This window comes from Bidens hawaiensis, unplaced genomic scaffold (assembly GCF_021521415.1).
Source record: "Bidens hawaiensis isolate Kalapana, Puna unplaced genomic scaffold, B.hawaiensis_p1.1 tig00037278_1, whole genome shotgun sequence".
Classification (NCBI taxonomy): Eukaryota; Viridiplantae; Streptophyta; class Magnoliopsida; order Asterales; family Asteraceae; genus Bidens; species Bidens hawaiensis.
The window spans coordinates 94,049-165,912 of NW_027496514.1; the positions used below are offsets into that span (position 1 = coordinate 94,049).

The 71,864-nt window shown below is 34.8% G+C and overlaps 7 protein-coding genes across 12 annotated transcripts; 4 read left to right on the forward strand and 3 right to left on the reverse strand.

Annotated features, from left to right (window-relative positions):
* Positions 1–14,794: 14,794 nt before the first annotated feature.
* On the reverse strand, positions 14,795–15,566 carry LOC143589217 (uncharacterized). The gene has a single exon (XM_077070041.1). It carries the CDS (start codon positions 15,564–15,566, stop codon positions 14,940–14,942), a length of 627 nt encoding a protein of 208 aa, XP_076926156.1. The 3' UTR covers positions 14,795–14,939.
* Positions 15,567–23,263: 7,697 nt separating this feature from the next.
* Positions 23,264–26,287, forward strand: LOC143589225 (cyclin-A2-1-like). Its single transcript, XM_077070057.1, has 11 exons — positions 23,264–23,617; positions 23,721–24,006; positions 24,149–24,282; positions 24,575–24,667; positions 24,788–24,921; positions 25,001–25,076; positions 25,154–25,230; positions 25,365–25,398; positions 25,479–25,628; positions 25,716–25,847; positions 25,924–26,287. Exons 1-11 carry the CDS (start codon positions 23,294–23,296, stop codon positions 25,975–25,977), a joined length of 1,494 nt encoding a protein of 497 aa, XP_076926172.1. The 5' UTR covers positions 23,264–23,293; the 3' UTR covers positions 25,978–26,287.
* Positions 26,288–27,365: 1,078 nt separating this feature from the next.
* On the forward strand, positions 27,366–31,430 carry LOC143589220 (E3 ubiquitin-protein ligase At1g12760-like). 6 transcript variants are annotated; one of them, XM_077070052.1, is made up of 5 exons: positions 27,374–27,513; positions 28,475–29,223; positions 29,297–29,422; positions 29,498–29,789; positions 30,556–31,430. In XM_077070052.1, the coding sequence occupies exons 2-5, from the start codon at positions 28,664–28,666 to the stop codon at positions 30,739–30,741; spliced, it is 1,164 nt and encodes a 387-aa protein (XP_076926167.1). In that variant the 5' UTR covers positions 27,374–27,513; positions 28,475–28,663; the 3' UTR covers positions 30,742–31,430. The 6 variants fall into 6 exon arrangements, with proteins under 6 accessions (XP_076926165.1, XP_076926163.1, XP_076926162.1 ...); XM_077070050.1 differs by lacking the exon at positions 30,556–31,430 and having other exon boundaries at positions 27,366–27,531; positions 28,525–29,223; positions 29,498–30,083; XM_077070048.1 differs by lacking the exon at positions 30,556–31,430 and having other exon boundaries at positions 27,367–27,531; positions 29,498–30,083.
* Positions 31,431–35,660: 4,230 nt separating this feature from the next.
* LOC143589223 (putative folate-biopterin transporter 6) lies at positions 35,661–38,527 on the forward strand. Its single transcript, XM_077070054.1, has 4 exons — positions 35,661–36,422; positions 36,508–36,612; positions 37,640–37,810; positions 37,925–38,527. Exons 1-4 carry the CDS (start codon positions 35,796–35,798, stop codon positions 38,525–38,527), a joined length of 1,506 nt encoding a protein of 501 aa, XP_076926169.1. The 5' UTR covers positions 35,661–35,795.
* A 40-nt stretch (positions 38,528–38,567) lies between these two features.
* On the reverse strand, positions 38,568–40,063 carry LOC143589224 (enhancer of rudimentary homolog). The gene is made up of 4 exons (XM_077070055.1): positions 39,972–40,063; positions 39,145–39,238; positions 38,900–39,020; positions 38,568–38,780 (listed from the first exon to the last, which is right to left on the reverse strand). The coding sequence occupies exons 1-4, from the start codon at positions 39,972–39,974 to the stop codon at positions 38,690–38,692; spliced, it is 309 nt and encodes a 102-aa protein (XP_076926170.1). The 5' UTR covers positions 39,975–40,063; the 3' UTR covers positions 38,568–38,689.
* Positions 40,064–63,167: 23,104 nt separating this feature from the next.
* LOC143589226 (putative WRKY transcription factor 40) lies at positions 63,168–65,021 on the reverse strand. The gene is made up of 3 exons (XM_077070058.1): positions 64,494–65,021; positions 64,266–64,382; positions 63,168–63,537 (listed from the first exon to the last, which is right to left on the reverse strand). The coding sequence occupies exons 1-3, from the start codon at positions 64,797–64,799 to the stop codon at positions 63,250–63,252; spliced, it is 711 nt and encodes a 236-aa protein (XP_076926173.1). The 5' UTR covers positions 64,800–65,021; the 3' UTR covers positions 63,168–63,249.
* LOC143589218 (uncharacterized) lies at positions 64,873–69,009 on the forward strand. Its single transcript, XM_077070042.1, has 4 exons — positions 64,873–65,034; positions 67,021–67,732; positions 67,886–68,053; positions 68,210–69,009. Exons 1-4 carry the CDS (start codon positions 64,873–64,875, stop codon positions 69,007–69,009), a joined length of 1,842 nt encoding a protein of 613 aa, XP_076926157.1.
* The last annotated feature ends 2,855 nt before the right edge of the window (positions 69,010–71,864 follow it).

A 71,864-nucleotide genomic window follows, 5' to 3' on the forward strand; every position in this document is an offset into this window, starting at 1 on the left:
TTATAACCTACATAAATCAACCAAGGGGAGGTTGTATGATGAACTACAACCACCCAAAGTTGTTAGAATTGGTATTTGAGAAATCGAAGTCAATCCTAATCTTTCTACTTTACGAAACTACTTGCCAACTTAAATTGACATCATTGAGATGGTATGACATTAGGAAATGGTGGACTTTAAAATGCGCATGCTATATCCTTAGTGCCAAAGATGCTCACTTAAGGTTTAAGGAGCTATCTATCATGTATTGCTATGGCAAGTTTATCACATGTTCAAATATTAGTTATCAATGATAAAATGGAGTGGATTCTTGATCTTAGATGGCAACCTTCGCATAATTGAACAACCCGTTTAGAATTTCTTGTCTTGGTCACCTATATATATTATATATAAGTATTTAAATTTTATAAAAAGTTCAAAATTAACCCCAAAAATGATTAAAACCTCCGATTAAAGCAAAACAACGATTTATTATTTGAACCCTTTGTGTCCACGGATCGATACTTGGTTCTTACCAATACTATTCTACATATACGATAGGTACACATGCCTATTTTGTGTGTGTTTAGTTTTTGTAGAAATCACTTTTATAAATTTAAAACACGATTTTGTGCAAAAGCAAATCATCCCATCCTTTTATATTTTATACCACACGCAAGCACGCATCAAGTTTTTGGCGCCGTTTCCGGGGACACAGTACGTTTCTAAAAACAATCCAAGTTTTAATTTAATCATTGTCTATAATTGTAAAAAATTTTAACTTCTATTTTATTTTATCTTTTTTTTTAAATATATAATTTAACGGCTAGCCTATTTTTTTACCTTTACTTTAGCTTAATTAATTTAGACCTTAGTTTAGTTTAAAATAGCTTAGCATAACTTATAGTTTAACTTAGATTAACTTTAGCTAACTTTTACTTTAGTGTTTAATTTTGATTTAGTCCCATGTATATCCTCTACTTTTGAGCCTGAGCTTGTTTCTCCAATTTCTGAACCGGAACGACTCTTTCGTCGACGAGCACGTAAACGGACTACAGAAACCGCTGAAGCAATCAAAGACGAATCAGTAGACGCCACCCCATCAGGAGAAAGTCAAACAGAAGAAATGATGGCGGCCCAGAACAATGAGCCGAACATGAGCCAGTATGCCTAGCCAACTCTCGAAGGCTACGGCAATGGAGTGGCTCCACCCGAAATTACCAAAAATTTAGAAATCAAATCAAGCACCATTCATATGGTGGAAAATTCAGTTCAATTTCATGGTCTCCTCGACGAAGATCCTCTTTCTCACATATATCGATTCTTACGAATCTGCGGAACCTTTAAAATCCAAAACTGTTCAGACGATCAAATCAAGCTTAAACTCTTTCATTTCTCTCTAAGGGGTCAAGCCCTAGAATGGATAGAATCTATATCCTCTGGTTCCATGACCACTTGGGACCAGATGGTTGAACAGTTTCTCCTCAAATATTTTCCGCCCAATAAAACAGCCAAATACCGAGCCAGCATTACCGGATTCCGGACCGATGATGATGAATCGTTACACGCAGCATGGGAAAGATACAAAAGTCTTCTAAGAAGATGCCCACATCATGGACTGAGCGTATGGTTACAAGTTCAAACTTTCTTTGACGCACAATCCAGTCAAAGCAAACAGGCCATCGACCAGATCGCTGGTGGAGACCTGGGATCCAAATCACCTAACGAAGCGTTTGAAGTCCTGGAGAAGGCCGCAAAGAAAAGTTTTGCTTACAACCCACCAAGATCTACACCTACCCATAAAGGAATACACCACGTCGATTCCAACTCTCTTGTCACAGCTCACAGGTTAAAGCCCTTTCTAAAAAATTCGAACAACTTCAAACCGAACTATCAAAAACCAGACTTGCCTGTGACACTTGTGGAGGAAATAATAAGACAAGTGACTGTAAACAAGTCATCATGGCTATGGAAGAAGTCGATTTTATCGCTCGACAGAACAACGCTTTCAGCAATAACTACAATCCAGGATGGAGAAACCACCCGAATTTCAGTAGGAAAGACGGAGGTAACACTCAAACTTTACCCGGATTCTAAAAAAGACCGATGAATCAACCCTTCCAACCTAAACCTCCATTCCAAGATCAGATTTCTAGTAGCCATCAAAACCCAAGCTACTCAAAGATCGAAGAAATGTTAATCCAACTCATGACCAAAACAAACGAAGCTGAGAAGAAGGCCGACTCAAGAGCTGTTGATATCAGCGAAGTAGTATTAAAACATGAAGCCGATCTCAAAAGTCAACAAGCATCACTTCAGAACCTAGAAACTCAAATCGGACAAATTGCCCGAAATTTATCCGAAAGACCACCTGGCACCCTTCCAAGCAACACGATCACCAACCCGAATGCAACAGCTAACGTTGTTACATTAAGAAGTGGCACAACCACTATTGTCTCACCAACTTCAGAACCAGTTATGGAGAAGGAATCCCCTGAGAAAACGCAGGAAAGACTGATCCCGAGAGGCACCGTACAACCTAAGGAACCAGTCCGAACATATGTTCCACCTATTCCATACCCTGGAAGACTGAAGCAGGAGCGATTGGAAGCTCAGTATGAGAAGTTTCTAGAACTCTTTAAGCAACTCCATATCAACATCCCTTTTGTCGAGGCTATTGCTCAGATGCCAAAATATGCCAAGTTTCTAAAAGAAGTGCTAAAAAACAAAAGAAAGCTGGAGGAGCTCTCGCATGTCTCCCTAAGTGAAGAATATTCATCTGTCCTCCAAAGCAAGCTACCGATAAAGATGACCGATCCAGGGAGTTTTACTATCCTTTGTCTCATAGGAAATTTATCTGTTAGCAATGCACTGGCCAACCTAGGAGCTAGTATTAATTTAATGCCTTATGCGGTTTTTGCAAAACTAGGGATAGGAGAACCAAAACCCACCCGCATGAGCATACGGTTAGCTGACCGATCTGTTAAATATCCTCGGGGCATTGTTGAAAACATGCTTGTCAAAATTGACAAGTTTGATTTCCCAGTAGATTTTGTGATTCTAGACATGGAGGAAGACAAGAGTGTACCTCTGATTTTAGGAAGACCCTTTTTGGCCACCGCAAAGGCTATCATTGATGTTTGCACCGGCAAACTCACACTCAGGGTCAATGACGAGGCAATCACTTTTGACATAGGAAAATCTATGCAATATCCGCAACAGCATGATGACACATTATATTGTGTTGACATCATAGGTTCCATCGTAAGTTTCTATATGCGAGATTCCTCCATCAATACTCCCTTAGAAACACAAGTCTTAGACAAAACACTCAAAAAACCATTTTGGAAAACGAAAATCTCAAAATAACTACCACGAAGAATCTGAAATGATATACGAAATCATTGAAAACAATGAAAAATCAAAACCATCAATCGAAGAACCACCAACTTTAGAGTTAAAAGAACTACCAAAACATCTTGAATACACCTTTCTAGAAAAATATTCTCAACTCCCAGTAATTATTTCATCTCACCTTTCTAAAGAAGAGAAAGACGAACTTCTTAAGGTTCTTAAAAACCAAAAGAAGGCTATCGCATAGAAGATCATGGATATCAAGGGCATCAGTCCTTCTTTTTGTACTCACAAAATCCTCATGGAGGAAGAATAGAAACCCGTGGTCCAACATCAAAGACGTCTCAATCCCAACATGCAAGATGTGGTGAAGAAGGACGTAATCAAACTGCTTGATGCCGGATTAATATACCCGATCTCGGATTCACCTTGGGTTAGTCCCGTTCAAGTAGTACCCAAGAAGGGAGGAATGACGGTCGTAATGAACGAGAAGGACTGACTAATACCAATGAGAACCATCACAGGCTGGCGAGTTTGCATTGATTACCAGAAGCTTAATGACGCCACAAGAAAAGATCATTTTCCACTTCCTTTTATCGACCAAATGCTCGAACGATTATCTAGAAAAATGTTCTACTGTTTTCTTGACGGATTTTCCGGATATTTCCAAATTCCCATTGCTCCTGAGGATCACAAGAAAACCACTTTTACATGTCCATACGGAACCTTCGCCTACCGAAGAATGCCATTTGGACTATGTAATGCTCCAGCCACCTTCCAACGTTGCATGGTGGCCATCTTTCATGAAATGATTGAAAACTCTATGGAAGTTTTCATGGACGACTTCTTCGATCATTGTCTGAAAAACCTAGACAAAATATTAGCTAGGTGTGAAGAAGTAAATCTAGTACTCAACTGGGAAAAATGCCACTTTATGGTAAAGAAGGCATTATTCTCGGTCACAAGATTTCTCAAGACGGACTAGAAGTTGATAGGGCCAAAATAGAAACCATATCCAAACTTCCGCCGCCAACTTCAGTCAAAGCTATTAGAAGTTTTCTAGGTCACACAGGTTTCTACCGCCGCTTCATAAAATACTTCTCAAAAATCTCAAGACCTATGACCAAACTTCTGGAGAAAGACGCACCATTCGTCTTCTCTGAGGAATGTGTTGAATCATTCAATACATTAAAAGACAAACTTGTCAACGCACCAATCATTACCACACCTCCCCCTTTCCATTCGAAATCATTTGCGATGCAAGTGACTTTGCAGTTGGAGCCGTACTCGGACAACGCAAAGAAAAACACTTTCACCCAATTTACTATGCAAGTAAAACTCTGAACGATGCACAAGAAAATTACACCGCAACAGAAAAAGAGTTACTAGAAGTAGTATTTGCCTTTGAAAAATTTAGATCATACCTAGTTCTTTCCAAAATCATAGTTTACACCGATCATGCCACAATACGTTACCTATTCAACAAACAAGATGCCAATCCCAGACTCATCCGATGGATCCTACTACTCCAAGAATTTGACATCGAGATCAAGGACAAAAAGGGGGCAGAGAATGTAGCTGCCGACCACCTTTCACGCTTAGAATGTCCAACTCCTGAAGAACTTCACAAAGAAATTATCAATGATAATTTTCCACATGAAATTCTCATGCGCATTCAAGAATTCATAGAGGAGGAAGATGAAAGTCCTTGGTTTGCCGACTTCGCAAATTATTTAGCATGTAGAATCTTATGGAAAGGGCTCACTCATCAACAGCGGAAGAAATTCTTCTCCGATCTTAAGTTTTACTTCTGGGAAGATCCATACGTATTTAGAATAGGTGCGGATCAAGTTATTCATAGGTGTGTGGCAGGCAAGGTGGCCTTAGACGTTCTCAAACACTGCCATGAAGGACCAAAAGGTGGACACCATGGTACCGCCACTACAGTCAGGAAAGTGTTTGATGCAGGATTTTTCTGGCCCACTATATACAAAGATACATATACTTTGATCCAAGCATGCGATGCTTGTCAAAGAGTCGGGAACATCTCATCGAAAAATGAGATGGCTCAAAAGGGCATTCAAATTTGTGAGATCCTTGATGTATGGGGAATAGAATTCATGGGCCCATTTCCTAACTCAATCGGAAATAAATACATCCTCGTAGCAGTTGATTACGTATCTAAATGGGTAGAAGCACAAGCTCTTCCCACTAACAATGCTCGAGTAGTTGTATGATTTCTGAGTTGTTTTCACCATTCGGTACTCTAAAAGCCCTAATCAGCGATAGAGGTACCCACTTCTGTAACACACTGATGGACAAGGTCTTAACACGGTATGGGGTTCATCACCGATTGGCAACACCATATCACCCTCAGACCAGTGGGCAAGTAGAAGTCTCGAATCGAGGAATTAAGAGAATTTTAGAAAGAACTGTGGGTATGAATCGCAAAAATTGGGCAGAAAAGTTAGATAACGCTTTGTGGGCCCTCAGGACAGCCTACAAAACTCCCATAGGAACGACACCCTTCAAGCTCGTTTACGGGAAGGCATGTCATCTGCCAGTAGAGTTAAAACACAATGCCTACTGGGCCCTCAGAGCAGTGAATTTTGATCTAACGTCCGCCAGAGTAAACCGGGAAGATCAAATTCGTGAGCTCGAGGAACAGAGAACATTGGCCTACGAAAATTCCTGGTCTTACAAGGAAAAGACTAAACGCATACACGACGCTCATTTAAAAGGAAACAAAAAATTTCAAATTGGCGATCGTGTACTGTTATACAACGCTCGTTTATGTCTTTTCCCAGGAAAATTGAAATCCCGATGGACAGGTCCATACATAGTTGAATCAGTCTTTGACTATGGGACAATTGAAATTTCAAAATCAAATGGCCAAAAGTTCAAGGTAAATGGACATCGATTAAAGCCATATATCGACAGTCCACTTAAAGAAGTTTTGGAGGTATTAACCCTCCAAACTTCTTGAATAAGAACAAATTGGAAGTAGGGTCTGGCCAAGACCCTGATTAAACTAGGCCTTGTAAATAAATGAGCAAAAAAAAATTATTGAAAACCACGAGAGCGTGCTCTCAAAAGCACGGTCCCGTTCCTAAAAATGCGGGACGACATCTACGCTGCAAAAATATCTGTCAGACTGGCTTGTAACAGAATTGTCAGAACAAAAACACGGGGGCGTGCTTTCAAAAGCACGGTACCGTGCTCGGCTTACTGGTTGGTTATAAAAGGCAACTTGTGTCATTGCATTCTTTGCACAAACCAAAACCAAAACCAATAACCTCTGAAAATTCAGCATGCCAACTGAGATGAATGAAGCAATCCCCGTTTCCCGACATCCGAGAAACGATGCCCGCCATGTTTCCAAAACCGAGCTTCTCTTGAAACTTCAAGAACTTGTGAAATAACTCACCGAAATAAATCTCCTTGCTAAGATGCGTCTCGTGCAACTCACCGAATCAGTGGAAAACATGAAAATGGAACTCCGAGACATCAACGAACAACTCCAGTTTCAAGTTCTCGGTTTCACGTATTTTCCACCACCAGGACCATTCGGAGGAGAAGAACCTTTCGGAGAACTCTAGGAAACTTATCTTTCTGTTTTTTTATGTGTAAACAAGTGCATTAAGCACAATGTGTTAGGACTTCGGGCTTAACCCCAATATTTTCTTTTCTTAGGAAAACCCGGGCTTATCCCGTAATTGTTCTAGGACCTTTATTTAATGAAAAATAATTTTTAGATGACCAAACTTTCAAATTATCATAATAAACGTCATTCTAAGAATTCTAGATCTTGCATCGTGTTGAAAAATTCAAAGAAATTCACCGTGACAAAAAGCACGGGACGTGCTTTCCTATGCACGAGGCCGTGGTCACCTCAGAAACTTCAGCATGATACGCGCTGACTCCGTACAATTCTCTGACTCAGAAACATTTATTCCTCTAGCAGCACGGGGTCGTGCTTTTGAAAGCACGGGGTCGTGTTCAACTTTCCAGTCTCTATATAATGCATGCATAAACTCACTATTCCATTCACACCAAACATAACTTACCTAAATGAAAGGGAAACGGGTTGAATGGAGGCCAGTGAAAAAGGGGAAACAACATGAATCCTCCTACCTTGAGGAGGAAGTCATGAGATTCCAATGCATCGTAAGAGATCAAGTTGAGACCAACATGCAAACCGAGGCTCGAGTAATTGAGTTAATTAACAAAGTCGACCTGCTTAGGTTCGAGAACTTCCATGTTGTGGATGGCCACCACAAAGATGTGACTTCCAAACTTAACTTTCTCAACCGAGAAATCGTTACGCTTAACAAAAAGCTTGACAAGCTTTTGGAAGCCAAACGAGCACCACCACACATCTAGGACTTGTTCGGAAGTGGTGACCGTTGAAGTTCTGACTTTGTTTTGGGTTGAAGTTGTTCCCACTAGTACTATGTGTTAGGATCCAAGAGTTGTTGTTGTACTTTTCATTTCATCTATCTTTAATTATGTCTTTAGTTTTATGTTTTAATGAAATTTAGGATTTTTAATTAGCATGTTAAAGTAACCAGAAAATAAAAACCAGCTAAAACAAACCAGTTCGACAAATAAACAAAATTTAAAACTGTCTGCACTAAGCAGCACGGTACTGTGCTTCTAAAAGCACGGGGCCGTGTTTTTGGTCACAGAGCAGTTACGAGTTTTAACTTAATAAAATAACTTTTTTTCAACCACCAACCCTAATATTCACTGCGTTCTGAACCGAAAACCGCCGACTATCCAATATTTTGCTAATTTCTTCATCAAATCTTCAATTCAAAACCTAAGGTATGTTAATTTAACAATTGCATTGTTCAAATTCGTCATTTTAGGTTTAGTTTAACCCTAAAATCGCTCAAATCGACCAAATCGGGTCAAAACCCGAAGAGGGTATGGGTTATTTTGCTTGCATATGATGAATAGATTGTTGAATGTTTGATGGTTAGGGTTTAATTGAAAGGAACACTTCGGGTTTTGGGTATTAGCATAAATACCCGACACACCATTAAACCTAATTGATATACCCGGTTGGAAACTAGGGTTCGAATCTAAGTAAGTTAGAGATCAATATTAAAAACACGAGCCGTGCCCAAAACAACACGAGTCGTGGTCAACCAAAAGTCAAACATCAAAGGAAACTGAACCAGAGGCACCAGCACGGGCCGTGCTTCTGAAAGCACGCCACCGTGCTTTGCTCTCTGTTTCAGCAAATTGAAAATTTTTCACGAAATTTGACTAATTTGGATGTAAATTGCAGATGGCAGAGTATGGAGAAGAAGTTCATGCATTCCTAGTCTTCGGAAACCGCAAGGCAAAGGACCGACAAGCAAACACAAGATTAACCTATCTCAAAAACAGGTATCCAGAAGCCAATTTCTATGCTTGTGAAAACACTTTGAGGAACGTGAACCAATGGGAACGTTATCAAAACATTGTGAGGGGACCTTGGAGACGGGTTTTGGGCCAAACAGGGGAATCAGTGACGGAACTTACAAAAGAATTCCTGGCCTCGTTCACTATGAAAAAAAAAGTTTGACATGTGGGATAATGAGGCAATCGAGTTCCGATGTGGGGGTATATGGCATAAAACTTCTGTCACCCAACTAGGAGTTGATTTAGGAATTTACACGACCGATGAAACCGACTCAGACATCTATTCGAGGCTAAAACAACATTTATAGATGAAGGTGATGATGATGAAGCTGAAGCAGGTGACATAAGGGAAAAAGCTTAGGAACAGTTGAGTTATAGGACAACAGAGTATAGACCGAGCGTTTCAAAAAGCACAGCACTGCGTGACCCGCTCATGAGGTACATCCACCGTTTTCTCAGTCACACCGTCACAGCTTGAGGACAGAGCGAAGGGGTTGTAAACCTGAGGGATCTTTGGGCATTATACTACATGAAAAACGACCTAGCATGCAATATCACAATGCTATTTTGCAAACTCTTCATGACAAATGCAAGTGCCCGAGGAAATACCCCGATCTTCGGTGGTCCGTGGATCCGCAACCTTTATGAGGCCTATGGTGCAGATACAGAAGGAACTCGAAGCCCAAACCCGATAGCTCTCAACCTTGACTACTGTGAAAGCATGCAAATGATCCAGCAAATCAGCCCGAATGTGTGGAGGTTTTGTGATAAAAACAACCAAGTTTGGGACCCGGAAGACCTGGCAGAGATGATGATACAGGATGTGCATGAGAGACGACAATCACCACCCAGACAAAGCCGTCGCCGAACTTACCATCAGAGAGGAGGCCCATCTTCATCAGGGGCCGGCCCCAGTTCGTCACACGACAGCAGATACTCTTTCGATGGTATATATGGACTTATTGATCAATTCTCAGCTAACACTACCGCCTCATTTAACAGGATTACAGAGCAGATGGCTGCCTCAGATGCACAGCGAGCAGCCGAATATGCAGAGACGAGGCGAGAGATTGATCGTTTGGGCTATCACATGGACAGACAGTGGGGACCATTTGACCCGGACACGGGTAACTGATGATTGGCGGCACTGGTAGGTCTGGCACGGGCATGGGTTGGTAGTATTTTATGAACTTATTATGCGTGTTTTAAACAATTTACTTTCCGTCGTATTTATTTTTTTGTTTTTATGTTGGTTTGGATATTTTTATGGCCGTGGGTGCCAAAGACATTATGCTAGGTACTAATTTAGCCCGATAGGGCAAGGGATGGATGATTCCATACCCAATTTTCAGCAGTTTATGTTTGGTTGTTTGTGGTTGTTTGCAGTTTTATATTATACAGGTATAAAAACAGGGAAACGGACGAAAAACAGAGGACGCTTTGTCGAAATTTTGTTAACCCGTAGGGAAGTAACTCTCCATTTTAACCATGACATTCAATTAGAATTTTTACATTTTCATGAATCTTGTCACATTGAGGACAATGTGAGATTCAAGTGTGGGGAGAGGAATTACTTGACCAATTGATTGTCCAATTAATTATAAAAATTCTATAAAACAACAAATATTTTTGCAGCAAACAAAAGATTATTCTAAACCTAAAAAGAAAACCAAGAAAACTTTTTGCAAATAACCAATCATTACAACAAAGTGAAAAAGTAAAAAGAAGTTTTGTAATATTGAGAATAAATTTATGCAAAATATGGCGTTAATACCCAATTCCTCCGTTACTGTGAGATAAACCTCATGCCATATAATAATTTTTGCGGAAGCTTTGAGTTAGCCTTGTGTTCCATGTGATTTAGAACTTGTCGCAATTATTCATTTCAAGACCGCACGAAGCATTGTATAAGGAAGAAGGTAATATTTAAAACCATTTGCCAAATTACAAAACCCAAAAACCTTAAACCCGATCACTTTATCCATTTTCACCGGTAAAATACAACACTGGTCTTTTACCGGCAGACCCTTAAAGAACTGGAAATGCATTCTTTCGATTTCAAATTCCTTTGCTGCATACACTTCACAAAACCTAGGTTGCCTCCAGAACTTAGGGATAGAATCTTTCTCTTTAGCAATGAGGTGAGGAAAAAGTGGCGCCAAGATGAACAAAGGCCACCATTCTGTGGAATTTTCAAAAACGCAATGAAGAGAAGAGCAAGAAGATATGAACGATGCTTAGGTTGCGGAAATTGGTCCCACGAAGGAAGATGTAGAAAAAGTCAAACTCAGTCTCAGCATGAATATACTGAACTAATGAGGGTGGGGGCTATTAGGCTCAAAGCCGAACGATCCATTAGAGTTGGAAGCTATATTCAGAACAGGATTGAGGAAGAATTGATCCACATCCTCGATAAAGTTGGTCTTGACAAATGGACCTTAAAAGAGTCATTAGGTATATAAAAAAAACTCAGAGAAAAGGAGCTAACTATTGAAGACATCTCAAGACTCGCGACAATCAGTGGAAGTTGTATTTACCATCCTCATTAACCCTTAAACCACCACAAAATACCAAATCCCTACTCATACAAAACCAAACCCTTGTACCTTATGATCTATGCAACCCTTTAAAAGGTGGAGATTTGAACTTGTTACAAGCTTATTTATCACAGGTTGCATTTTGACTAAGAGTGTTCACATACATACATCACAGGTATGATCAGATATAAAACCGAGTGTGAGTGAATAGTGTGAGAACGTGACGTTTTGCATAAGCGGAAGCTCATAAAAACAAAAGTTCCCTCTTATTTATCACTAACATAAAGATTGGTTATTTTGTTTCATCTTCTTGGAGCTCACTTAAGGGATAGTTATAATCTAAGACTGTTGTTTTTAGAGGATGTTTATAAGAAGATTGCTTGAGGACAAGCAATGTTCAAGTGTGGGGATGTTTGATGTACTTAGAAATATACTTCTTTTCAGCATCAAATAACCTCTATAAACTGCAATTTCTATCAAATAACATAGCATAAAAGGCTACTTATCATAGTAAAACATAATTTCAGGTAAAACCAAGCCCCAAACGAAGAAACAAGCAAAAAGACGAAGAAAAACAGAAGAAAACACAAGAAAACAAAGAAACACGCCCCCATGCCTCAAGAAACACGCCCCTATGCTTCTAACACAAGAAAAGACAAAATCTGGAAACAATAGCACGGGGTCGTGCTCATCAAGCACGGAGCCGTGGACGAGAACACAGAAAAGACAAAGAATAATTGGGCACATGTCACTAAAAGCCACGGGGCCATGCCTACCAACCACGGGGCCGTTGCCACCTCACAGAAAAGACAAAACAAATCTGGCACATGTCATAAAAATGCACGGGGCCGTGCCTCACTATCCAGATTTCCTATAAATAGTGACTCATGTTGCACTCATTTGGTGTGCCTTGAAAAAAGTTCTCTTCGGTTTTCACTTATAAAAACACACACTAACACTTACTTTGAAGATCTAGTGAAGAGTTTGAAGAATTGGAGATCATCACCATCAACCATCGTTACCATCATTAAGAAGAAAGATTCATCAACATTTGGTTAGATTATTCCAACTTTAATCATGTATTTGTTATTATCAATCATCTTAATGTTTATCATCATGCTCATTATGAGCTAAACTCCTTTTACCATCTAAAATCTATTAAGAACCTTTGTTTTACTTGATAATTAATCAAGACATGTGATGTAGTCTAGTAAAGTACATGGTTATATTACAATTATCTTTTGATGAGAAATGTTTCACCATCTTAAATCACTAATTCAAAGTTGGTGGTTGTCAATTCCATTGGCAATCGTTCATGATCGATTCATGTTCTTGAAAGATAGAAATACTTTGATACATTATCGAAACATGGATCCTTATATTGTACTTAGAAATGATGAGATATAAGTTATGATGTATTTTCTAAACCTTGGTAATCCGAAAATGGGTTTGCTTAGGATATCAAATTAGTTAAAGAAATCATATGTTAACGGAATGTGTAATTATAACCTACATAAATCAACCAAGGGGAGGTTGTATGATGAACTACAACCACCCAAAGTTGTTAGAATTGGTATTTGAGAAATCGAAGTCAATCCTAATCTTTCTACTTTACGAAACTACTTGCCAACTTAAATTGACATCATTGAGATGGTATGACATTAGGAAATGGTGGACTTTAAAATGCGCATGCTATATCCTTAGTGCCAAAGATGCTCACTTAAGGTTTAAGGAGCTATCTATCATGTATTGCTATGGCAAGTTTATCACATGTTCAAATATTAGTTATCAATGATAAAATGGAGTGGATTCTTGATCTTAGATGGTAACCTTCGCATAATTGAACAACTCGTTTAGAATTTCTTGTCTTGGTCACCTATATATATTATATATAAGTATTTAAATTTTATAAAAAGTTCAAAATTAACCCCAAAAATGATTAAAACCTCCGATTAAAGCAAAACAACGATTTATTATTAGAACCCTTTGTGTCCACGGATCGATACTTGGTTCTTACCAATACTATTCTACATATACGATAGGTACACTTGCCTATTTTGTGTGTGTTTAGTCTTTGTAGAAATCACTTTTATAAATTTAAAACACGATCTTGTGCAAAAGCAAATCATCCCATCCTTTTAATTTTTACCACACGCACGCACGCATCACTTGACTTATAATGTCGTCGTCGTTATGCCCGCTACGCCAGCCGGGCCCATGCAACCGGTTAATTATCCCAGCAAATTTTTGATAATTGGCGTTAAGCCCCTTCCAGTGGGCTTGAACCGCTTTTTTTCCCCGGTAGTCTTCGGGTTTATCAGTTATCGCGAGCCAAGCTTCACATACTTTCTTCCAAAACACCCCGGTGGCTTGAAAGTTAGCTACAAATTAAAATTATTTGTCACAATTAGTATACATTTTAATAAACACTAAATACATTTTTAATAAATACTTAATATTAAAAAACTTATCGACGTCGGGATCCTCCGAAATGACGATCCAAGCCCTTGCGAGGCCACCTCCTCATCCTCGCTCCAATGCTTGTATGGATCATGTTGCGTCATCGGCTCCCCCGGTTGTTTCTTTTTGTGTTTACGGGTCGCCCTTTGGCTTGAACCGGAGGCCCACGCCCTTTGCGTCTCTAGCACCGTCACCGGATCCGACTCCAGTGGTGTAGACCCGAAAGTCGGCATTAAGTTTTGGGGCATGAGATAGTTGGTGTACATGTTTACGTTCGGGTCGGAAAATTGAAACAGATAGCTCTATTGGTTTAGGTTCATCGGATTCCATTGTAAGTTCACGTTCGGTTGGCTTTGCGAACCATGGAGTTGACCGAAAGCAGGAAATGGGTGGTTCGTTGGTTCGGGTTGTTTCTAGGATTCATTTTGCTAATTTTTTTGTAAGAATTTGGGTATGAATTACGTATAAAATGGATATAAAATGGAGAAGAAGGGTGCATATATATATATATATATATATATTGTTTTAATTAATTAATTAATAATTTTTTACTTTTGACCGTTGCAACGGTCTAATTATTATAATATTATTATTTAAACCTCGTCGGCGGCAAAAGAACCTCGCCCCCGCCCCTTTTTGCCCACATATCGCCGGGGGGGGGGGGGTGTTCCCCTCCTTCTCGCCCTTTGTCGCCCAACTCCGCGCCCCAGTACACATGGTCTTAGTGTAATCTCTAAGGCTATGCGTAGTGGAGGGGCTACAAATGGGGGCGAAGTGTGACACGTGACGCCTAGTCATTAAAGGGTGGGAATTTGTTTTTGGGGTGTAATGGTGTAGGGGATACAAACTGGGCCCACGATATCTTTTTTTATTATTTTCTTTTATATTTTATAATTAAACTAAACAAATAAAAACCAATTTATTTAAATAATTAAATAAAAATGTATTAAAATTTAAAAAATAAATACAAAAAATACATAAAACTAAAAAAAACACACCAATAATAAAAATAAATTATAATAAAAAAACACACCACAACAAAATACATATAAAAATACAAATAAAAAAACTAATCTATTCATCTTCGTCTTCGTCCTCGTCCTCGTCCTCGTCCTCGTCCTCCTCTTCGTCCTCAACGAGACGATTATCCCACACGTGTTGAACCAAATCCGCCTTCAGTTGGTTATGTATATCACTTTATGTGAGATGGTGAATGTTATACGTTCGTTGGTCTTGGGTTGGTTCAGGGAATTGCTTTGGAACGCTTCCTGGTATATAGTGTTGACATATTGCGTTTCCCTCGTCTTCTAAAATCATATTATGCAATATGATACACGTATACATGGCATCGCTCATTTTTGCCAATGACCATACACGACATGGGTTTTTCACATAATGCCAACGTTTTTTTAGAACCCCGAAACACCTCTCGATATCCTTTCTCGCGGACTCTTGCTTTTTCTTAAAATATTCTCTTTTTTCTTCAATCGGGTCTTGAAACGTCTTGACGATGATCGAGTACTCTGGATATATCCCATCTCCTAAATAGTATCCGTGACGATAGAAGGTATCGTTGGCATAAAACGGTAAGACCGGTATGCTACGGCTGATGTAATACTCTAGCACGGGTGACGCGCTGAGAACGTTTATATCGTTGTTGGACCCGACTGAGCCAAAGTAGGCTGACCAAATCCAGAGGTCGTGTGAACAAATGGCTTGAAGACTAACCCTTGGCACTCCATGGTCACCACGAGTGTATTGACCCCGCCATGCAGTTGGACAGTTGACCCACTCCAAATGCATGCAATCTATACTCCCGATCATGCCTAGAAAAGAATGTTTGCTTTCGTGTACATCATATTTGCGAGTCAGGTCGTTTGAAGTAGGAATCCTCATATAACGACGAGAGTATAATTGTATTATTCCTATACAAATAAATTATTAAATAATATTATATTAAAAACAATAATTAATACAAACAATTTAAATTTTACCGATGCAAAAATTCTCCAATGCATCTCTCGTTGTTTTCTTAGCCATATTTAAATACTCGTCATTGATGTCGGTCGTGTTGCCGTATGCGAGGATGCGTAGAGCCGAAGTACACTTTTGGATGGTGAAGAATCCTAAATATCCTCTTGCGTCGGGTTTCTGTTGAAAATACTCATACTCCCGCTCCATATCTCCAACGATGCGCGAAAATAAACGCTTGGACATCCGAAAACGACGTCAAAACATAGCGTCGTTATATGTAGGTGTGTCATTGAAGTAGTCCTTCATCAAACGATTGTTCGCTTGCTTACGATCCCGAAGGATATATGACCGTCTACGTGGTGGCGAATAGCTAGTAGAGTCGGACACTATGTTATTGGCGATGGCCCGAACCGCGTTCGTGACCTCTAAATGCTCTTCCGCCACTCGCCGATGAATCTGATGAATTCTTTGACTCTCGTTGATTAATTGATCCCAAATCTCGGCAGAATTCGTGGAATCCGGGGAACCCATTGAGTTTGAAGAAGTATGAAATGATGAAAATTATTGGTATTTTTATGTTTGAGTTTGTGTATGATATGGTGAAAATGGTTTAATTGGTTTGATATTTATATCAAGTTTTTAATTTATTATTATTTTTTTAATTTAGCCGTTATCCAACGGTAAAGTTATTATTATATTATTATTTTCTTCTTCAAGCCGGCGACAATATAACCCCGCCCCCGCCCCCGCCCCTTTTCGCCCACATATCGTCGGGGGGGGGGGGGTGTTCCTCCAAATCTTCGCCCCATTATACATTGCCTAACCGTTGTTAAACAAGACATTTTACAAAGAACATGTAAATCAATTTTAATATATTTCAAGCGTATACGAAAAACTGAATTAATTGGTAGACAAACATGTAACACTTGGAAGGTGGACACCCGAGTGTCAAGCTCACCCAGGAGAGCTCTACTTATGGTTAACGATTAAACGAGTGAAAACATAGAATGTCATTCAATTGATTGGACACACATGGCATCCCTTGAGTCGTGAAAACAACCTCTTTCATATATGCAATGTAAAAATGTGTAGACCAGGTTCAAGAGCCAAGTCGACCTGAAAACCCTCGTACGTTGTGCGTACATGACCCGAATCCGCCCGGGTATTGTCAATGCCCGTGTCTGGTTTCATACCCAGATGGCCGAATCCAGGTATTTGAAAAAACCCGATTTGTGCGCCTCTAAGCTCTAATGGTGGCTCAGCATACATTTGTAAGCATCCAGAATTCCAGATGTAATGGCAACTACTATTTTCATTTCCTCTCTTCCCTTTAGATAATTGTTTTAAGTCATGTAAAAATCATATGGCATCCAAGGAACATGTGGTTAGTAAAACACAAATTGTTTGATCATAGAAGTAAAATGCAAAATCACATAAAGACACATAAAGTATTATATAGTCGATTATTAATATATATGAGGAATCATATGTGAGGGATTTTTAAAAAGTGAATGAAAGTTATATTTTACACTTATGTATATAAAACCTTTCATAATAATATAAATTATATAAACACGTTTTACAATAGATAATATCCATTTAGCTTGTGTTCTTTCATTTATATTAATTAGATAGAATTTATGTCTGTTTATTTAGTTTGCGTAGTTTTTCATGAGGGTAATAGAGTCAAGCGGGTTAAATAGTTACTTTAATGTACTACTCGAGCCAAAGCGTAACGATAATATCCATTTAGCTTGTGTTCTTTCATTTATATTAATTAGATAGAATTTGTGATTGTGTAATGCATTGTATAAACAAACTTTCGCTTTTATTTTGTTAACATTTTATTTCTTTATCCTTTTTATTTTTATTTTATTGAGTGATTTAAGAAAGCATTTTATTTATTTATTTATTTCATTTTATGAACAACAAATATACATTTGTTTTTTAAAAATGCTTTTGGCAAAATTTTCTATTTTAGAACTCGAATCTCTGAGTAATTATTTTGAGAAAACCCCCTAACCATCCAACTAAAGTAGTGATGATAAGAAAACATTTTATATAGAGGTTAGATTAGGCTTTTTTACCCTTTTTCTTTTTTTCTCCTTTTGATTTAATATATTATATTTTGTTACAAATCTTCATTATTCAGTTGTACCAAATGGTATCCCATTCATACTTAAATAGTTAAATTATAATTATATAAAGCACAATCACTTCTTGGTAAACCTTTTACACAGTGTGTTTTATACTTAAAAAATGTCACGTGCTATATTTTATTACATGTTGCCAATTAGATAATTATACAATTTTTAATGAAAAAGTTTTATACTTTGTTTTTCAAAAATAAAAATAAAAATAAAATAAAATAAAATTCAGTATTCTTTAGGAGTTATACTTTAGAACTTATTTTTAGAGCACTATTCTTTTATATTTGCATTTCATATTTGTTTTAGTTTCTAGCAAAAATAATTCAGAGTCAACATACTCTCTCTCTCTCTCTCTCTCTCTCTCTCTAGCACTACATTTATAAAACTTAAAACACGATAAGTAATTTTACTCTTACTTAAATATCAATGTAAATTCTATATATATATATAAAGAATTGTGTAAAACTTTAAACTTATACAAGTTGGTTTCTTTAGAAAAATTAAGTTAGGATTTAATAAAATTTACATCTAAATATTGATAAATTCAATCACATGTAACAGATTATTTGAATTAACTCAAAAATATTATGTTTCGTGTTTTAACGACAAACTAACTTACTCCTATATATGAGTGCAAACAAGCAGAGATACTCGTGATTGGCTCGTGAAAAAGCTCGATCGAGCCGAGCTTAAACGAGATAGGGCCTAAAAGTAAGCTCGTTTAATAAAGGAGCCCGAGCTTCATTTATCGAGCTCGAGCCGGTTTGCGAGCCAAAACAAACCTGTCATATGTATAATTTTTATAATATATATACATATATATTTACATGTATGTATATATATATATGTATATAATAATTAATAAATTAAGAAAAATAACTAAATAATCATATTATATATTATTTTTAATTGAAAAAAAATATAAAAATAAAAAATAATTTTAAAATATATAAAAAAATTTAATAAATAGTAACGAGCCAACCTCGAGATTGAAAAACTACTCAAGAGCCGAGCTCGAGCATTAGAAATAAAGTTCGAAACGAGCCGAACTCGAGCTCTAGTAAGCTAAACGGGCCAAGCTTGATCGAGCTCGGGCTCGACTCGTTTTCACCCCTACTCCTAAATACTTTCATAAACCACCTATACATGCACTCATGTATCTTGAATAATTTAAAAGGGACATACTTTAAAAGCACATCATGTACTTAAAAAAAAAATAAGTATTATAAGTAAAAAAAAGGATTATAAATCAATCAATCAATCAATTAAGCCATGTATATCCCATCGCATAGCACGCTATCGGTAGGTTCAGGGGAGGGTGGGATGTAGGCAAGTCTTTCCTCTATCTGTGAGAATAGAGAGGTTGCTTCCAGAGAGACCGCCGGCTCATAAAGCTACATACAGGTAAACAGAGTAAACATACACCCTACAAGCAAAGACACTTAGCAATATATAGATAGCAAACTACCAAATAGCAAGGAATCTATAACATACTAAGACTAGGGCATAAGAAGCAAAAAGCAGCATCAAACAAAATATATACATAAACAACAAGGAGTTGGGCTAGCCAACTAGACCCTAAATACAAAGCTAAGCTAACTAGGTACCTTCCTCTAGAAGTCGCTAACGTTAATCCTACGTCTCCATGAATCTCTATCCTGGACCATGTCCTCAAAGGGTTCAACTCTGTCAAGTCATGTCTAATTCTCTCATCCCAAGTCAATTTAGGTCTGCCTCTACTCCTCTTTCCTTCCACAATGAAGGTTTCCACTACTCTAACTGGCGTTGTTGTCAGTCTCCTCTTCACATGCCCAAACCATCTCATCTCCCTTCCTTTATTTTCTCTGATATGCTAACTATTCCTAACCTTTCCCTAAAGATCTCATTTCTAATCCTATCTAATCTAGTGTGTCCGCACATCCACCTCAGCATCCTCATCTCTGCTACCTCCATCTTGCGCGCCTGTGTCTTCTTGATGGCCCAACAGTCTGTTCCATACAACATTGCCGGCCTAACTGCGACTCTATAAAATTTCCCCTTTAATTTAGATGGGAACCGCTTGTCGCACAAAACCCCAGTGGCTGCTTTCCACCTACACCAACCAGCTTGTATGCGGTGGGTTATGTCACTGTCTATCTCTTCATTGCTTTGGACAAAGGATTATAAATAAATATGCTAATAGGCTAATAGTATCTTTCTCAAATTCGAAACCAGACTCAATGTGATTCTTTTTGTAATAGTGGGTTTCCTCTTTAACGAGTCAGACTTGAAACGTGAAAATCAATATAAACAATTGCTTCTCGTTTCAGAAGACCTTACCCGGATATCAAGAGTGGTTTCAAACGCCGTTAGAAAAAATTGATGATATCTACCTATTCTAATAAAGTAAAATAATTGTGACATGTGTCAGTTTGTGGTTAATCCTCACAATTTTTTCCCTCCAAAACCAATATATATGTCATATATCAATAATTATTCACTTTCCTTTTACACTTAATTTATATTATATCTATAACATGATTAAATTATTTAGTTTTCTTTAAATTATATTTATATTATATCTATACACTTTTATTAAAAAAAACATTTACATGTTATACTTCTATACATCGATAGAATATATTTTACAACATACTTGGTGAAAACCAAAATCAACAACAAACTGTGTTTGTTAAATATTGAAAAGAATGTAATTTTAAATGTTATTATTAACATATTATACTATGTTTATTGTTGAAGATTATAAATAAAAAAATTAAAAAATTCTAATATGCTTTCAATTTACGAAGTAATTTTTTTAATCATTAAATTATAAATATATGCTTAAAAGTTGATCCATTTTTCAAAAATAAATTCATTCATCTATTGGTTTTTTGTACATTGTCATATAAATTTATAAATTATAAATATATGATTTAAATTTATCTATTTATTTTTCGGTTAATTTAGTAAACTATACAAATATGTGTTAAATTGTAAAGATAGTATATACCAATCACTTTCAAATATAATAAAATATGTGTTAAATTGTAATGATAGTATATACGAATCACTTTAAAATATAATAAAGTTTATCATATTTAGTTTCTTAGGTTTTTTTTATCAAGGATTGCTTAGGGTTTTTTTGTGAAACTTAAATTTGATGTTACGGGTTAAAAGTTGGTAAATTGATCGTTTTGGTACAAGTTAACTACATTTAGCTCACATTTGTTATGGGTAAAATGGGGATAATCTGAAAATTTTTAAAAATTTGAGAGTGCAAATAGATTTATCGTTAAACTTGTTACGGGTTCAAAGTTTTGACTTGAAATTGTAAAACAAATGAAAATTAGAATTTTAATTGTGATGGGTTTCGAATTTAGTTTTAATGACATTTTTGGAAATAGTCAAAAGATCTAGGATTTTGCACATTGAGTATTTTTCCCATGACTATTAAAATTTAAGAAAAAATGACAAACACTTCCAACATGTCACCTCTAGACCTATCAGCGCTTCTAACTTTTATCAAATTAGAAACATTTGTGTCAGCATTGACTTTTTCTTGAATAGTGATCAGAATGTTGTTTGTGAAATATGTCGTACAAAATTATGCTCAAGTGAAGCAAAACATTCACAAAATTGAACGGGTTAACCTGTTACTTTTTTTGTCAATTGGCAAAGTCGAGAAACCCCTCAAACTTATCAAAATCTTTTTCATAGTGTAGCTCAAAAATATTATTATGTGAGAAGTGTTCTCCGAAATTGGTTTGTAACCAAATTTCTTTCAATTATACATATATGACACTAAAAATAAATTTTCAATAGATTAAGTGTTCTTAGGTATGTTATTGCAGGTGCATTATTTTTTTTATTAAGTTTTTTTTTTTTGAAAAAATCATTTTATGATATAAATAAAATCAGTTTATGTATAATGATACATGTATAGATGCAATACATTTTTACATATAAATTATGTATTGTTTTGTTTGTAACTTAATTATTTTGATCATTCCGTATGTTACACGGGCTCTAAAGCTAGTCAATGAATATAGTATGTTTGTTAGCAGAGTATGAATACACTAAAAAAAGAAAGAAAAGTGGAAATAAGAAATATTAGAAATTTGAACTGTGTTGCCTCTATCCCGCTCCTCTACTACTCACTGACTCACTCTATTCTATATATCATCTGTCTCTCTCACACACACGCTCTCTTTCTCTTTCAATCTATATAATATAACAATGGAGCCCTAGCTTCTATCCAGACGCCATTGTTAATCTCATCGACCTCTATCACTGTGAGCTCAAAATTACACGCGCACACTTACTTTCACCTTCAAAATGCATATTTTGTTATTACACATTTACGAATTGACTCGGTTATTGAATCGGCATTGTGTGTAACATTAATCAGCTCGTAGATCTGTGATAATTTGTATTTTTATCGATTGACTTAGGTTTTCACTTTTGATTCACGTTACGTCGTTGCCGTTGATCTAAGGCTTCTAAATAAGATCTAATTGCTTATGCTTTCTGTGCAGCTAATTCAATTTTGTTAGATGAATAATAATAAACCTAATTAACTAATTAGCTGCTTTGACTAACTAACCTCTGTCTTTGACTTTTTGGTTGAATCAATTGACAGTAATAGCAGAGTACAGACGCTCCTTAAATATTTATATTTTGTTGCTCTTCTGTTTTGTTTTGTACTTTATTCAATTATTTAAATAAATACTCTTTCAACACTAGTATTAAATATTAATTCATTATTTAAATACTCTTTGAACACTAGTCTTAATTCATATAATCAATGTAGTGTGTTTGTGAGCTGGTTCTTTTTGTATTTGGATAGTTCTGATTGAAAATTTGAGGCGTCTTGATTCGTTTTGATCTTGAGATCCACCTTATGTAGATTATATAATCTTCATTTAGTAATATATACAAGCTTTATGTGTTAGCATATATACAAGTTTTATATACATATAGAAGAGTTATGTGATGATACATTATAGATTCTGTTTCGGTTTTCATGAGTTATGTACTAACAAATTATGAATTACAGGAATTCGATATCAATTATTCGTAATTCTGATTTTCTTTATACTGTTGGTGAAGCAAGTTGATATGAGAATAGTAAATTTTTTTAATGCATCTTTGTTTGTATGCTATTAATATGTTTATGGATTGTCACAACTTATAAGTCAATAGGTTCGCTGATGATTTTTATTTCGTGTATACTGTGTTGATCATGTCTTAGCTGTTATTTCTGGATGTGTTGATAATTGATATGACCTGTTTCTAATACTAATACTAGAATAAGATGGTAAAATGTGGGTCACTGTTCTTTCGTACATTAGTATGTTTAAACGTACACATTAATGTAAATAGTTGCTAACTTCAATGTAAACAATTTAGCTGCAGCATTCATGTAAAGCAAGTTGATCTAACATCATGCACCGATCTTCTTCAAGGCAAAGAGACATGAACATAGAAAATGTACCTGCTGCTAACATCCAAGGGCCAACTGGACGAGTTACTAGAGCACGTGCAAAAACATTGGGCGCATCAGGTGGTTTGCCGCCGTTACATCCTGTTGTGAAACAGGATCACAAGCAGGCCCTTCAACCCAAAACCAAAAGAACATTATCAGATGTCAAGTCTGCTAATGTTGTTGCTCCTATTGGTCAAGCTAAGAGAAGGGCTGTTCTTAGTGACATCACTAATAACTCATTTGATGAGTCCAGCATAAAAGCTCCTAATGGAAATAAAGTACAGGTACATATTTGTAGCACCTTTCAGAACGATCTGATATGTTTTCTATATTTGTTAATTAAAATACACATTTTATTTACTTTTTGTTGATGTTGCTTGTTGTCAGATTAGCAAGCGGGTCAAACGATGTGCTGTTAAGAAGAATGACATGGTGGCACAATCTATGTTGGTGGGTCCTCCAGTTCAGAAGGGAAATGCAGAGGCAGCAGAAAGCATAACCAACCAGGCTATAAGTGAAATTTGTGAAACAAATTCACAGCTAAAGCCAGAAATTGATAAAGCAATCCAGTTACATGTATACAAAAATTCAAGTATTGGTAGAATGCAAGATTTGAATCTTGCTAATAGGATATCCAACAAACATTCCAGACCTGGAAGCTCATCACAGAAAGGTCAGATTATTTGTTTTAATTTGATTCTTGCCAAATTGGTTTTTATTTAGCTTTCACCGTACAAACCTAGAAGCATGCTGCTTTTTTCCCTTTTACATGTTATTAACTTCTTCAAGCATTATCTTATTGTTTTATCATGCAGGAGAACACGCCATCACTAGTGAAGTAGAAGCCTCAAATGATGAGTCCATTGTTGACATTGATTCTAAGCACACAGGTCCTCAAAGATGCAGCTTATATGCTGCAGAAATATATGCCAATTTACGCGCCACTGAGGTCTGAAATCTGAATAGCTGTTGACATCCATTTATTGGTTAATACCTCCTTTCCCTATAATTTTTTGTGTTCTCAAAAAACCAACCAAACATTTATTAAAGTGTGCCATTTCTTGATCATAATAAATCGGTTTACTTGATCAATAATTTTGGTTACACACTTAACACTTATTAGATGAAATAAGGTTCTATCTGTATAGCAGCTCTTTCGTTTATGTTCACTCGTGTGCGTATTTGTTTTTCTCTTCTTTTCTTTTTTTACTTACTATATGAAGTACCTGTTTCACCTACAGCTTAAGTGGAGGCATTCGACTGATTATATGAAAACCGTGCAGCAAGAAATCACACAACAAATGCGAAGCATTCTTATAGATTGGCTTGTGGAGGTTAGTTCTTGAAAACAATCAAATGTTGATATTATCATTTGTGTCTTACCATTATATTGCCTTAAAGTTTTTAATATGCATATAACCTTATAATTACTAAAGTTTGAACTCTATATGTAGGTCTGTGAAGAATATGGCTTAGCTTCAGAAACATTTTACCTAACCGTTGCTCTAACCGATATTTATCTATCCAAGAAATGCATTGGAAAACGAAGACTCCAATTGGTCGGTATAACCTGCATGCTTATTGCCTCGTGAGTTCTCTTCTTTTAACCCTATTAAGATACATAAAACTTCTCGAAAGTTTTATAAATTGTCTTTATATGTTTTAAGGAAGTATGAAGAAATTTGTGCACCACGCGTTCAAGAATTCTGTTTCATCACTGACGGTACCTACACAAGAGCAGAGGTATATTAAGCACATATTCTACTTAGCATCATAACATAAACAAACTATATTTTAATAACTAAATATAAACCTAGCAGGTGTTGGATATGGAGCATCAAATACTGGATGTATTGAGCTTTCAACTTTCTGTTCCAACTATCAAAAAGTTCTTGAGGTTGTAATCTTCATCTATATCATATTTTATACTTTAAATGGGTCCCACATCTAGGGTGGTGATTCCTGACATGACACGAAAATGATCTGGTTTTGGGTTGTCATAGATGCTAAATTATTCAGTTTCATTTTCAGGAGATTCCTTTTAGCAGCACAAAGTTCTTACAAGGTAATGACTATATATTTAGGAATCATTTGCAACAAATGAAACTAAGAAATTGAATAATGGAATAAAATCATAAATTGCAGGCTCCAGTTATAGAATTGGAATTCCTGGCAAATTATATAGCAGAGCTAACTCAAACCGAGTACAGTTTTATAAAGTTCCTACCATCGCTCATTGCTGCGTCGTCTGTATACTTAGCCAAATGGACACTTGACCAAGATGAAGATCCATGGGTCAGCATTTAAATATATATATATATGTGTGTGTGTGTGTGTATTGTCAAGGTCATTATATCATAATTGACCTTCAATTTCTTGCAGAATGCTACGTTAGAATATTATACTAATTACAAGGCACCGGAGCTAAAAGCTACAGTTCTGGCTCTCCAAGATCTGCAACTTAACAGTGCCAGCCCTCTCCATGCTATACGCCGAAAGTACAAGCAACAAAAGGTAAATGACTAAATACCCTTTTAAATTACTAGTTGGACTATGTTGTGGTCTAATAATCATTATTTAATTTTGACAGTACAAAGGTGTTGCAACATTAGTCTCTCAGAAGCCTGTGAAACCGCTGTTGTAATGTTTATGTTGCTGATGTTTGGAGAACAATGAGATTAATTATTTGCTGGATCTTCTTGCCACATTCATTTTCTGAGATTAATTATTTGCGGGGATCTTCTTGCGACATTCATTTTTATGGCTCCATGCTGTAAGTGGTAATTAACCACCTGTTGTAACCAGATTCTGGTACTTTGTACGTTGTTTCCATAATGTCACACCTGTAAGACATTTTATGTACCTTATATATCCTGGAGAGTACACCTGGGACCCATTGTTAAGAAAATCGGTTACATTTGTGTTACGTCTGCTTGCTACTCAAATTACTAATTTTAGAATGAGTTTATCGGAAGTTAATCCTAATTCCTAAGTAGTTCATATGTGAAAACTGTACGAAGTTTATAAGATAGGTTTAGTTTATTAGTTATGTTAATATTTATTGGTTAAATTGTCTGATTTAATTGTATGCTTATCAGTTGTTTGAAGTTCTAAGTTTAGAAGTTTGAGTCATAGTATGCTAAAGAGGTAAAAAGATGGTTTAAGTCCATGTAATTGGTTTATAACTTTATGTCTTTATTATTCAATAAAGAGAGAATAGTGATAAGAGTTTTTAATCACAAAATCTATTTGTTCATGTGACATATGCTGTCATATATGGGCCAACATGGTTCAAATAAACCAGCACCTGATCTGATCCTCTAACAAATGGCAAGAAGTCTTGTATGTCTATCATAACTTATTGATATTTAATCACAAAATATGTTCGATTTACTGGATCTATTACTAATAGGGTATCGTTGAGCTTCGCGAGTTTTCGGATAGTCGGTTCTTATATTGTCGCTACCATTTTGATCGTTGTGGCCATCTCCACTACCAAACGCCACCGCTTCCAGCCCCGTGAAACAAATAGTGTGAATATGATATTTTATTCTTTTGTACATTGACATGTTTCAACTATGATCACCACACCCGTTTTCAATAAATACTTTTTAAAATAACACTGTTTGAAAATAAAATAAAAATATACAAGGATCAGCTTCCATCATTTCTTATTTGATACTTCTAACAGTTAAGTGTGACTAACTTTATGACTGTTGCTCCTTCAATCAAGGGATTTCATCATTTATTTATTATTATATTTTTTTTTGTAAGAGTCATGACTACAAATTTTTAAATATATATTTTTTTCATCTTGTAATACAACAATAAAAACATAAAGAGCTATGAATTATGATAATTTCATATTGTAAGTTGAAGATTTTATAATAATAACAATATAAAAAGATAACGTAAGTTGATGATAACATGGGCGCACAACACAAAAGAATATCCAAAGTCGCAGTCACCAAGCAAAGCAAAATAGAAAAGTCAAACATTACACTATAATACTTACACACTACCTGTATCTATATCTATCTCCCGATATACAACAGTAAAAAAATTATTACTCCGTTTCCTTCTTTCTGTGTTCGTAAACCAATCGATCGATTATCTTCACAATATTCATCCGATTCTTCACTGTACTCACCGGTGACTCGTTCTTGCGACTAAATCAGCTGTATGTTACTCTGCTAGGGTTTGTAATTGATTACTCACTGTTGTATTGATTAACTGTCAAATAATTAGGTGTTTTGTTGAAAGATCTGTATACGTGTTATTAGGAAGTTTAAAAGGTCTAGAGGATTGTTCATATTTCATAGGGCTTTGGCTTTTGAACAGATGGTGTGTATGTTGAATGATTGGTAAATTAGGGTTTATGTTTTGGTGCATTTACAAGATATTGATTCTGTTATGTTATTTGTTGAGTTATGGCTTAGTGGATAAGTAGGGATATGTTTGATTGCAAATGAACCGAACGCTCTTGAACTGTTTGGCGGGAAGTTCGTTTATGTAATAAGCGTATGAACATAAACTAGTTTTCTTTGTTTGTTCGATTAAATGAACGCGCACACGTTTTGTCGTTCATTTATGTTCATGAACTTTCGATTATGCTCGTTTATGAACGTTCGTTTAAATTTTAATAAGTACGTAAGTAGTTATTTTTTATGTAAATTTAAACATAAAAGGGCCTCGTTTATATTATATTTATTTGCTTGTTTTATTATGTTAGTTCATGTTTATTTGTTTTTGTTCGTTTGTGCTCGTTTACGTTCGAGAACTGTTTGTTTAAGATTTAAACGAAGGACCATGAACGAACACGAACATGCTCATTTTCTTAATGAACGAAACAAACAAAAAAGGAAGTGAGTTAGACAAAAAAAGAAGCAACTTGTTATATGCTCGTGTTCATGTTCGGTTAACATTAAATGAACGAACACAAACATGTCACATTCCCCCATTTGTGTTCGTTTGGTTCGTTTACAGGCCTAGTTATCAGTACTGAGTACTCTATTTAAGCTATTAAATTGGTTAATTAAGAGGACTGTTATTAGTCATGGCTTATTAAAGTACTTAGAACTTGAACTTCCACCTTTATAAGTGAATTTACTTTTCATGATATGTGTTTTTCATCTTGGCAGGCTGAACTTCACAATATTCTCATCATATGTTGGTTTTTTGAATTTTGCAGTTGAGTTACAGCATAAAACAAAAGTGTGCCATTTGATTGTATTGAACACATTCTTTGCTATTTCTATCTCATGGGTTCACTACTTCACTATTAGGGCAACATTCCGAAGTCCAAACAAACATACAAACCACCACTAGTAATGGATAGACCACAGACTGTTGGACGTGTTGGGCATGTGATTGATATAACACAAGATAGACCGGTCACCGAGTCAAACTCACAGCAAAATGAAGATACACCTTCCACTAGTATCAATAATCCTATTTTTCAACTTCCTTTTTTGACTACAAATGGAACAACTGAAAGAACACCATTTTCTAGAAGAGGGAACACACTTCGAAGGCGCAGAAGCCCGTTGAATTCTGGTTATTGGATATCTATAGAGTTAGTTATAACAGTTAGTCAAATAATAGCAGCAATTGTTGTTTTATCCTTATCAAGACATGAACATCCTCACGCCCCATTATTCACATGGGTCATTGGTTATGCTTCTGGATGTGTTGCAACTCTCCCGTTGCTGATGTGGCGCTTTTATTTTAGAAATCAATCATCAGATCAAGATCCTGTTCGACCTCCTTCTGGCAGCCTTTCTGCAATAGCCACTTCTTTAACTCCATCTTCAAACACAACCACTTCAGTAGTTAACACTCACAACACCACTGGTACCACTAGACCTATAGCGGGTTTACTGAGTGCAAGGTATGTAACATGTTAATTCTTGTTTTACTAAATATGCACATGTCTGATAACAAACATGTTTTTATTGTTGCAGACTTAAAGTACTTGTTGAATACTTCAAAATGGGTTTGGATTGTTTCTTTGCAGTGTGGTTTGTTGTTGGGAACGTGTGGATATTTGGAGGTCATTCTTCTGCTGCTGATGCTCCCAACCTGTACAGGTACAAGTCAACGCCATGTTATCCGCCACCTCATCCATTCTATTGTCTTTGACGTTTTTTTGTCATCTTTGACAGGCTATGTTTAGTGTTTCTTACGTTCAGCTGTATTGGGTATGCGATGCCATTCATATTATGTGCCACAATCTGCTGCTGTCTTCCTTGTATAATTTCAGTTCTGGGGTTCAGGGAGGACTTGTCACAAAATCGAGGGGCCACTACTGAATCTATAAATTCTCTGCCTACGTATAAATTTAAAATTAAAAAACGTAAACATGGACATAATAAAGAAAGTCACGCGGGTGCTAATGAAGATGGGGTCGTGGCTGCAGGAACAGAAAAAGAACGGGTTGTGTCTGGAGAAGATGCTGTAAGACAAACAGTCAATCCTTTTTTTGTTTATTTCTCGCTTATTTCTACTATGGTCACGGTTTGGTTTGACCGGTTTTGGCGGAAATTTTGGGCCGAATCACTAACTACGGTTTTGGTAAATTTAAACCAAACTGCTAGGTTGGTTGGGTTGGTCGAACCAGCTGGTTCTCACGGTTTTATGATTTGGTTCTGGCAGTTAGTTGTTTTAGACAAAAATCATTTTATCGAAAGCGTAATTTTGTATTAGATAATAAAAAATGATAAGGGTTGTTTATGAATATAATATGTTATATGTATATACATAACTTATGGTCCTACAATGAGAAAAATAATAATAAATATTAAAACAGCCGGTACCAACTTCCAAAATGTAAACCGATAAACTATTAAAATGAACCGTGAACCAGACCCTGCATATTTTAAACTGGCCAAGCGGGCCAACTTTCTTCAGTGTTGGCAGTTTGGTCGGTTTCGACAGTTCTAATTTCTAGCATTTATGCTTTCAATGAGTAGTTTTGGGTTATGTTTTATCTCAAACAGGTCAAATAGATAAAATCCAAAAAAGTTGGCTTAATTAGCAAGGGGTCAAATAAGTCGAACATTTTTCCATTGTAATTTATCCCTTTCTGAAAAATGCCATAGTATACTTTTAATAATTATTATAATGAAGGCTATACTATTATTTTCATGTTTGACAAAGGCAATTATTTATAAAAGGTAATAATATTGGGAGAAAAGTGTTTTCACTGATATTTATTCCATAGGTATGTTGCATTTGTTTGGCAAAGTATGCCAACAATGATGAACTAAGGGAGCTACCTTGCACTCACTTCTTTCACAAGGATTGTGTGGATAAGTGGCTAAAGATCAATGCTTCCTGCCCACTCTGTAAGGCTGAAGTCGGGGAGGCCATTTTGAGTCCATTAACAGGATCAACGGTGCAACCATAATATGAGTGGCTGGTTTACTAGGTTAGTTTCGTTCACGGCTTTTATATTACATATATAATCAAATCTGTTAATATACATATGGTATGACGGTTTAAAGATTGCTGTTGACTTGTTTCATAATGAATTGTTGAATACAACCCTAAACACTAATGACTAGTTTATTGCTTCTGGTAGGATGTATCATGATCTTGCATTTCAAATCTACAGTTTTATTTGCATTTTATGTGGGTTGGGTTAATTTTATAAAAACTATATGCAATAATTTTTAAAAACTTTCATAATACTTTGACATGTTGTAAACATAAAATATGAAAAAACTGCAGTCATTCTTCGAGTTTTTGATCCACAGCAGAGTATTGTGTGTGTGAGATACTGATTTATCAACCTAATGTGTTAAACTAAAACGTATAGCTATAATGTGAAACTATATAATTGTGCATTGTGATGCACATGATTTGTGCATCTTGCTCAACATAAATTGTATTTTTGCAATTTATGGCTGTGATGCATATATCGTATTTATGTATTTTACAACCTGCATACACCGTATTTATGTATTTTACAACCTGCATATTTTGTATTTATGTATTTTACAACCAATATGCGGAAATATAGACGTGATGCGCATACTTATTAATTCAAGAAGTGATCATCTTTATTCTTCCAATAATATTGTTAACCCACCACTCCACCAGATATAGCGATAAACCAACCATGCACAACAATTTACCGCTAACGCGCTAACATACAAGCTATATGTAAAAGACCATGCACGTTGAACCCCTGTATATTAAGGTCTGGAAGCTGTGTTGTAGTCCGTTATGAAGATTCCTTTTGTGCATCATTTTCTAGGACTAGACAGTTCATTAACAATATTCATTTAGGTGTGTAATGGCTTCGTATGAAATTTTAAATTAAGAAAAATAAAATAAAGAGTGTGTGAGTTGTATGCATATGATTGGTCAAGGAAATTAATTTTACAAACACCCTTGCCTACGGCTTGACGCTTGTTGTTTGCCCAACTATGCGCCCAAACGCCCCACCGGTCTGGGGTGGTGTTTATCACCTTAAATGAAGTAGTGATGCCATTAGCCCATTACAGTAGCCTCAGGTACTCATGTATGCATTGGCTTGTATCATAAGCGAATTGTCTACTATTACAAATGGTTTAAACTAGGGCTGTTCACGAGCCGAGCCGAACCGAGCGAAGGCTTGCTCGTTGCTTGGCTCGTTTACAACCGAACCGAACCGGACGGCTGAAATTCGAACCGAGCGAAAACCGAAACGAGCCAAAATCGAATCAAGCATTTTTCGAACGAACGTCGAGCGATTTCGAGCATTATTTATTTCTTTTTCACTTTAAAATTTTCAAATAAAAACAAATTTGAAGGTTGTAAATAATATATTTTATAAATAAATTAGTAGTTTATAGACAAACGTGTAATATATTGTAATTTTTTATTAAAATATAAGTTTGAAGTGAGATATAATGATCATTTAAACAAACTTCTAGTATCTAAAAACTAGGGATGACAATGAAACCCAAACCCGATGGGAAAACCCGAAACCCGACATAAATGGGATGGGTAATACCCGACCCATTAGGGTTTGAGACGGGTTTGGGATTTATAATATACCCGCTTACCCGACCCGCTTACCCCGATAACATAAATCCATTTACCCGATTCTATATCCGATGTACCCAATATAGCTTATTAAATTATATATATATACTATATTCCAAATATATTATTTGTCGAAACTTGTTTTTGTCAGTCATTTGAGATATCTTATCTTTATGGTAACTATCTTTATAATAAATTAGTTATATTTTGTCAAAACCCGGCAGGTTTTGAGCCGGGTATACCCGACGGGTATTTTATCAAATCCCGATAGGAAACCCTAAACCCGATGGGAAAACCCGAAACTCAACGGGTAATTACCCGTTAAAAACCCGACGGGTTTGGGACGGGTTTGGTATGGGTTTTAATAATCGGGTATGGGTTTGGGAATACCTAAACCCGTCCCAAACCCGACTCATTGCCATCCCTACTAAAAACATGAATTGAACAAATAAAACTATAAAATTGACGTAATATGAAAAATTTAAAGGGGTAAAAATAATTGTAAGCTTATATTTATGTGTTTTATCTATATATTTATATATTTGTTCATATATAATTATATATAAAATAAATTAAAAATATTCGAGCCGAACCGAACCGAGCAGACCTTTGCTCGTTTACAAACCGAACCGAGCAGAGCGGCTCGTTTTCAATCGAGCGTAAAAAAGAGCGAGCATTTTTCGAGCAATTTCCGAGCGAACGGCGAGCGAGTTCAAGCGGCGAGCGGTTTGGACGGCCCTAGTTTAAACCCGGCTTAGTTTTAGCAATCACTTTCCTAAACCGTAAGTAGGAGATTGGATGCCAATCATTCGATCAAGAAAAAGAATACGGAACCACCACTTTTACTGGAAAAAGATTAAATGCAACGTGTAGATAATTGCTCAATTTTTCCAACGAAACTCAAACTGAAGTTTACTGCTTTTTTGTTTAAACTAAAAGTAACCTGAAATTAGAAAACCGGAACTTTCCTAAATGGGTGTTTGACAAAGTTGAAAGTTGTGAGGGGAATAAGTCATAAGTTGCACTTTTGTAACTTATGACATGTGCCAATAAGTTATAAGGATGGTTAAATAAGGAATACCACGCATATATAAACTAATGGAAAATCAAAACAAATCGTTTTCTCAAAGTAAGTAAATGTGACATCAAATTCAAAGTAATTGATTTATTCTTTCTTGTGTCACGTTTTTTAATGGATTTTTTAAGCCAATTTTTTTTTGTTTGTTTTGAACGACGACTTTCATTAAAAGAAACCAGCATAACTAGCAGGACGCTAGATGCCAAAGTAACAATAAACGCCTAAAACAAAATGTTACACCAATCTTTTCACATAAGAGACTTAAAAGACCTATTTTTAATCCGAAGGTAATCCAATTGCTTTATCATCTCTAGCACTTTGAGAGCCGAATATGACTTTTTTCCGCCTATGACATCTTTTCTTGATCTTTTAACATCCACCTAATTGTTCTTATACTTTTCATAGTCATTACTTCATTTTAATATCCTTAAAACAAACACTCATGACGATAATCTGAATCTTTCAATCTTTATAGTTTAAGATCCATTATTAACACTCTTAAACAATAACGATATTTTAAATTAATCTTTCTATATCGTTGTTTAAATTCAGTATTAACAAAGAGAAACACACTTTTTCGCTTTTGATAATGTGACTCCATTAGTGAAATCGTTGGTCTCGTCTAACAAAGATGGATGATACTGAATGGATTCAAATTTTGGGTTTGGCTAACAATATATATATACTATAGTTATGTATTTAATGATATCATATGTAGTATAATAGAAAAATGTTGACAAAATAAGGAAACCTAACTCGGTCCTACACGCTCAACTTGTTTTAGATACTGAAGGAGGTTTAAGTGCATTTAAAAATATATATATTTCAAGTACAAGATTTAGATAAAAGTTTTGGTCCAAACGTTCAGTTAGTTCGATTATGAGTCATTGGAGATCGTCAGAAACTTTGAACATATGGTCTTACTTGAGATTTATTGTCATGTACCCACTTCATGGCGTGATTTCCACGCACTTCATGGCGAGATGGAAATTAGTAAAAAAAATTCAAGGGGATAACAACACATATGGGAATTGTTCAAATAAAAACCAGTATCATACTTGAAAACTCGTGAAAACCACTTTTAAACACTTTTTTTAACTTTATTTATTTCATTCCTTTTTTATGCTATTAATCTTTACCATAATAGATAAAATATATGTGGTTTGCAAAATTACATGTAATTATGAAAAATGGTTTTCACGAGTTTTCAAATTAAACATGGTGTTGGTTGAAACTATTCCCTATGTGTATAATCTGTGTGTGCATCGTGAGCAGAGTGTGGATCGCCATTGGAAAGTCGCCTGACATGCCTTCGTTACAGGTTTTGTTAGTTCCGGATATCTGAATTGACTATTTACCGTAACACGGGCAAGAAGAGGAACCGTGATTCATGAAATCATTATTTCCGCGTGATGGTCCATTTGGCATGCACAGAGTAAAACAGTTTTTACAAGTGAAGTTAGTACTAGAGATCAATGCTAACTCTCAAGGAGGGCAAAATGGTCGACCGACACTGACCCAACACTCTGCTAGGCCCGAAAATAAAAAAAAAATTATATACTTATATGAAATGAAAAAAAATATGTATTTTAACATTTAAATCCAATTACTTAACTGATTTAAGTTTATTTTTATAAACAAAATTTTTTGCAAAACCCAAATCATAACCAAGTAAGCCATTTAAAAATTGAATTGTTTAAAACAACTTAAAACTCTTTTACTTAAGTCCCACAAAATGTTAAACGATTCTCGAAGATGGCACTGTTAGAAATCTTATCTTCGATTATATTCTTACACATTCATTTGTGTAGATAACAAACATAGATAGAAAACGTAGTGTTAGCTATTGAACCGAGTGGATAAAAAATCAACTTCTTGTCATATAATTTTTTGTTTTTCTTTGCCTATAGCTTTTGCTAGGCTTGTTTTATATTATAGCCGCTCAAAAAAGATAAAAATAATGTATGTGTGTGTTAAAAAAATTAAAAAAAATATTATATTAAGAGTAATGAGCTGACCCGAGCTCAATATTCGATTCGTATGATAAAAGAATTGAGGGTAGGGTTATAAACGAATTGAAATGAACCGAACCTTGTTCATGTTCGTTTGTTTAGAATTAAACTTGTTCACGAACACTAACCAAAAGAAAATTCTTAAAAAATGTCCCAATCTGTATATGAAGCCTGGGACCACAAGTATTTGTCTTGATTCTTGAATTAAGTCTTAAAAAACACGAATGATTTGAAATTTAACAATAAAAAATCACATTGAATAGCTTATCTTTCAACTGTGATCTTTGAACACTTCCCAATTAGTCAACATATCTATTTGCAAGAGAATCAGATCTCAACATGTCTAACTTTGAGACCCAAAACCTCATACCATATTCTCCAGCCACCTCAAAACAACCCAACACAATAACATCATTCATACTCCAACCATTCCAATGGCTAAAGATGCTATCAACCCAACTCAACCCGTCGTTCATCCTCGGCATATTCCTCGTCTACGGCCTCGGCCAGGGCTTCTCAGGATCCTTCTTCAAAGTCGTTACCGATTACTATTGGAAAGATGTCCAAAAAATACAACCTTCAAAGGTGCAAGTGTTTATTGGCCTATACTCTATCCCATGGGTCATGAAGCCAGTTTGGGGGATCATGACCGATGTGTTTCCGATAATGGGCTATCGAAGACGTCCATATTTTATTGTGGCGGGTTTCGTGGGGGTGGTGGCTGCGGCTCTGGTGGCTGAGGGTGGGGTGAAGTTGGGAGTGGCGGCGGCGTTGTGGTGTTTGATAGCTCTTGCGGCTGGGATGGCGATGGTGGATGTTACTATTGATGCTTGCATTGCAAGGAATAGTATCGAGTTGAAGGAACTGGCTCCGGATATGCAGAGTTTGTGTGGGGTGTGCTCGTCGGCTGGGGCGCTTGTCGGGTATGCCACCAGCGGGTTCTTTGTTGATCATCTTGGCCCTCAGGTTGGTTTGTTGCTATAACATTAACTTATTCTGGTTTTTATAAAAATAGTGACAAAATTGTTTTTATGGTATTATGTAAATAAAGCTTGCTTTGGGAATTTTGGCAATTCCAGCAGCATCACAAATACTTTTAGGATTTGTGATCTATGAAAAGAAAGCATCTGATGACTTATCTGCCAAGAAAAAACAGGTTAGTTTCTTCAATCAACTAAAAGTTACCATTCGGGCCATATGACATGATTTTGGCGAACACCAACTCATAGGGTCCCAATGAAATGTTTTGGCTCGCCTGTCCCATGCGCATAGTTAGTGGCGTGTGGATAGTGTGTCAGTGGTGTCCTATAGCATCTCTTTTCTGTTATGGTATTTATGGGAAAACGTTACCAACTATTTGATAAACTTAATGACTAGTCCACTCAATGGGTTAATTATAGCAGATTGTAGGAACCAAAAATGTAACATATAGACCAAAGCCACAATATCATATCATTGACTATTCATTATGGCAATCTTGACCCATGGGTTGGATGAGTTGTATCAAAATGTATAAGATGTGTCAGAATGGGTCAAACTAAAAAAAATGATTGAAACGGGTCAAAACGGGTTGACCCGTTTTTTTTTTGTTATGGAACGAGAAAAACGGAGGAAACTTTTTGGTGTTTTTTACTTTTTAAGTTTTTGATCGAGTTATAATTTTTTAATTATTTTTGTTGAATTTTTTGGTGAGTTGTTTTGAAATGGGTCAAAATGGGTTGAGATTTCAAAACCCCTCACCAAAAAAATCAAAAAAAATAATTAAAAAATTATAACTCGAAATATAAATAAAAAACTTAAAAAGTAAAAATACCAAAAACTTTCCTCCGTTTTTCTCGTTCCATAAAAAAAAATCTCAAGAAATGTCAACCCGTTTCAATCACTTTCTTTTTTTAGTTTGACCCATTCTGACCCATCTTATACATTTTGATACAACTCATTCAACCCATGAGTCAAGATTGCCACCCCTACTATTCATGTAATTAATTCTAAAAGTTTCCATTTAATCATTACATATCATTAATCCAATTAACATAGGCTACTTGTTTCATTAATTAAAAACATTCTTGTATATCAACTGATAAATTTTAGAGAAATATATATTAATGACTATTAGATATTAATAAGAAATATTAATAAGAAATGTTTGTTTTTTTTTTCTTTTCATTTTTTAATTATCTCAGGCACTATTTAACCTGGGAGGAGCACTAAAAGGCATGTATGAGACAATCCAGTTCCCACAAGTCTGGAAGCCATCACTTTACATGTACCTTTCCATAGCTCTAAGTTTTAGCACCCATGAAGGCCAGTTTTATTGGTACACCGACCCGAAAGCGGGTCCCGCATTTTCACAGGTACTTTTATTTTCATATCATCTAGGTCATATACAACTACATGACCTAGATCATGCTTGTATAAGAGCGTATACACACCCTAACAAAAATGACCAATTGAGTTTTTATATACAGGAACTCGTTGGTATGGTACACGCAATCGGAGCATTAGCCTCTATTGTTGGAGTCCTAATCTACCACAAGCTTCTTAAAGACTACCCGTTTAGAAAACTCCTCTTTTTTGCTCAACTCGTGTATGGCCTCTCGGGGTTTCTAGACCTCATGTTCATATTACGGTTGAACCTCGTTCTCGGGCTTCCTGATTACCTATTTGTAGTCATGGAAGAATGCGTTTCTCGTGTTGTATCCCGAGTAAGGTGGATGCCTATGATTGTACTGAGCGCGAGTTTATGCCCAATCGGGATCGAAGGCACGTTTTTTGCATTATTAATGAGCATCGATAGCTTCGGTTCACTTTCCTCCAAGTGGGGCGGTGCGGTAATCTTACACGTATTTCACGTCACAAGAACCGATTTTGGAAACTTGTGGCTGGTCATTCTTATTAGGAATCTATTGAGACTTGCTACACTGGGTTTCATTTTCCTTCTCCCGAACACGACTCGGTTTGATGTACAAAATCCTAATGATAGCTTGCAGCCCGAAAGCAAAAGCACAGATCTTGAAACGACCCGTGATAGTTTGCAATTAGTGCCATTAAAGGATAGACATGAAGTTTAATTGTATAGTTTTGAAACCATGTACTTTATGTATACAACAGAATAAAAGTCGAGTCACATTCAAAGTCACGTATTCGGGAATTAATAATAGTCAGAATTCTAGATCACATATTCAGAATTTCAGATTAACAAACCAGGAAACTGGGAGCAAGATTGCTTAACATTAACGAGCCAATTTCTTCAAGTGTTGAAACATTTTGGTTCGAATCCATTCTCGGTCGTTTGGAAGGTATGCCTGAATAGAATGATCATAACTGCAGGGGAGAACATTTATTTTAGATTAAAAAGTATATAAAACTTATATGGCAAAAATCGACACAAGTTAACCGACAAGAGGTGTTTGATGGTGGTGACAGAAAGAAAAAAAACTTACACCAACGCACTCATATCGGCAAGGCCATCAATGTAATTATAGAGATCTTGGATGTCATAGGTTATGTTTCTCATGACGGGATTCAAATTCTTAATTTTCCTTTCGTATATTGCACATATACCTGCACATACAAACCGAATGCAAGATAACATAAAATGTTTCATCAATGACTCGAACTCTCGATATTAAACAGAAGGAAATATCTTAAATTTTGTTAATAGGTGAAAATGAAGTACAAAACATACCGTCCATTGCTTGGCTTATTGACTCATAGTCCATAAATGTCCTTGTTGCTCGGTTTTGAGACGGCTGCATAAGTATAATAGTGTGCCTATTCGACTGCATTCAAATTAAGCAACACATACAGAAACTTATTCTGCTGCTTGTGATACAGTCATCTACGGCTCACATAATTAGCCTTAAAAACCAGTTTCATCATGAATTCAACTAAAATAACGATGACTAATTTGAATTAATTATTTACAGATCATAGTTTGCCAAACACTTAATTTGGGGTTCGAGCTCGAGCTCGAAATTAAACGACAAGGCTTGACCTTGATTTTGAAGTTAAACGAGCCAAGCCATGACCCGAACCGAGCTTGGGACGAGTTTTGCTCGGTTACAAAAGTGAGCCAACTCAGTTCAGGTTGTTTCAAATCATGTTTTTTTAGCTAGTTTTATTCGAGCGAGCCCGAGCTTCGAGCTAATTATGAAGTCTGAACAGGGTTACATCAGCAGGTCGTGCATAGTAACTTTCGGGCCCCTAGGATCCAAAACTTTATTTTTAGTAATATCAGGTTTACTATTTCTGGGCTTAGTGTATAATGAACATCGTAACTAACATTATTAACTCTATATAAGATATCAAACTATACAAAGTAAAAAATAAAAATGAATCAGCTTATTATTATTATCTAATAATTTTCAAGTGACCTAAATAAACTCTAAGATAAAATACAAGGCCAGAAAACAATAAAAATAAAACAACCATGAATTTGATATCAAGACTCTTTCTTGTATGATGATGAAGATTGAAAGAAACTAAAGATAGGATGTAAATAATTTAACTAACCATTAGAGGTTGACCGAAAGTTGACCAGGGAGTGAAGAATGAATGAATGAATGAAGTCTTGTTCTTTCGGCGTCTTTTAAAAGGAAAGAAAATAAGAATTTGTTTGTTCCTAGTTGTTTTTGTTCCTTTTTTGTTTTTTTTAAATTTACCTTACCACCCCCAGGTTTGTGAGATTTACAATATAAGTACTTACACTTTTACCTCGGTTTTGTTTAAATAATTATTTAAAGCTAACGAACCGTACCGATTTAACCTATTCGGTACGGGTATTGGTACTCGTTTATGTTGAATTTTGTTACATGTATAATCGGGTACATGCACGACTACGTTTGATATTTTGTACCTGTTTTGAATATGTAGGGTGTAATTGTGATTTTTTATATCTAATATATAAAATAATTTCTCCAACCATGTTATTATTGAACAAGTATAAAACGTTTCTTCAGTATTAAATAATATAACATCCAATACTCGAGCAAACAAACAAATCACTTAAAGTCATCTTATCATTAAATCGACGCCCAATTTGGTACTTTTACTAATTTCGTATCCGTCCGTCACGTACCAGTACAAGTACTGATACCCCAGACTAATTCAGGTTGTTTATTACTCGTACTGGTACCAATTTCAAGATCATCAAATATTTAGAAATGAAAAACCAAAGTGGTACAAAAACGGATATCGTACCAAAGTACCAGTACATGTACCCGTACCATACCGAAAAATTGGTACGAGTATTGATACATGTTTTTATTGATTTTCGGTATGAGTACAAGTACGAGTACGGATACACGTACTGTTTTAAGCTCATCTCTATACCACACTAACCGACTAGTGATTAACGACACCTACAACACTTCACATACCCACTAGTAAAATCACATATAAATTACGATATTTCTCCCATGAAAAATTATAAATTTTTTAATGTTTATATAACAAAAATTGGTTTAAGATCACTTTGTTGTAGAAAAAAGTTTTAATAGCGTATTTTAGCCTTAGTAATTAGATAATTAACTAGTAAATGATCCAACACAATGCGGTGGGAGCATAGATACACGCAAACTAGCACGTCGCAATTGGGGTGTTAATAAAATATAGGTTTATAAAGTTTGTTCTAGTAAACGTCCACACGCACTGGGCTAGGAGCGAGCATTTATATATGTAAAAATGTGCGTCAATATGAGAACATTAATAGAAAATTAAGTTAATAAAGTTTGTTCATGTGTTACTGTAACTCGTTTTGAATAAAATTTACATCGAAATAGGTAGGAATAAATTGGAAAAATGAATCGAATATTACTATGTCAAGACATTTAAGTAAATATTCGTTATAAACATTGAGTAATAAAATAATAAAAATAATAAAATCATGAAAATAAGTTTCTAAATGCATGCACTATTTCATTGACTTGCAATTACTCACATAACTACCTTGGATACATGTTTAAACCTTATTGGTTTATCCCATGAATAGTATTTATGGTGAGATAACTACTATTTAGTTTTTAATATACAGGAGATGGATCATGCGAGAAGTGATATTATAGCGAGAAGTGCGAGAAGTCGATCTCAACCATTGATTATCTTCTAGTTGTTTAAAACATTAATTCCACTAATTACTCCTCTATAAATCTCCATATTAAATATTGTAGAAAGTTACAAACCTTAGAAAAGATAAATTGACTTTTACATAAAATATCATCTAGAATAATTTTAATGAAATATAATTGAGAGAAAATTATTTGCATTCATAGTTTCATAAGATTTATTTGAATTTTCTTTTACGTACCTACATATGAAAATAAATGTATATGTAGGTGAATTGTAATTAATTGATCACGTACACAAGTAACACAATAATCTACATATAGCTTTTTATAATTATACAAATTGTTAGTTATTTTTATTTTTATCAAAATGTAACTCGTATTACAAACACAACTTATGTTCACCTACACAAATTTTGTTTCTTTTGTTTTCACCAACATATAACTAATATTCACCTACACATAACTCGTATTCACCTACATAGATTGCTAGTTCATTATATTTTCACCTACATATAAATAATATTCACCTACACATAACTCGTATTGCCTACACTGCTACACATAAAAGAGATTAAAATAAAAATAAAAAACATGATGTATTCCAACATTGCGAATATTTTACAACTTTAGGTTAATAATATTAATTGTATGTAATATCATGAATAATTTTTGTTTGTGTAGGTTAATTTTTTGATATGTGTAGGTAAATACAAATAGGTAGGCATGAAGTAAATTTATATATATAGGTTAATATTGTGATTTGTGTAGGGTACCATGAACTAGTTATGTGCATGTATATTAAATTTGTGATCTGTGTAGGTGATAATATGTACTAGTTTTTTTATGTGTAGGTTAATGTTATGATTTGTGAAAGTATTTGTTTTTATGATGGTTAATTTAATTTTTTTGTAGTATGGCTATGGTGATTTTGTTTTATGTATTTTTGAAGATTAAATCAAATTAAAAAATAAAGATTAAATTATAGTCATTTATAACTTAACATTAATTAGTATTAATTACAAAAAGAAACTCCTAAACCTTTTATTAATATACTTCTAGAATTAAATAATTCAAAATTAAATAGAAAACTTTTGATTGGTTAAAATCTCTTCTCGCACTTCTCATCGTAAGAACACTTCTGAAATGAACCAAATCCTTAATATTTATATATATATATATATAGGATTTGGTTCATTTAAGAAGTTTTCTTATGGTGAGAAGTGTGAGAAGTTAATTGGACCAATCACAAAATTTTCTTTTATTTTTTGTTTTATATATCAAAAGGGGTATACTAGTAAAAATGGTTTTTGATTTATATATGGCAAGAATTAATTCACTGGAAGTTACATGTTGATTTATATTAATTTATAATCATTATTTAAGTTTTTTTTGTTATTATGTATGATATGAGAATTTTACATTAGTTGAATTGAGAATACGTACGTCATAGATCAATATTAATTTGATATAGGTTTTTGAATTATGTTCTTTTTTGTCCCACCTATTAAACAGAACATAATCTTGACAAAAATTTTACACAATTAAAAAAACCCACACTACACAACATATGAAACTCATACGTACACCATACACTTTATGAATATACGTAGGTACATAGGAATGTACGTATGTCCACACGTAGGGACATACATATGTAGGCACGTAGGGACGTAGGTATATATGTACCTACGTATGTATGTGTGTATGTACGTACGTAGAGACACACACATGTAGGGACGTAGGTACATATGTATGTGTGTACGTACGTACGTACCTACACTTCATAGTGATACAAGAGGTTTTTACCAAAGTCGTCATTGTACTCTTGCAAATAATAAGATATTTATCATCCACCAAATTGGATGAAGCATTTGTAAACCTTCAAAATGATATAACACTAAAAATATTAAATGAATTTCAAATGAGGAGTGATTTAAGTGTGGCTTTAATTGAAGATTTAATTGGCTACTTATAAGCTTCACTTTTGTTTTTAATGAGATACACAAAAATTACTAATTTTTTACCAAAGTCGTCATTGTACTCTTGCAAATAATAAGATATTTATCATCCACCAAATTGGATGAAGCATTTGTAAACCTTCAAAATGATATAACACTAAAAATATTAAATGAATTTCAAATGAAGAGTGATTTAAGTGTGGCTTTAATTGAAGACTTACTTGGCTACTTATAAGCTTCACGTTTGTTTTTAATGAGATACACAAAAATTACTAATACACCTTTTTAGTATTAAAGTTCATTAAAATGTAGAAATTAAAACTACAAGAATGCCATTTTGAGTAATGATCATTGATCAAACAAAATCAATGGACGATATTCACTTCTCGCACTTCTAGCTGTAATATTGCTTCTCGCATGAACCATCCCCTTAATATATATATATATATAGGGTAAAGTTAAAATACAAAGGGAGACAGAAATGAGAAGTGTGAGAATGATTTATGACCACACAAAAAACCCCTTAAAAATAAATTAAAAAAAAATAATAACTCACATATAAATAAAAAACGAAAAAAATTAAAAAACTACAATGTTTACGCTATCATTCCCGTTAAAAAAAATTAAAAAATAATTATGAAAAAATAAAAAATAATGACGAAAAGACACAATGCCGAGATCAAAGACACAATGATGAAAATGAACAAAAGACACAATTATAACTAAAAAAAGACACAATAGATCGCAAAATATAACACAATGCCGAACAAAATACATCACAATGTTGAGTAATATAACACAATATAAAGAAAAAATGACACAATCTCAAGGGAAAAAGACATAATAAATGACGAAAATAAACTCAAAACACAGTGATAAACAAAAAGACACAAACACTTTTTTCATTCATCATTGTGTGTGTGTGTTTTTTTTAGAACGAGAAAGATGGTGGAAACATTTTTGTGTTTCTATTTTTTTTCGTTTTTTTATTATATATTGAGTTATGATTTTTTTATTAGTTTTTTTTTCAATATTTTAGCGATTTCTTTGTGTGGCTTCTCATCCTTCTCATTTTTGTCCCCCTTTGTAGAATAACTTGACCATATATATATATATATGTATATATATATCAAATGAATTAAAATGATTATTGTTACTATAGGAATTAAGAAGCAATAAATACTTTTGTCAATATTTATAACTATTAATACATGTGATACCTTAGGTCATTATCACGAATGTTGCAAACGAATACGAACAAGGTATTGTTTATGTTCGTTTGTTAAGGAAATATTGTGTTCATTAATGGTTCACGGACACATACTGAATGAGTACATTTTTTTATGTTGGTGTTCGTTCATTAAGAAAATGAATATGTTTACGAACGGTTTAGGAACACAAATGAACACAAATAAAATCGACGGAGTCTAGAGATTTAGATCGATGTATTCATCAATGTGAATAATGAGAGAATAAATAGGAATAATGCAAAAATAATATGAGAATATGGTTTCCTATTTTATATCAAGGGAAATAAATTAAATAATATAAAATATTTAGATAAAATAAATAAATAAATGTACAAAAAACTTTAATTATTCTATAATATAATTAAAGAGTTTGGTGCCGCAAAGTCCCGATTGGGCCTTTGCGGCACCTTATTGGTAGTATTTTTTTTTGTTTTTTTAGTTTCGGCCGTAATGAACGTAATGAAAATCTACCGAATGTGAATTTTGAATTTGTTCATTTTTATTACTTTGTTTTAGTTACGGTACCGTACCGAACACGACGGAAATCGACCGAATTCGCGTAGACTCACCGTGTTTTGTTTTAGTTCCATTACCGTAACAGAAACCGTCCGAATGTTGATTTTTGTTTTTTAGTTCCAAACCCGTAACGAAATGACAAAAACCGACTGAATTCGCGTAGACTCAACCGCCTCAACGCCTGGGATCGATAACGCTCGGGTTTTACAAATGATCCAGTTTACCGACCGATGCCACGCCATTGGTCCACCCCAATTTTATAATTTTTTTGTTTTTTTTTTGTCTTAGTTCCAATACAATAATGCACGTAACTACAACTGACCGAATTCGTGCTGACTTACCGTATCAACGATTGTGTTTTATCGACCTGTCGGCGAAACGCGCAGAGAAAAAACACTAGTTAATAACATATACAAACGGACATGAATGATCGTTCATGAACAAATAACCTAACGTTTACGAACACAATTCAACGAACAGATGTTCTGTTCATGTTCGTTTGTTTAAATAATCAAACAAAATTTCTTGCTCATGTTCTTTTATTTATTAAACGAATGAACATAAATGAATTTTACACCAAACAAATTAAGAATTGATCGTTGAACGTTTGGTTCATTAACAACCCTAATTATCACCGAAATAAAGAGGATTTAAGTCTCTTGCAAAAAGAAGAAAACATAGTACGTTGGAAAAACTAAAAGGTAACAATACATGTTTATATTATTTTGTTGGTGTATTGATTTTTATTAATCCTAACCATCATCTTTTGGTCGTTGCCGATTCCAAATAACATATTGGTCAATAACGAACCCATCTTTTATCATATTTGTTCTCAATGGGTCCGACGACCTCAATAATTGGGGCTTTTACTTGAAAAATTTTCTAAAGGTCCGATATAAGGTAAAAAATTGAGTTTCTTGACAAAAAAAATGTGACTTTCCCCCGCTAAAAGTGTATGTTCGGCGACCTGCAACTAACGGCGTTAGCACTCTGTTAGTCGCAGACCGTTGGGAACAAATATGATAAAATGTGGGATCCTTATTAGTCAATTTGTTAGTTAGGACCGGCAACAACTAAATGATGATAGTTGAGATTAAGAAAAGCCAGTACACCTAGAGGTGCACAAACCGGTTTTTTTAAAAAAACCGGTTCGGTTATTAACCGGACCGGTTTTTTTTGGCCCGGAAAAAAACCGGTTCGGTTAATAACCGGACCGGTTAATAACCGGTTTTTTTCTGTCAAAACCCTAACCGGTCTAACCGGTTAGGACCGGTTTAGAAACCGGTTAGAACCGGTTAATAAACCGGTTTTTTTTATTAACCGGTTTTTAAATTTATTTTTTTTTTTAAATTTCGCGGTTTCAAATACGAATATTTGTTTTTTATATTTTGTACTTAATGAAGACCATTATTTTTTCACAGTATAAACAAACCGGTAACTACAAGGCAAAACGGACTGACCGGAGCCATTCTTTGCTTTCGTTGTTAGGGTTCTTTGCTTGGAAGATGAGTATGAGTGTGTGTTGGTGAATGTGTTTTCAACAAACCAAAGATTAAAAACACATAACTTTCATTTATAGTTTTTACATTAAAAATACAAACATTAAATCGTTATCGCATATTCGTAACTCAAAAATACAAACATTAAATCATTAACACTGAAGAAATCTCTGCCAAGAACTGTTGTTCATGATTTAACTCAAAAATACAAACATTAAATCGTGAACTAGCAGATGCTCCTGTTGTTCCCAATCGCAGTTTGTTCATGATTTGCCTCCATGTTTGCTGTTTCTTTAACTAAATTAGAAAAATCCAAATCAACAAGTAAATAAGAGCACATATTAGGAAAAAGAATGCTTAGACACGATTACATGAACAATTTGCTGTTTCTTACTCATGATTTGCCTCCATGTTTGCTGTTTCTTTAACTAATTTTCTTCGCTACCCGATCCCGAGCTATTTCTTAGGTAATCGTCGTACGCGGCTTCTTCATCGGTCATTGGTTGAGTGTGTCCTTCATTGACCTCGTCTTCATACAAGCCCGCTTCATACTCCATTTCCCCCTCGAGTGAGCGTTGATGTTGTGCCCTATCTAAAGAGTCCAAGTAATCCTTGTAGCAAATCGACATCTCTATAGCTGGTGCAGTGAGTCGAGTCCTCCTAATCGATATAACCCTGCCAGAAACAGAAAAAGCAGACTCCGAAGCTACCGTGGAAGCTTGGACCGTTAGTAAATCTTTGGCCATGGCGGCGAGGATCGGAAACTCATCCTCCTTACCTCTCCACCAAGCCAGCAAATCAAGACTTCAATTTTGTATTGTCGAATGACTTTATCCAAGATTTGAAAAATATTTCTACCCGTGTGCGGGTAATCAAACAATTGAAACGCAACGGTTCGTTTCATCATTTGCCACGACTCGGGGTCAACCCAATGAGCCGTCACACAAATGTATGAGTCGGGCGAACCATGAGGTACCGACCAAACATCCGTTGTTAAGTTTACACCAGTTTGTAAGTTTGAAAAGTATGAAATTAGTTCGGATTTAGCGTTTTTCCATGCTTTAAGACAATCTCTTCTAAGGGTCGAACGACTTACGTGTTGGTAGCGTGGTTGAACATAGTTTTGCATCATCTCCATGAATTGAGGGTTGTCGAAGTGGTTGAAAGGAAGTGTTTGTTGAATCACAAAGTTTGAAAACTGTTGACGTACCGCTTCAACGTCGTACGTAAACACCCCTCCTTGATTCGTCATCTCCGGCTGCGAACTACTTCCCGCTTCGTCCTTCAAGGCCTTGCAAAAGCGCTGTTGTATATGCGCTTTTAAAGTGGAGTTTGCATCTTTGGCATATAACTTCAAACAGTGCTTGCATCGAGCTTTTTGGCGACCGTTAGACAGTTCGCATAGGTCGAAATGTTGCCACACATCTTGGTTTCGTTTCGTGGGGATTATCCGAACGACCGTTATGTCTGTGTTCGAGGCACCCATGTTGACGGATGAAGCAGCACTTTGGGAGGCCATGATAATAAGAGCGTATAATCGAGTATGAAATAAACGAGTACGAGTATGAAATAAACGACTACGAAATAAGAGCGTATGGAGTGGTAATGTGGTATAATTGAGTGTGAGATAACAAAATAATCGCGTATGAAATAAACGTTTAGAGCTAGTAGAGTTGTATAATCGAGTGTGAGCTAACCTACCCAACCTAAACTATATATAGTTGTTTGTGGGGGTAAAATGTTAAAAAAAACTGCTAGAAATCAAGAAAAAACGGGCAAAAAAGGACCCAAACGGTCATATGGCCGTTTTATAACGGTCAAAAACCGGTTAACCTAAAAACCGGTGGTTAACCGGTTTTTGACCGTTAACCGGTTTTTAGGTTAACCGGTTTTTTAATAACCGGTTTTTAAATTTAACCGGTTTTTTTTACTAACCGGTTCAATAACCGGTTTTTGTCCACGAATGAGTAACCGAAGTACTAACCGGCGGTTCAATAACCGGTCTAACCGGTTTTTTAATAACCGGTTTTTCTATTAACCGGTTTTCGGTTAAACCGACCAAACCGGTTCTATAACCGGTTTTTTTGAACACCTCTACCATTTTGTATAGCGACATCGACCTTTACTTTTAATTTTTGAGCTTATACTTTGGTCTTACACTGCATGATCATGTGACAACCATGAACTTTATGAAAAACACCATTAACCCCCGGCATTTATGTTTTTATTATGAATATAGAAAACTATGATTTGCCTTCCTGTGTAATTTCGGCGGGACACCATTAACCACTGAAAACTAGATTTCGGGTATTGTACCCATGTGTTTTTCTGGCGGGTTCAATATGCTCCCTGTCGTGTAATTATTGGTTAAATGACCAATATACCCTTCATCTTCATCTTCAACATCAACATTCAACACATAACACAAACACAAGAACATCAAGAACTCTAACACAAAGACAAGTTGACCCATTTCTGACTTGGGCTTGAAATTTGATTTGGGTTCATATCTTGCGGGCTGTGGGTTGAATCATTCCTATCAGAAACGGTACCGGTATTTAAGGTAAAATTTCGAGAAATTTCGGGAAATACCGGTCCCGTACCGTACCGGTACCGAAACTCAAAACGTTGGTACCGACTGTACCAAATCAGTACCGGTACGGTACCGGTACAAACCGGTACCAGTCCCAAATTTGCCCATCCCTATCTTCATCTTTATCTTCATCACCACCACCCATCTTCTTCACCCGCAACCCGTCACCGTCGCCGTCACCACATTCTGTCGCCGCACCCCGCTCCCGTCGCCATACCACCTCCCAGTCGCTGTCCCCGTAGCTCTACTCTACCTCCCCGTCTCCGTCTCCGTCTCCGTAGCTTCTAATCCCTTATATCTATGCTTTTTTTAAAGTTTTTGTATAAAACCCATGTGGTTAAGGGTTTAAATCTGGATGAGAATGATAAATATGTTGATTGATGTTTGTTCGTGTTTGGGTTTGGTGGTGGGAGGATGATGGGCGTCAACAGTTTGAAGCTGGTGGTGATGGTGGAGTTCATTTTCCGATGGACGGCGGCGAAGGAGCATGAGAGTTTTGGAGGTTGTGAGATGATAATGATGATGATAATCTGCGTTCTTCTTCTTCTTATTGTTATTATTATTATTATTATTATTATCATTGTTGTTGTTGTTGTTATTATTATTATTATTTATCAAATTACTTAAGTGCCCTTGAACCAAACGGTCAACTTAAAAACAGGGGTTCAATACGCGCAACCAGTGGCTCATGTCAGCATTATAAAAAATACATGAGTACAATACCCGAAATTTAGTTTTCTGGGGTTAATGGTGCCCTGCCAATATTGCACAGGGAGACAAATCATAGTTTTCTCTTATGAATATTTTAGAAGATATAAGTATCTTTCCATAGTATTTTAAGGATCCTCTTGTTAAAATTTGCTTTTAACTAGCTGTTATACTTATTTTATATACAATATAAGAAAATATTAAATTTATTTAAATTAGGTCTTTTAATTTTTTATTATAATTTACTATTCATTATTAATTTGTTGATGTAATGTATTAAAATTATAATAAACCCCTATTAAAATACTATGAAGCATTATTTTAAGATTGATACAGCATTGTCTGTTAATGTGTCCATATTATTTGAATGTGGAAATGTTGCTGGTGAATGTGAAATCTTATAAAATACTGTTCGTGGCTCATGCTACATTAGTATTGATTTTCTTTTTCCTGAATGTGAAATATTATAAAAAAAATAATAATTAAATACATAAACAAGTAACCAGTTTTTAGAATTTCAATTAGTTTGTTAGCCAAATTGTTTTCTCGTTTATGTTATTTCACTCTTTCATATATATAATAATAAAACATAATATATATGCTATATCAAATTAAATATAGTAATTTATGTGAAATATTTAACTTTTAATATATTTAATTAATTATTAGTCAGTAATTTGTATGTAATTTAGCCATATTTTATCTTAAAAGGTTGTTTTATAATTCCTAAATTCTCATTAGTTTACTGATTTAATATTTTCTTTATTTAATTTATATATTACCCTTGTTTTAATGTAGTATATACTTCTGTAAGAATAATATATAATAATATATATTTATATAATATATATTTATATATGACCATTATGATCATTTATATTATAATAGATCAAAATATTAAATATACCTTATTATATACTCTATTAGTTTGGTAATTGTTGATGGACCATATTACATATAATTAACAAATAAAGGGTTTCCCCTTGGGTGTATAAGAAAAGAGATAAATATTAACATCATAATCTAATCATACACACATAACAATTTTGTGTGCCTCCTCTCTCCTAAAACTGGGTTCCTCTCAAGAACCCTAATCTCCATCTTTAACTATACATCCAAAAGAGAACTCGATCAAGATGACAAACATGTCGACTACATCATACTTTGTTGCGGTTACTACTCTTCATGCTGTAACAGGTTCATGAAGAACTAATCAACATGTGTTATCAGAGCGATTTTGATTAATCAGTTCTTCATATTTTCCCCAAATCTGGAATTAAATCAGAAGACATGGACTAAAACTTGATAAACCCTAATTTTTTCGGTTTAATTCTTTTTCATGTTCTATTACGAAAACAATATATGAAACTGTTTAAAATCGCTAAAATTCATATTTAATAAACCCTAATATTTTCGAAATCTGTTAAATTCATGTTTAAAGATTTTGATTCTAGTTTTTGTATATGTTTAATACTAAAAATTTTCAAAGATGTTCTTGTGTTCATCATAATTTTTAGAAAATTATAACATATTTTGGTTCAAATATGGATTAAAATCTGTTAAAGTTAATTTAGGGATATAATTTTTCAAATCTTGAATTAATTAAAAGTTTTGGTATTTTCTTAAAAGATTTGAATCCTATTAAAATTTGAAATAGATATAATTGTTAATATTTAAAAGATTTGAACTAAATCTTATTATTATCCTTTTAGTTTTTGAAATTTGCTTAGGGATCAACTAGTTTACGGAATTATTTGTATGGGGTTTATTATTTTTTTTGTGTTTTCAGGTTAATTAGGATAATATTAATTTTTGGATTTTAGAGTTCTCGGATTTTAAATTATATCGCTTTATACGGGTTTTTTTTGGAATAGTTTTCCAACCTTTTTCCCGCAAACACGCTAATTTTCCGAAAACTTATTACTTTACCCAAAACCCCATAATACTTGAAAACCTATTAACCAAGAACCCATGTCATCCGAAAACTATAATTTACCCAGAAACGTTATTTCTCGAAATCCTTAACTTTACCCAGAGAGTTTTTACTATTAACTCATTAAAATGTTTTGTAGATACTTAAATATTATAAAATTTTACAAAACATAAAGGCTTAACTTGAATGAACTTTTGATGTATCACTTCTGCCCAAAGGTGATGAGTTACATCTACCATATCATTCAAGTCTAACTGAAAGCTTTTGTTAGTTTTTGTCTAACATAATATAAATGTCTCACTTATGCCCAAATGTGATGTATTACATTTTTTATTCAACAAAACTAACATGTTCATAATTAAAATTATTGTCTCACTTCTGCCCAAAGGTGATGTGTTACAATTATTTTGCACAGATACTTAAATAAAATTTAATTCTGCCCAAAGGTGATTTATTTTTTGTTTAAGTAGAACTTTTAATTATAATAGTGTATTAGTTTGATGTTAATAATAGACATATCACATCTTCAATAAAATATAATGATCCTCACATTAGTGATCCTTCATTAATATAATAATTATAAATTTTAATATGTATTATCTTAATATCCCATAACATTACTCACTATAATTTTATTCTATAAATAACTATCTCATCAAAATCATCCACTCTAATCTCAAACACAATTGAATTTTGTCTCATAAAGAGTTTTAATAACATTTAGCTCTTCTCAGTTTTAATTATCTCTTAAGACATGATACGACTATCCTGCTGCTCTTTCTAATAACAGTTATTCTATTGAAAACTAGAGCATAACAAATGGGATGTGTCAATTATAATGTCTCTTATGATAATGATAATCAAGAACTTATTTAAATAAATGGTATCACTAAAGTTATTTTAGATTTAGTTTTTCCTAAGACTAATCAAAATAACTCCCAAGATTAATGCACTCCTTAAAAATTCTAACTATAAGGTTAGATGGTATTATTGAATATATCATAATGTACAATCATGACCCATAAAATTAAGGGCTCACACATGATATTAAGTACAATATTCTAGTACATTGCATACTCAAATTTTCAGTAGTAAATTTGGTGCCTTAAAAATCAACTATAATACTAAGAATTACCAAAGAAAAATGAGTGTGTTGATTAGCAACATATGTACAAGAAAAGAAGCATCCGGTACTGGAAAATAAGATGTTATTTAACTCACTACCACTAAACCTAAAATAGGATCATTCTAAGTTTCATAGACAAAATACAAGTATTACTTCCAGCTTTAAGTTCTCTAAGGAGAAGTCTCATTGCCAAAATATGCCATTAGATTAGGCATATGCATTACAAGATTATCCATAATTCAAAAGAACAACGGGTTAAAATCGAGCTATATATTAATGATATTTAAGTATGCTAACCTAATATTCTCATTAACACATGATTGGTTGAGTCTAGTTCTATATGTTTACCAAAAATCAACAAATAACTAACATGAGGGTTAGTGACAAATTTAATGTTAAGGTTATTAGAACCATGATAAACTGTCTTTAAATTACGCTTTATGATATCTTAAATATTCTGAAGATTAATCAGAATTTAGTATCAATACTTAAGCTACATTATGAAAGTTATAAAGTTTGCATAGCCAACATAAAGTCACTATTACCTTAAACTCTCATATGATTTGTTATCAATATTTGGATTGAAACATTAATAAAATACAACTAGATGATACTATATATTTTCACAACCTTTGTTTCATGCAAATAAAAATGTAACAAAAGACAAATGAGACATATAAAATTCATCCATTAAAAACAAATTTCATGAAAAATCATTTCATGGTTAATGAGGCTGATTTTTCATATAATCTCATTCTCGGTGATTTTAAATCATGTGTTAGATGCCCTAAACATTGTTTGGCTTAAGAAATAAGTATGGGTCCACCAGGAGTTATATTTCACTTACAATAGTGGAACATATTCATACGGAATATTCAAAACATAATTATTTTATCATTTAAAAGACTATTTACTTGTATCTAATCTGTCTTCTATCATTCATGGTTTTAAAGAGATCCATTCATATATACTTAATACGATTTCTTCTAAATGTGTCCCTAAGTTTCTTATGACATATAAAGGAACGAAAATCAAGTCTAACGTATGTATGACAAATTCCCACATCACATACATAATTGAAACTCCTTATGTAGTTTTTCCTAGAGATATCAAAAATCAGTGGGAGCCTTAAGTGTCTCAATCATAACTTACAAGATTTGCAAGAGGTGGGCGAGTGAAAACTTGATATTATCTCAATTACACCTCTTGTATAAGACATTGCTCCATCACAACACTATTACATAAAAACTTATCTCTTTAGAATTTACTACTACTCTTACAAAAGTTTCATTGTTGCTTAAACATGGGCAAATTCAAATTTCTTACTGAATTAATCCTCACCAAGAGAAACTGCAACAACTTATATTATTAACTTGTTTCTTTGTTAGAATCTATTGGTATTTAAATATTAACCCTATGTATGCTAATTTACTAAATGCTTATAAGGTCAGTGGGAGCAGTAAAAGTCCTTATGACTTGTTAAAAGTACAAGAGGCGGGGGGAAGAATGTCATTAAATTTTACTCCCAATTTAACTCCAGTTACACCTCTTGTACACCATATTGCACCAACTCTTATACATTTAGAATCATGAAAATGATAGCAACCTAACAAAGAGCTAATCCAAAAAACCACACTTTTAAAATTACCCAATAATCAACTCATGAGGTCATCTAGATTTTAAAACCTACTAACATTGATGATTATGTAACCTCCCTAACTAAAGTTGAAATGGATGTTGGAAAGTTTAATGATCTTACCCTTTATAATTAAATCATTAGCATCAATCATAACTGACTCCATAACTCAAGCTAACGCTTTGAGATTTGGATGAATCACCTAAGAGTGTTCATAACTAAACTAAATCCCAATTCGAAACGTTAAGACAATAAGAAGCACGATTGATTGTTAAAGGTTATATTCAAGGATAAACCAATTATCAAAAAATCTTATTACCTATATTACAAAAGATTTCTTTAAGTATCATTACTGTTCTAGTAGCTTATAATAGTTAAGAGCTACATTAGATGAACATTAAAACAACTTTCCCTAACAATCAGCCTACATATTTATATGTTCATAAAACAACCTAAAAGTTATAAACTGAAGGTCAAAGAACATTTAGTCTATAGTCAATAAAATCCATATATGGGTTAATGCAAACATCAAAATGTGATGAAAACTTTATACAATTATTTTCATCAAAAATCAAGTGTATTAATGTACTTAACTCAAGATAAGTGGGAGAAACTAAAAACAAACTTGTCCTTATATAGATGACATTCTTCTGACAAGTATATGTTACATAACTCAAAGCATTGTTCACATACTTTGATATTATATATCTTAGAGATATTCCTTACACATGTAACAAACAATATTGCTCTGCTTTAGAGGATAATAGGAACACATAGATTATTTCCTTATGCTTCATTAAGTAGAAACCTTATATAAGTTCAAGTATATACTCGTTCAGATATTACTCAAATTGCAACACACTAGATATGTTTAGGTTAATGTGAAGCATTAAAAGAGTATTAAAATATCTTTAAAGGAAATGGGAGACTATAATTTAAAATGAAGAAGTGAGAACTCAAACGATTGATTACCCTAAACTTTGTTATATTCAAAGATCACATAATGTACTTTTCGGGATATATTCTTATGTCGGTAAATAAATTTATCTCATGGAGGAGTAATAATAAGCTGATAACAACAATCTAAGTTATAATGACATAATGTATTGATTAATCACAACACAATTAGCAATAAATGTTGTTGAAAATTTATCAGTGGACTCATAAGTTTATTATCTCCATATAAATTATATATTGAAGACTTACTGTAATAAAGTCAGCTAAATTGTTTTCTCAAACAGTAACAGTTCGAGAGGTGCTGCATTAAATTTCGATATGAAACTAATTATTCGTTTATAAACAAATTGAGGAATCTAATTTTTCGTATCGAATACCTTCTTGATATGCTTAAGGATCCAATAACTAATGGTTTGTCACCCATAAGTCTTATGAAAGCGCTTAATAATTAAGACGAGATTACTAATGACCATGTATAATTGCATATTGTACTATGAATGACTAATTGTAATTTTTCCCCAGTTTTGATTTTGTACGTCTCTTAATATGTTCTGCATGCATAATGACATATAGACGAATTAATATACAAATCAAACGTTTTGAAGGGCTTACTTGAAAATTTTGATCATAACTACTTAGGTTTTAAATAAGGATTTTAGTATGATTAATGAAAGTCTGGAGCTGATGTTCAATTCAATGACTGTATTTCTCTGCTTCAGTTTAAGTTTAAAGCTAAAATAAGTGTTGACTCCTGATTAGGCTTATCTAATACTCATAATAAATGATTACTCAGCCAAGTGGGAGAATGTAAAAATAATATATAATAATATATATTTATATATGGCCATTATAATCATTTATATTATAATAAATCAAAATATTAAATATACCTTATTATATATTAGTTTGGTAATTGTTGATGGACCATATTACCTATAATTAACTAATAAAGGGTTTCTCATTAGGTGTATATAAAGAGAGATAAATATTAACATCATAACCTAATCATACACACATAACAATTTTGTGTTCCTCTCAAGAACCCTAATCTCCATCCTTAACTATACATCTTAAAGTGGAACTCGATCAAGATGACAAACATGTCGACTAAATCATACTTTGTTGCGGTTACTACTCTTCATGCTGTAACAGGTTCATGAGTTTATTTTTATTTATGTTTTCTATTACTTACATGAAGAACTGATCAACAACTTCATCATACTTTAAATACTGTATTGTTTGAAAAAAACAGCAAAAAAGCTCCCACAAATAACAATGCTATAATCATAATATGATTATTCTATTATTAAATTTAAGAGTTTATGATATTTGATTTTCACGTTTCTTTTCTCTATTATAAACAACTATTGTATTCAAACATGATTATTTATATGAAGTTGCTTTCTATTCGGTTGGTACTGAATTATTGATAGTAGTTATCCTGACACAAAATTGGTCACATTTCACACCTTCTTCAACATCCAACAATTAGTGATGGTGGAATAAATAAATAAAAATAAAAAATTATTGAATCTGTTCACACTGCAGGAAAGATAATCTCATCAGTGATGTTACATGTGTTCTTATCTCCATCTCTTTGGTTCAATCATTGACGATGGAATTCAAATCTCTGTAATATTTCACATGTCTACAATCCACAGGATTTATGCAAAGTGTTGTCTCCATATAAAGCAGACAAATCTCCTTTATACACTACCATAAACATATACAAACAGAAGTCCATTCCATACAAACTTTAAACGATATGAATTTGCCAAATGAGGGGAGCATCTTTTACAAACCAAATTGGAGTGGGGTATAATATATCATAAAAGATTAATTTAATATTTAGTATTTTTGTATTATAAAATTGGTTTGTTGGCCGTTCAAAAAAATAAATAAATAAATATATACGTTTACAAACTTGAAAATTTTCATATACACTCAAACAAAACTAAAAATATCATATATACCAAACTCTATCAAATTTTAACCTAATAACCATTCTATCCCTTTCCATTGTATTTTATTTGGATGATTGACGATAAGCAAGTGAACCGAACCATTGTCTCTTTTCTTATGTTCTCTTGGAAGCAAATAAGCGAACAATCGAATGGGTAAAAAATAAATTAAGCTAAAATAGGTGTAGGGGTATGGTACTAAACCCGGTTTTACGACCCTAAATTTATTATGTTTGGCTTATTTTATTATATGGACTAATACAATGTTATTGGGCTGAGGGGGTTTTGTGGAGGTAACCCTAACTGGGCTAGGCCCATTAGGGTACCATGATGGTGGCCATGAGGCTCTCTATATAAGGAGGTCTCCACCTCCTTATTATGGGTGATGCTCAATAAGAGCCACCACCACTTTTTTGTGTCTGTAAACAAGAGATCTTTAAGATTTCTTAGCAGTCGCCTCCACACCCCCGAAAAACCATTGCAGGTCTCAAGCAACCGGAGAAGAAGATCAAGACGTGGTTCGTTCATCTCGAAAATCCGTGGAAACATCGTCATGGATCAGGTCAGATTCATTTCATGCTTCGACATTGGCGCCATCCGTGGGACGGTAACGAACTACCCTTCGATCTCCCTCTCGGTTGTCAGATCTCTCCCAGGAAAAACCCAGATCTGGAAGTTTACAGAAAAAGGCTTCAAGGCTTGTTCTATTAAAGCTCAAAAAGATCCATAGATCTAAAGGAGGCTTCCAGATCTGTGCAAAAAGAAACGGCTTGATTCGAATGATCAAGTCTCCGGATCTGTGATGGTTTTAAATCCGCTACGAGCTTCAGATCTATCTAGAGCTGATTTACAGATCTAGATCTAGATTACAGACCTGGATTTTAGGTTTAAAATTGCAGATCTAACTCTTAAATTGCAGATCCAAAAATTACCAGACTTCCGCTGCCATGTACGCGCGCCCGCGGATTCTCACTCCGCAGCCGTGCATGTGCCGCCGCGGGAACCACCACGTGGGTTTCGCGCAAAAGACCTCCACCATGTGGGTTTTGCGCAAGAGACCTCCGCCATGCACGCGCACTCGCGAGTCACCACTCCATCGCCGTGCATGCGCGCATCAGGCCACGCGCCAAACTTAAAGGTTGGGAATCCTCATAATATCCCATATGGCTACGCGCCATACTTAAAGGTTGGGAATCCTCATAATATCCCATATGGCTACGCGCCAAACTTAAAGGTTGGGAATCCTCATAATATCCCATATGGCTACGCGCCAAACTTAAAGGTTGGGAATCCTCATAATATCCCATATGGCTACGCGCCAAACTTAAAGGTTGGGAATCCTCATAATATCCCATATGGCTACGCGCCAAACTTAAAGGTTGGGAATCCTCATAATATCCCATATGGCTACGCGCCATGCTTAAAGGTTGGGAATCCTCATAATATCCCATATGGCTACGCGCCATGCTTAAAGGTTGGGAATCCTCATAATATCCCATATGGCTACGCGCCATGCTTAAAGGTTGGGAATCCTCATAATATCCCATATGGCTACACGCCATACTTAAAGGTTGGGAATCCTCATAAACCCATCAGGCCACGCGCCAAACTTAAAGGTTGGGAATCCTTATAAACCCATCAGGCCAAGCGCCAGACTTAAAGGTTGGGAATCCTCATAAACCCATACGGCTTCGCGCCGAATACAAGACCGAACGCAGCTCCGCTCCGTTCAACATGCACACCACCATGATGCTTGAGCGCAGTCGCATATCACATGCTCATGCACCACATATGCTCACGCATCACATATGCTCACGCATATTACATATGCTTACGCATCACATGCTCTCACATATCACAGTCTACGCGCACGCGCACGCAACATCTGCGCATGGCGCATGACACAAAGTCTACGCGCACGCGCATGCAACATCTGTGCGTGGCACGGGACATAGTCTACGCGCACGCGCATGCAACATCTGCGCGCGGCGCGGGACATAAAGTCTACGCGCACGCGCTTGCAACATCTACGCGTGGCGCATAGCACAAAGCCAGAGCCTATGCGCAAGCGACATAACAAATGAGTAGTCTAATCCCAAATCAGGATAAGGACAACCTCATTTAGCAGCAATGAATTAGGGGACTGTCGTGGTATACCACCACCACGTTATCGCAATAGAAGACATCCGAATCTTAGGGCGGGAGCCTAATAATATCCCACATGGCCACGCGCCAGCTTTATTATTCTTATAGCTGGTAAGCCGCAACTCGTGCAAGCTTCATTATTATTATAGCTCGTAAGTCGCCTCTCGCGCAAGCTTCATTATTATTATAGCTCGTAAGTCGCCACGCGCGCAGGCTTTATTTTTCTTACAGCTCATTAGTCGCCTCGCGCGCAAGCTTCATTATTATTATAGCTCGTAAGCCGCAACTCGCGCAAGCTTCATTATTCTTATAGCTCGTAAGTCGCCTCACGCGCAAGCTTTATTATTCTTACAGCTCATAAGTCGCCTCGCGCGCAAGCTTCATTATTATTATAGCTCGTAAGCCGCAACTCGCGCAAGCTTCATTATTCTTATAGCTCGTAAGTCGCCTCACGCGCAAGCTTTATTATTCTTATAGCTCATAAGTCGCCTCGCGCGCAAGCTTCATTATTATTATAGCTCGTAAGCCGCAACTCGTGCAAGCTTTATTTTTCTTACAGCTCATAAGTCGGTTCGCGAGCAAGCTTCATTATTATTATAGCTCGTAAGTCGCCTCACGCGCAAGCTTTATTATTCTTACAGCTCATAAGTCGCCTCGCGCGCAAGCTTCATTATTCTTATAGCTCGTAAGTCGCCTCACGCGCAAGCTTTATTATTCTTACAGCTCATAAGTCGCCTCGCGCGCAAGCTTCATTATTATTATAGCTCGTAAGTCGCCACGCGCGCAGGCTTTATTTTTCTTACAGCTCATAAGTCGCCTCGCGCGCAAGCTTCATTATTATTATAGCTCGTAAGCCGCAACTCGCGCAAGCTTCATTATTCTTATAGCTCGAAAGTCGCCTCACGCGCAAGCTTTATTTTTCTTACAGCTCATAAATCGCCTCGCGCGCAAGCTTCATTATTATTATAGCACATAAGCCGCAACTCGCGCAAGCCTTATTATTCTTATAGATCCGTAAGTCGCCTCGCGCGCAGGCTTTATTATTCTCATAACTCATAAGCTGCCTCGCGCGCAAGTTATGTTACATTATTATCGAGATGCGCGCTCCATCTTTTATCAGGCCTCGCGCCACTATGATGCGTGCTATATCTTATTTATGCCAGGGCGCCATCATTATCATAAGGACCGCAACATGTCACCATCATGAGGAAAACCTCCCAAAACTCAAAGACAATAAAGACAAGGCCAAAGAAAAGGGAAAAAACCGCCTCATAGCCTAACACACCTCATAAAGTCCAGCGCTCCACCTAGACGCTTGCGCGCCCAGGGGCAACGCTGGACTTGGGGGGCTTGTAGGGGTATGGTACTAAACCCGGTTTTACGACCCTAAATTTATTATGTTTGGCTTATTTTATTATATGGACTAATACAATGTTATTGGGCTGAGGGGGTTTTGTGGAGGTAACCCTAACTGGGCTAGGCCCATTAGGGTACCATGATGGTGGCCATAAGGCTCTCTATATAAGGAGGTCTCCACCTCCTTATTATGGGTGATGCTCAATAAGAGCCACCACCACTTTTTTGTGTCTGTAAACAATAGATCTTTAAGATTTCTTAGCAGTCGCCTCCACACCCCCGAAAAACCATTGCAGGTCTTAAGCAACCGGAGAAGAAGATCAAGACGTGGTTCGTTCATCTCGAAAATCCGTGGAAACATCGTCATGGATCAGGTCAGATTCATTTCATGCTTCGACAATAGGTAAATAAAAAAAATTAAGGTCAAAGATGGATGCAATATATGAAATTTTAAAGTTTTAGAAAAAATGGTAAAATGGTCATGTATTAAATCGGTCTTGAGTATATATTTGATATTTTAACTATTTTGTCAAGACATATATGATACATGAGTATGTATAATATTTTCCAAGTTTGTAAGTGTATACATGAAATTGCCCTTATAAGATAAAATCTAATTCATGTTTTGAAGTTTCTATCTTAAAAAATCTTACATGTATACACACACAAATACAAACATACATACATAGAATATGGTCCATGTATAAATGATGTGAACATAAAAAATAGAAACCAATAATAATGCTACGTATAGGGCTTTTATAGGCGAGTGTGTTTGCGTCTGTTTACGAACACACGTCTTTGACGCCCGTAGTAGCACCATGCAAAATGGTATAACAACCACTTACCGTAGTACAAAACATTCAAACCAGATACTTAACAATATCATGTAAATAGAATAACAAACACCATATTTTACATAACAAAAAATCATTCCAGACCTAGACAAAACGTAGCAACATTGTGTAAATTGTATAACAAACAAAGTTATTCATGTAGTTTACACTTTAAATAACATTTTTTATATAAAATATATACCAATATTATACACATATTATAAAGAAAAAAAGTACCCAATTTTATGGTAATATATATTTTTAAAGTAACGAAGTATATAAAAGTTACTTGCTATTTGATGATTCAGTTCGAATCAAAGTTCCATTTGTTCATATATGATTCAACTATTGAACACCCCTAGTTGAGGGTAGTTGACAGACTACGATGAGGTCGTCAATTTTGATACGATAAAACCATATGAAGGGGTGGGGGTAATAAATGTAAATAAATTCGAAATTAAATACATAAACTATAAATTGACTTAATGTTCTTCGGCGATAGTTATGAGCTAGCTTTGAGGGTTGAGATAACGGTGAACCAGAAATGTTCAATCATCTATGTTTTTTTAACGGAGTGAAATTGTAGATTCCGAATTTTTGAAAAGTGAAAAAGGGGGCAATAGAGATTAGAGGCTTGGAGCGACTTGGTATATTAGTGATTTAGAATTTTAAACATGTTGGGGGGTTTAGGGTAATTACTTGGAATCCAATTTGAATTTCAAGCGAACTGGTATTTAATTCGAAATGCGATTTCCTTATTCTAGTCGAATCAAATTCGAATATTAAAAACCAAATTCAAATCAGATTTTAAGTGTTTAAGTCCGATTTGAATACCGAACACCCTACCACTAACTTTACCATTTTGAGCTCAAGAAACAATTCAAGTATTTGAATTTGTGGAATGAGGGAATCACGAGTTATCAACGAAAGTGGAGCGGGATCTAATCATGCAATTACCATATATACTTTATATCAAAGAAATTTTTATTTGAATGCTACAAAAGTTGCAAAACTAAACATGGCAAAAACCAAATTTTTGAATCTATTCACACTAAAAAGATAATCTCAGTGAAAAATCATGTGTTTAAATTTTATCACTCTCTCTTTGGTTCCATCATTGAAGAGTACGGATTTTGGCTTGTGGACATGGTTTATGCAAGCCTCTTCTCCATATAAACATATGATCATGCATACCAACAAAACTTCATTCACATATATATAGGCTCTATATATATGGACCAATCATCAGTACTAGTTCATTAACATACTTTGTAGAAACTGACTTCTGAGATCTTGGAGCCTGGAGGTAATTGCAGCAGCAAGTTCTGAAGTGAAGTTTGGGTCTTTACATAAATAATTAGCCATATGTTCCACCAAAACTTCATCAAGCTGTTTTGGCGAGTCAAACCATCTTTCGTTAGTTGAATTATCTCGCTCGTTTGCTAAAGCGTATGCAGCCTCTTGCATAGGGCTTCTATGGTTGTGTTCTCCTTCATAGGTTGCAACAACAACACCATCATCATCCACACTTCTTTGCACCTGAAAACAACTTTGTGTGCTTAGAGAACTTTCATGAAATTATTAACTTATGTTTGTAGCACTCCAGATATCCTAAGGTAGTAGTCTGGGCAAAGGAGTTCAATACTTAGTTAAAATCATTATTAGATTCTACAATCTCCCACTTACATAAAATACTATTAGTTAGCTACTATTATTTATAAGTAATTGTGAAGATTACTTATAATCTTGTAGCTAATTGCTTCAGAAATCTACATATATATGGCATTGATGGCGATGCGTCAAGTTATAACGGGTTGTATTAGTGTCAGTCACCCACTACCGCATCATCCAGGGTCATTAATTTTGGCCTTTCTAGGTTTACTTATGTGTAGATTAAGTTGTATTAGTTTGATTTATTAAGCTAACTGATCAACGGTTTGGTTTGTTAAAATATCTTCTTATCAAATATTCAAATTGATGACGGGATCAAACCCTAATTAAGTTATTCAAATTTTAAGTAAATTTTATGTATTCTTGAAATGTTTATGCAAATCTTGTAGAGAGAAAGAGAGAGAGAGTTCTATATCCACATTTTGTCGCCTAAAACTCAAATTTCTTGTAGAATTGGCTAAACATAACCCCCCTAAATTTTCATCAACGCCCTCTGAAAGTATACTGATATAACAAGTTGAAGGAGAGGGTGCGCCAAATAAAATGAGACGGTGTAGTAAGTTTGTAATTTTTAACACTAACCCAATATATATTACCTTCTTCTTGACTGGGCAGATAGGTGCAAAAGAGCACTTGTAGTATGCTCTAGGTGATGGGTTATCTCTTGTCACCTTTTGTCCATATTTCCTCCATTGATATCCATCTTTCACCACCTTTAAAATGCAACAATTGATTAAAACAACTCTTTCCATCAAATAATCACATAAAATCAAGAGTCCTAGCTAGCTTGATTACTACTAGCTTCTTGTTCAAAAGATAATTACCAGGCTTTTATCGGACGGATCTACTTTCACATAAACTCTCTTAATTCCTGATACCGGTAAGTCCTCTTTCGGCCTCTTCCACGAGCCTTGTTCAACGGTTTCACCATGATCCAGTTTTCGCTTAACCGGACTCGACTCGTATTCTTCTTTGTATTCCATTAGTTTCTTAACATGAGTTGTTAGAGAGTTATACTCGTCCAATACAGCAGTAAGCATCTCTTTCAGCTTCTTGTTTTTTCGACTTAAATTGTAAACGGTATCATCATCATCATCAACCTGATCACACGTAAACAAGCAATTAATCATAAGGACTTAAATGCTTATATAATATATATGTATGTATGTAGGTTGGTATTTACTTACTGTGTCATGATCAGTTATGCAGAAGGGATCATTAAGATTGAGGTCTATGGTGAATGGTGTGACTACCATTGCTAGCTGCTGGTTTGAAGGTCTATTGAAAAGATTGAAGGAGAAACTCACAAGGGGTCACAGCTCTTATAGAAGTGGGAGGACAAATAGAGTCAAAGGTCTTGGTCTGGTTTAATTTGGTTTGGAAATTTCAATGGAAGGGGCTGCCTAATAAAACAATATGTATTTAATTACTTGTTGGAATTGTCTATGCATGTTTAATCATCATTCAGTTGGACCCCATATGTTTCCATATTAAATTTCAAAATTATTTTGTTTTAAGCTTTCTAATTTTCTTAAGAAAATAAACTCCTGAATTTAAAAAAAAAATATTATTTGAGCATATTTCAAATCTTTACTATTAATTTATTTTTCTTTTCAAAATAAAAAAGTTAATTACTTAAAATTCTAATTCATTAAGGTCATCTATCGTACCCACGATTCTTTATTCATATAAATCGTCCGACCTTTGTTTGTGATTATCAAGTTATTGAATACATCATTCATCTAATTTTTTTAGTGACGATGCTCATGTCGGGTTGCTCACTACATGTCACTTTCCTTTTATGAGACCAAATGCGTGTCAATTAAGCGTCCTTCATATATATTTTTTGGATGCCAATCTAAGTTGGTTTACGTAAGTATTTAACTTAATGACACATTTGCATAATTTATAAATACTTATTCGTACTGTATTTTTCTCAGACATTTGAAGATAATCATCCAAATAGTCATATGTCATGCATATGTCGTATGCCATATGCTGAAGCGTTCTAGTGCACTTTTGTATATGGGCAAAACCTCTTCTTTAGTGGTGAAGCTCAGACGAAAACACCAGGGGGGGCGAAAATGTGTATAAAAATTTTCAGAAACGGAGGGGGTCGGATTCAAGTTTTTGAACGAAGACGAGTAAATTTACACTACTGACTCCTAATCTCATTATAACACATTAAAATAATCAAATAAATCACTTTCCTAAATTTCTAGGGCAAGATAGAAAACACAAAATTGACCTGCTTCAGACACTGTTTTGACAAGAATCAATAATCATTACCTAAACGAAACTGCTGGAATGCAATCACAGAACCGAAATTAAGCACGAATTGATCCTATAACCGATCAGGCGTCTGGCGTCTGGTGCTGGTGACGGAATGACTTGATGGTGATGCGTTCTTGACTGGTGGTGCTGGCAAAATGTCGTGGTGGTGATGGCTTTCATGGTGATGGCCGGCGTTCCTGGTGATGTTCGTGGGTGACTGGTGGTGGTAATTTGAGAGAATGTATGGTGGCTGGTAAGTTTAGCAGATGTATTTTTATTTGGTATGTTATTATAATATAGGTCAAAATTGGTCTTGTTTATATGACGCAAACTTTTTTTTTTGTAATTTATGACATTGTTTAATGACAAACAAAAACGAGTGTTAACATATGTTAACTCTGTCCTTCTTGTAAACCCAGTCCTTTTTTTTTTGTAAACCCAGTCCTTCTTGTAACTTATGTTAACTCTGAAAATTTGTTTTGATATTTGTAACTTTATTTTTTTTATTTATTCGAAATGATTATTGAAAGTAGTTTGCTTTGTGATTAATGATAACCATCTGCATTCACCAACACTAAATAAACTTATGTGAATAAAACAAATAAAGCTCAATCAAACAACACACATTGGCAGTTACAATAAAGCCTTAATGATTATTGGTTTTAATTTGTTAGTTTGTTAGTTTTTGTTAGTTTCTTAGTTTTAAATTTGTTAGTTTGAAATTGTTGATTTGTAGGTATTTTGAATATGAAGAGATATTATCAAAGTGAACCATCGAACCTTGGATCATCATCTTCAAGTAGTAAACCATTAAAAATAAATTTGGATGATCTACCATGGGATCCTTCCGAAAGGCAACCAATTTCATCTTATCACCCAAGTCAAAAAGATGAAATTAGACGGGCATATCTACTTAGAGGTCCATGTCAACCAACCGTGCATGATTGTCCTCTAACAAATTTTAGTGGTAAATTAAGACGCTTTAATGAGGAATGGTACACTAGTGAATTTGGAAATTGGTTGGAATATAGTGTCAAAGCGGATAAAGTGTATTGTTTGCATTGTTACTTGTTTAAGGAAAGTGGACAAAATGATGCATTTCTAAGTGAAGGATTGCGATGTTGGAATAGGTGTCGGGAGAAATTTAGCAATCATGTTGGAAAAATCAATAGTTTTCACAACAAAGCACGTAAAAAGGGGAAAGACTTACTTAACCAAGCTCAGTCTATACCTGTGGCCATTGATAAGGGAACAGATCTACATAAAAAACAATATAGAATCCGATTACATGCTTCGGCTAGACTTACCAAAGCATTGTTGAATGGTTCATTAGCTTTTCGTGGTCATGATGAGTCTGAAGAATCTCTTTACAGGGGAAATTTTATTGAGTTCTTAAAAGTGTTTGGAGAACTAAGTGAAGAAATTGGTAAGGTTATATTGGGTAATGCTCCCGGGAATAATCAAATGACGTCTCCATCAATCCAGAAAGAACTTTGTAATTGTTTTGCAGAAGAAGTATTAAAGAGGATATTTGAAGAACTTAATGATGATGTCTTTTCCATATTAGTTGATGAATCGAGAGATATTTCTAAAAAAGAACAAATGGCTGTGGTTTTAAGATATGTTGATAAATTAGGATTTGTGAAGGAGCGATTTATTGGCCTTGTTCATGTTATGGAAACAACCGCGTTATCTCTTAAAGCTGCAATTGATGACCTATTTGCTCGCCACAACTTGAGTATTAGTAGAGTAAGAGGCCAAGGATATGACGGTGCAAGCAACATGTCCGGTGAGTTTAATGGTTTGAAAGCTTTAATTTTGAAAGAAAATTCTTCGGCATATTATGTTCATTGTTTTGCTCACCAACTTCAACTTGTTGTTGTGGGCCTTGCAACCAAACATTATGAGATTTACAGACTTTATAAAGAATTATCAAATTTAGTAAATGTTGTTAGTGGATCTTGTAAAAGAATAGATTTGTTAAGAGAAAGTCAAAGAGAAAGTTTGGGATTGAATTCGGAAGTTGAAACCGGAAGTGGAAAGAATCAAGAGTTGTCACTTGCAAGAGCTGGGGATACACGTTGGAGTTCTCATGAAAAAACAATTCTCCGTTTGCTTACTTTATATCCTCGTGTTATTGACGTGCTTGAATATATAGAAAAATCGAGAGAGTTTTCAAATTACCAAAATGAATCACGTGGGCTTCAAGAATTCATAAAAACTTTTAATTTTGTATTTTATTTACATTTGATGAAATACATCTTAGGTGTTACTAACACATTGTGTCAAGCGCTTCAAAGAAAAGATCAAGATATGTTGAATGCAGTTAAGCTAGTTAAGTTAACTGATGAAGGCCTAAAAAGGTATCTACTTGAAGGTTTTGACTCACTTTTGGAAGATGTCACATCCTTTTGTGAAAAATATGAAATTGAAGTGGTTGATATGGAAGCCGAGTATGTTGACCCGAGATTTAAAAGAAAGAAGACCGGTATCACCAATCGTCATCATTATGTGGTTAATAATTTCAACACGGTTCTCGACATGCAAATTCAAGAGCTTGGAAGCCGCTTTAATGAGGTAACCACTAAATTGCTTACTAATATGAGTTCTTTGAGCCCGTCTTGTAATTTTTGTGCCTTTAGTAAAGTAAACTTGATAAACTTGGCCGAGATGTATCCATGTGATTTTGATTTTGATGAAAAGGAGAAGCTTGTATATGAACTTGGCCACTACATTACTAACGTGAAAGAAGATAAGCGGTTTGCCAACTTGAGTGGCTTAGGCGATCTTGCTAAAATGATGGTGAAAACAAGATTACACATTGATTATCCGTTAGTGTATCGTTTAATAAAGTTATCATTGGTTTTGCCGGTTGCAACGGCAAGTGTTGAAAGATGTTTTTCTTCAATGAAGAATGTGAAAACGGATTTGCGTAATAGGATGGGTGATGAATACATGAACGATTCTTGCATTTGTTACATTGAAAGGGAATTCCTCCAACAAGTTTCGGTTGAAGAAGTAATGCAACGATTTCAAAAGATGAAGACTCGTAAGGAACAACTATAAGAATTTTTTTAATTCATAAAGACTATTGTATTGATATTATGTGTTTTTTAATTTCTAATGACGGTGTCTCTTTTATTATTTTATCGTATTTTTATTATGTAATGAACTTTTCCCGAACCATCGAACCGACCCGAACCTCAAACCGACCCGGAATTTTATATACCCGACTCGGTGAAATTGAAACATATAAAAGTAGTGAACCACCCAAAAAAAATTCCTGGATCCGCCACTGTTTCTACAATGTCACTTCAAGGACTACCGTGATAGCAAATCCTTGTCTTTAGTTTACGATTACATGCTCTTTCAATTAAAAATATAATTCAAAACCATGGTTGCAGCTAGTCACCAATGTCACACCCGGCTGCTGAAGTATAGGTGTGACTAACATTGGTATCTGTTTTGTAAATATATCAAATTTATATGCATAGCGAAAGTCTTGGTATAACAAAAATATTATTATATTCAAAACCCGGGATTTAAATACTCGTCATTGTTACAAAAAGAGTTTATCTTAAGAAAATATTAATTTACATCTATTTACAATATTAACACATCTGAGCAATCAGATTATCTAACGGCTAATAACATAATCTTTTAACCTCTATTCCTCATTACATTTAGAACAGTTTATAAAATACATCAGCAATACATTCTGGCGAACATGCTGACGCTTAAAATTAGTTATATAAACCTTTAGTTCATACTCGAAACAATCAACGACTCTCTAGACCAGTGTATCAATTATGTCACATAGTCCATCCCTCACAACCCTATAGACTAGCTCAATGAGACGAGGATATGGTACTAAGTGTGGTGAGGCATGCGTAACTTATGCCTAGGGGCGGATCCAGTGTTAGGCCATGAGAAGCGTAGGCACCCACTCAAATATCTAGTCTATGTTAAAAACTTCGAATATATTAAGCACAACGACCCATGTACACCATCCTTATTATTTTCAATGCCACAACCCCAACATTTTGAGCTCAACTTTCCAAGCCATAATTTATTTTGTTTTGAAAAATAACAATTAAACCCAAATTGCTTAATTGTCTAACCACATCATAAATTGAAATTTTGAATATGCAAGTTATACGGGAGTGAGAGATAAAAAAAATCATATATGACCATGTATATGCAATTTAGATTTTTTTTTGTGATATCGGTTTCTTGTTTTTATTTTGAAATACGTGATATGCTCATCAATTGTTTACAATTTTTATTTTGATTTATGTTGGTCCCGTTTTGATTTAATTGCTTCCGTGTTTCTTGAAATTTAAAAGGCATTAGATTTTTGTTGTCATTAGAGAAACGATGATTTGGGTTCTAGGTTTCTAAAACATTCGATTTAATTTAGAGTCTAGTATGACTGTTATAATAATCAGACCGAAATATGAATTTATTCAAAGTATCATTTTTTAATGATTAATAATTCTACACTATTTAAATGATGGGGAAAAAAAGCAATTGTAGGTGTTATGAATGAGGCTATAGTTGACCGTTTTCATAAGATAAAATCACGTAAAGGTAAATTGTAATACGTATTTTGTTTGTTATGTTTAATGAAATTTGTTACTTAAATTTATATACAAGTTTATATGATGTAAATTTTTTACCCACCCCATTTAGGTTTGATCTGACCCATCTTTGGTTGATCCGTTTTAGTTTGACCAGATATAACCTTAATAGGCAGGGGCGGCCCGGAGGGTGTGCGAGCCGCACCTCCGGCCGGGGTACGCTATTTTCGGGGGCCAAAACTTTTATATACGTACATATCTTTTCAGGTAAAGGATCCCAAGTTAATTGGCATCGTCCATTGGTCGATTCGTTCGTTAGTTTTGATGTTTAAACCCTGCCGGAATCACCGGAAAACTTTTGCCGGAAACCAAAAAACTTACGATTGTAATTTGAAGGTGATGACTCAAGTTTGAAGAAATGACAGAAATGACCCTTCATCTATATTTCATAATTAAATCTACAATTTACATACTTAGTCCTTTTAGTTTTGCTTTAGTTATATTTCATCCTTAACTTAATACTTTTATTTCAACAACATTCCAAAATTTTTAAACAAGTTCAAAAAATTAAGTTTATATTACATTAACTAGTATTAATTCTTATAAATTTTGTATTAACAAATCATATAAGCATTCAATTTTAGGGTTTCGAAAATTGGGGTGTTACATTAATACTATATATTTTTTATGTTTATTGTTATAACATTAATCGTCGTTTATAAAAATTAGTTTGTATATTTCGTTATTTGTTAAGGCTTGCAGGCCTTTTTATTTCGACTCGGTCGAGGTATTAAAAATCTCGGAGACGCCCCTGGTCATAGGCACATATGCAAGGATCTAAACACACGTATAACTAGCTTGAATGCCGGTATATACTAAAGTTTTAGGGATTTGTAATCCCATGCAAACTTTTGTATAAATGCCTTGTTTATATTTATGCTTAAAAAAATATTAGACATATTCACCTTTGTTTGGATCAGTATTTCCACTGATTTATGCTTGTGAGTTACCTTGGACCTATAGTACGAGAATGACCTTGTATAAATACGTAAGTTAATGATTTAGCTTTAGACCTTTAGGTAATGTTTGGTATGTAGAAATGGAGGAAGGAATGGAATGACTAATTTAGAGGAAATGAAAAAAATGTGTTTGGTTGATCAATGGAATGGAATAATCTATTATCAAGTCCATTCCATTCCTCCTAAAACACCTCAACTTCATTCCATCCATCCCCTATGATTTATTTATATCCCATTATCTCTTTCACCTTACATCACCTAGACCACCATTAAACCATCACCGTTGTAACATCCTTAAACTTTAAGACCAAATCCGACAAGT

What these genes read in the sequence shown, in the direction of transcription:
- LOC143589226 (XM_077070058.1), bottom strand. Translation starts at nt 64,799, where the DNA reads ATGATTAATTGCTTGTTTACGTGTGATCAGGTTGATGATGATGATGAT. An exon ending in ATCCGTCCGATAAAAGCCTG is followed by an intron (nt 64,383 to 64,493) that starts GTAATTATCTTT and finishes TGCATTTTAAAG; the next exon opens with GTGGTGAAAGATGGATATCA. An exon ending in TCTGCCCAGTCAAGAAGAAG is followed by an intron (nt 63,538 to 64,265) that starts GTAATATATATT and finishes AGTTGTTTTCAG; the next exon opens with GTGCAAAGAAGTGTGGATGA.
- LOC143589223 (XM_077070054.1), top strand. Translation starts at nt 35,796, where the DNA reads ATGTCTAACTTTGAGACCCAAAACCTCATACCATATTCTCCAGCCACC. An exon ending in TTGATCATCTTGGCCCTCAG is followed by an intron (nt 36,423 to 36,507) that starts GTTGGTTTGTTG and finishes ATGTAAATAAAG; the next exon opens with CTTGCTTTGGGAATTTTGGC. An exon ending in TATCTGCCAAGAAAAAACAG is followed by an intron (nt 36,613 to 37,639) that starts GTTAGTTTCTTC and finishes TAATTATCTCAG; the next exon opens with GCACTATTTAACCTGGGAGG.
- LOC143589220 (XM_077070050.1), top strand. Translation starts at nt 28,664, where the DNA reads ATGGATAGACCACAGACTGTTGGACGTGTTGGGCATGTGATTGATATA. An exon ending in GCGGGTTTACTGAGTGCAAG is followed by an intron (nt 29,224 to 29,296) that starts GTATGTAACATG and finishes TTATTGTTGCAG; the next exon opens with ACTTAAAGTACTTGTTGAAT. An exon ending in GATGCTCCCAACCTGTACAG is followed by an intron (nt 29,423 to 29,497) that starts GTACAAGTCAAC and finishes CATCTTTGACAG; the next exon opens with GCTATGTTTAGTGTTTCTTA.
- LOC143589217 (XM_077070041.1), bottom strand. Translation starts at nt 15,566, where the DNA reads ATGATCGGGAGTATAGATTGCATGCATTTGGAGTGGGTCAACTGTCCA.
- LOC143589224 (XM_077070055.1), bottom strand. An exon ending in AATAAGCCAAGCAATGGACG is followed by an intron (nt 39,021 to 39,144) that starts GTATGTTTTGTA and finishes TTGTATGTGCAG; the next exon opens with GTATATGTGCAATATACGAA. An exon ending in GCCGATATGAGTGCGTTGGT is followed by an intron (nt 38,781 to 38,899) that starts GTAAGTTTTTTT and finishes TCTCCCCTGCAG; the next exon opens with TTATGATCATTCTATTCAGG.
- LOC143589225 (XM_077070057.1), top strand. Translation starts at nt 23,294, where the DNA reads ATGCACCGATCTTCTTCAAGGCAAAGAGACATGAACATAGAAAATGTA. An exon ending in CTAATGGAAATAAAGTACAG is followed by an intron (nt 23,618 to 23,720) that starts GTACATATTTGT and finishes GCTTGTTGTCAG; the next exon opens with ATTAGCAAGCGGGTCAAACG. An exon ending in ACCTGCATGCTTATTGCCTC is followed by an intron (nt 24,922 to 25,000) that starts GTGAGTTCTCTT and finishes ATATGTTTTAAG; the next exon opens with GAAGTATGAAGAAATTTGTG.
- LOC143589218 (XM_077070042.1), top strand. Translation starts at nt 64,873, where the DNA reads ATGCAGAAGGGATCATTAAGATTGAGGTCTATGGTGAATGGTGTGACT. An exon ending in GAGTCAAAGGTCTTGGTCTG is followed by an intron (nt 65,035 to 67,020) that starts GTTTAATTTGGT and finishes TACTTGTTTAAG; the next exon opens with GAAAGTGGACAAAATGATGC. An exon ending in CGGTGCAAGCAACATGTCCG is followed by an intron (nt 67,733 to 67,885) that starts GTGAGTTTAATG and finishes TATCAAATTTAG; the next exon opens with TAAATGTTGTTAGTGGATCT.